The 52,934-nt window shown below is 45.4% G+C and overlaps 5 protein-coding genes and 1 long non-coding RNA gene across 7 annotated transcripts; 2 read left to right on the top strand and 4 right to left on the bottom strand.

Moving 5' to 3' along the window:
- Positions 1 to 18,417: 18,417 nt before the first annotated feature.
- On the bottom strand, positions 18,418 to 22,138 carry LOC120902559 (inosine-5'-monophosphate dehydrogenase). Its single transcript, XM_040311401.1, has 4 exons — positions 21,677 to 22,138; positions 21,437 to 21,587; positions 19,877 to 21,075; positions 18,418 to 19,806 (listed from the first exon to the last, which is right to left on the bottom strand). The coding sequence occupies exons 1-4, from the start codon at positions 21,757 to 21,759 to the stop codon at positions 19,701 to 19,703; spliced, it is 1,539 nt and encodes a 512-aa protein (XP_040167335.1). The 5' UTR covers positions 21,760 to 22,138; the 3' UTR covers positions 18,418 to 19,700.
- Positions 22,139 to 22,765: 627 nt separating this feature from the next.
- On the top strand, positions 22,766 to 23,675 carry LOC120901685 (DNA replication complex GINS protein PSF3). The gene is made up of 3 exons (XM_040309827.1): positions 22,766 to 22,967; positions 23,042 to 23,147; positions 23,212 to 23,675. The coding sequence occupies exons 1-3, from the start codon at positions 22,865 to 22,867 to the stop codon at positions 23,615 to 23,617; spliced, it is 615 nt and encodes a 204-aa protein (XP_040165761.1). The 5' UTR covers positions 22,766 to 22,864; the 3' UTR covers positions 23,618 to 23,675.
- A 10-nt stretch (positions 23,676 to 23,685) lies between these two features.
- On the bottom strand, positions 23,686 to 24,669 carry LOC120901686 (ATP synthase subunit d, mitochondrial). The gene is made up of 3 exons (XM_040309828.1): positions 24,454 to 24,669; positions 23,974 to 24,277; positions 23,686 to 23,899 (listed from the first exon to the last, which is right to left on the bottom strand). Exons 1-3 carry the CDS (start codon positions 24,573 to 24,575, stop codon positions 23,807 to 23,809), a joined length of 519 nt encoding a protein of 172 aa, XP_040165762.1. The 5' UTR covers positions 24,576 to 24,669; the 3' UTR covers positions 23,686 to 23,806.
- A 263-nt stretch (positions 24,670 to 24,932) lies between these two features.
- Positions 24,933 to 26,249, top strand: LOC120901683 (nuclear speckle splicing regulatory protein 1). Its single transcript, XM_040309826.1, has 2 exons — positions 24,933 to 25,033; positions 25,094 to 26,249. Exons 1-2 carry the CDS (start codon positions 25,023 to 25,025, stop codon positions 26,199 to 26,201), a joined length of 1,119 nt encoding a protein of 372 aa, XP_040165760.1. The 5' UTR covers positions 24,933 to 25,022; the 3' UTR covers positions 26,202 to 26,249.
- Positions 26,238 to 27,961, bottom strand: LOC120901682 (NADH dehydrogenase [ubiquinone] 1 alpha subcomplex subunit 10, mitochondrial). Of its 2 annotated transcripts, none has more exons than XM_040309824.1 (3): positions 27,826 to 27,961; positions 27,362 to 27,630; positions 26,238 to 27,281 (listed from the first exon to the last, which is right to left on the bottom strand). In XM_040309824.1, the coding sequence occupies exons 2-3, from the start codon at positions 27,593 to 27,595 to the stop codon at positions 26,316 to 26,318; spliced, it is 1,200 nt and encodes a 399-aa protein (XP_040165758.1). In that variant the 5' UTR covers positions 27,596 to 27,630; positions 27,826 to 27,961; the 3' UTR covers positions 26,238 to 26,315. The 2 variants fall into 2 exon arrangements, with proteins under 2 accessions (XP_040165758.1, XP_040165759.1); XM_040309825.1 differs by lacking the exon at positions 27,826 to 27,961 and adding an exon at positions 27,713 to 27,732.
- Positions 27,962 to 29,385: 1,424 nt separating this feature from the next.
- Positions 29,386 to 30,005, bottom strand: LOC120905025. Its single transcript, XR_005739852.1, has 3 exons — positions 29,923 to 30,005; positions 29,672 to 29,820; positions 29,386 to 29,546 (listed from the first exon to the last, which is right to left on the bottom strand). It is a non-coding gene; the product is annotated as an uncharacterized LOC120905025 (long non-coding RNA).
- Between the last annotated feature and the right edge of the window lie 22,929 nt (positions 30,006 to 52,934).

Raw genomic sequence — 52,934 nt, 5'->3', positions numbered from 1 at the left:
GTTTTCGATAATTCACAAAATTATTTGTAATTATGGTCATTATACAGCATAATATCCGTTTTTCTGCCGTTCAAATTGTAATCCCTATTGGTACCGCGCCCTCTCTCTCTTTCTCTCTCTCTTGCACTCTCTTCGTCACGCTTCGACACTGACCCACCGCGTGTCTATCTGGCGCGTTCGATTGGAGGTGTATACGTGCACGAGGGTGTTGTGATCGGGCGCGTTTAGGAGTGATCATAAAAATTATAAGGTACAACCCAAACACACACACACACATTTCGCCTGGTGTGGTTTGCAAAGGCGATGAAGCAGAAGCACATGTCCGTGGGCCTGAGAGCCAAAGGTGGAAGCTTGCTTATTATTGGGAGACACTGGTAAGCGTAATTATGATGTGACGTTGACTTGGAAAACTCTTGGCTCTCCCGTGTGTTGGGTTGTGGTAATAGCGGGCAAACGAAGGGGTCTGTAGAAAAACAAGAGCAGACACGAGGAGTTTTTGTTTTGATGGAAATGTTCAATGAAATTTCGTTTTGATTCATGCTGGATCTTATTTATCTTTCATATTGTTGAACTGTGACGTCTGACTATGTCTTTTTACAATATTTTGCACTTGAAAATTTATTCGAACCTAAGCTATTATTATAATAAGTCAGTCAAATATGCTCCCAATTCCAAATCTCTATGGCACATTACTCAAAATATGGGATTTTATTAACTTCTTCAGCACTTATTGATCTGATTGAGCTGCTGAGGTATAATGTTTCTATTTTAATGCCAAAAGGTAATTGTGGTACCTAAGTACCTCGATACTCAAGGAGAAACAAGTGATATTTGAATAACTCATCATAAGAATTAAAAACTCAATAAATATTGAATATGTTTTTAACACTTTGTAACGAAAATCTGGTAATAAAACATTATCACTTCAGTTCCATGCTTTTTAAAAGAGTGTCAAGAAACCAATCTGGAGCACTAAGAATCTTGTATTTCCAACCCATAATTTGGCTGATATTTGGTCATATTTTAAAATTTTCTTAAAACATTAAAGTTATTAAAAACATGTATTGGTAAAGGAACCTTAATTGTAGTAAATAGATTAGTTGCAGCAGATCAATTTACCCACAACAACAACACAACACATGTACAAGTCCTCCCAACAGCAGCAACAGCGTCGCCGTTCCCATAACAACAAAACAACCACCCGAAAACCGAACCGCCCAAACCAGCTATCGGAAGTATCAGCAAAACTATCTCCGAAATTTAAGATTTTGCTTTCATGGAGCCGCTCCAGAACGTTTACCCCGCAACGTCTGCCCACAAATTGAAGTCTATAATTTCGGCCGTCACGGTCGTGTCGTTCGTTTGCCAGCCACGAAATTCTGCTCTGCGCGTTCTTCACGCTGCAGCACTGCCGATCGTCGCTTCATTCATTCACCGACCGTGTAGTTCAGCAGAGATGCTGCACAGTTGCACTAAGGGGAACGACGGACTGTGGCCGGATGTTGAAACGGTTGTATCTTTTAACGGCTGCTAAAAGAAAACACGCGCGATACAATTCTTCTTCGTTAAAAGCTGACGGCCGTAATCGACCAGCTAGCCGGAGCGTGATCAAAGTTGGCCGTGTGGATCGTCCAAAATAATGTTCGCATCGAGGTAGCCATCGAGGTTGGCGTTTCGCGGTATTACACGCGGTTCTTATCGGACAAGGGGTTTTTTAGGTAATAAGCGTCGTTTCGGGCAGGATGATTGCATACATTCAGGCTCCCAGAAGGAAAAAGGATGACGGAAGGAAAACGTTTATTGCACGCAGCAGAAGAAAAAAAAACCGCCCATAAACAGGTACTTTAGCGCTTGTTTTAAAAATGTACATTAAACCGGGCCTGCATAATCTCTGCTTACCATTAATTTATAATATTATGATTGCACATCTCCACGGTTCGTAACGCCAAAGGAAAAGGTTGTAGCGAGTTTGACACCGCTTCGTTGCGTACAATGTTACTGCGCGTTAACCTGCTCAGCCCTTCCCATCGTGCCTACCGATCAATCTTTTTCCATTTTCCTGCTCATTACACTCGATTTACCTTGGTGATCTTTTGAACTGCAGCTTCTGCTTCAATGTATCAAAGCCATGTCAATCCTTCCCGAGTCACCCATCGGGCACCCAGCCGGGACAGACTGTGGTGTTTTTTTTCTGTTGCTGTAATTTTGTGTGATTGTCTTTTCTCCTTCCTGTTGCTGGTGGTGGTGGTGGTGCTGCTTGCGACAAGAATGGAAAGAATTGCACAAAATCAATCTCGTACATTGTGCTCGGTTGCTGCTTAAGCAAAAGCCAGAACCGACTTCGGTAGGGACCGAGTTGTGAAAACAAAACAAAATGATTGTCCAATCACGAGTGCTTTTCACCACTGGCTGGCTGGCTGGCTGGCTGGATAGCTGGCAGGGCAGAAGCTGCAACGTGTCGTACGATGGAGTGGGGCCTTTCGGTATGATGGATGTACGGCCGGGGTCCAAGACTAATGAGAAAACTCGCGCAACCGATAGGAAAGATGGATAAACAAAGCAAAAAACAACCAAGAAACCCATACAGTTGGCAAGTTGGCATCCGATCGAGGACACCCTTGGGACCCGGTCTCGGGAGGAAAGCGTACCGATATTGGCTCGGCCAGGGGAGAAGAAAGCTCGGTTTGCTCTGTGTGTGCAATTGCCGATGATTATGGCCGGTAGCTTACGATTCCAATTGGAAAAAAAGTACCGAATGCCCTGACTTTTTCCCTCTGATCTCGCACATTCAATCTCGCTCCCTGTTAGATGGGGCCACGAGTGGTAATGGTGGATAAAAAAGGGGATATGCAAGCGAGCAAGAAGCAACGCCACTGCGAAAAAGAAAAGCACCGTGCAAAAGGAAATAAGTCATCGCAGGGAGGTCGTCTGTGTGTGTGTGGGTTTCGATACTACGGCATACCACGCCTTCCGTGCCACCGAATGCCTGGGGGAAGATAAATGCACTTCGGTCTCGCTTCCTCTGTCTTTGCAGGCAACCCTGCATTCGGTGCGGGGAGTCTCACACGGGGGAGAGTGGGAAAATCATATCAAAGTGTAGTCACTCTTCACCGGGTCCCCGTTTTCCCATTGCCCCCTCAGGGCCTGGATTATTATCTACGGAGGTTTCGAGATGCAGCAGCAGCAGCAGCAATGGCCGCACTGTTGGTACACGGATGGCGTTGCATTCTCGGGAGGATTTTTAATTCGCTCTGCCTCTTTTGTTTGAGGGCCCCTTTGTTTTTATCGTTTCATTGCAAAAAAAGGCTCCACTGTCGCCCTGTTGTGAGGAGCAAAGGGAAGCGATTGCAATTGTTTGCCCCAGTGGACCTCCAAAAAAACTGGGCCGTACCACGCAATGGAAGCTTTCCTGTCAAAACAGAGACGGAGGAGGCAAGCGAGGGTGAGGTTTTTATTTTATTTCAAAAAGCTTTAAGTCGTTTCGATTATGCTGGTCGATCGATAAACGTCGATAAATCTTGCCCCTTTGCTTGCTGCTTGCCCTGGTGCTGGTGGTAATGGTAGCGTTGAAAACGGATGCAGCACAAAGGGCGGTTGAATCGCGGCGGCTTTTGGTTTTTGGGATGTATAAAACTACGTTTGGATAACGTTTTGATTGCATGTTGTCATGAAGTACTGGGAGGGAAGGGGAGAAATGAAACAATATTTTTGTAAGACTGTCAACTAAAGGATCACCCAAGAAGTCGAGCGGCATAAGGTGGGGAATTTCCTCACATAGGGGTCAGTTTATCCCAGAGTCCAAAACATGACGCTTTTTAAAACGAGGATATTGTTTTTCGATACTAACAAATGGTATGAAGGATAATGTTCAATGATGTTATTAATTGTAGACACACTCTTTCTGTGTAATTAAGCTGGATAAACGTACTTCTTCTTGTGAAAACATCTAAAAAAAGTATAATGACTATTTTTTGAAGATTTGAAGCTTATTTTGAGGACTTAATCCCTCCCTTTGACTGGAACATTCCTTTTTTAATTGCTTTTTTTGTACCTTTTCATCTAGAGCAGAGATGTCAAACTGATGGCTCGCAGGCCAAATGTGGCCCGTGAGGTCTTTTGGTTCGGCCCACGGCCGCTTGAGCCAACATTGATTTGTAGAAGCATTTCTGCTTACAGTTGGTTTTTTTTCTATCTTCTCTATATGCATGCATGCATAAAAAAGATAAGAATGTCAAAAACTGTTTTATTCATAGAAGAAAAATCAAAGATGGTTATTTTGATGAAACTGCGCTTTCAATTCCGCACAATTTTAGTAAAATGGTAAAAAAATGGCAATGAAAATTATGTTATACCATTTCCGATGGATAACTTTGTTAGCAACACATATTTGATGACCAATTCTTAAAATAAACCACTCATGGTTTAGTTTCAATCTCATACAAAATCGTGAATGTCTTACTCATATGTATGTAGTTTAGGAACATTGCTTTTTTATTGTTAAGCCATCAATCAAGACACTTGGCGACCAATGAAGCAATTTCTATAAGAAAAAGACTTGTAAAAATCAACAAAATTACTCAGTTAACAGGAATTAAAAATGGAAACCCTCACACTTTTTTGACATATAACTTTGGAAAGATCGAACCCATCTTTAGGTATACTAAAGATATAACATTATATTTCTGCAAAACGTTTAGAAATCAGATGAAATCAAACACCAAAACAAACACATGTTACTTTCAATAGAATGTTACAAATGATCTCGATCTCTTCCATCAGGCATCTTCCTACTAAGATCAATATGATTAGATAAACTACAGGCGGGCTTATGACTCTGATATTGGACGTCATTATGAGTGAAGATTTCTATGGAGATCGGCAGGAAGGGAATAACGGGTACTAAGGACTTATATGACACTTTCCACCGTCCTCTGTAAAATGAAGATCTAAACTAGACTGAACGACCTGTTGTTATTTATGGACTTTATACAGCATAAAAAGCAATTATTCGTTATTTTAATTTCAGCTCAAAAAATATTGATAATCATTATGACACTAATATCAACTTTTCTTAACAAAATTTACTGCTCTCTATTGAAACTAACGCGTTATTCATGGCCAGTTTTTGCACATTATTCTTGCGTACTGAATCTTGTTAGCTGTCGTAAAACTATGCAAATGTTGGAAATATCAGGGGCCAATGATCAATTCAAAATAATCTGCTACAGCTTTTTTTCCTTTTTAACATCAAAGATTTTACTTTTCTAACGTAACTATAGTTCCAAAATGAAAAGAGCGGCTAACGATCTGATTTTGATTCATATAATATCATGTAAAAACTAGGCTGTGGCCCGTGCTACTATTTTCAGTGGCATTTTGGCCCTCGGGGCCAAATGAGTTTGACATCGCTGATCTAGAGTATAGCTTATTATGTCATACACTCTTCCAGTTTTAGTGTATATCCAGTTGATGCATATGCAGCTTTTACAAACACTTTATACTCATGTATTCTTCATTCCATGCTAATGCGCTTACTTAATGTTTATTCAATTTAAAATTTATTGAAACATATAAATTCTACATTTTAAACTTCTATTAGATGCTACTACAGGAATCGCCATGCCACCATGGGTCCTGGAGGAAGACTACCCGTGTATGTCAGTGAGAATACGGCAATAAGTCGGAAATAACTACCCAAGATCAATATGATAGAATCAATGGAGCTCGGTAGTTGATGGAACCTCGGGGTCGTTGAAAGGACCTCGTAATTCAGACTCCTTCCGTCCCGTTAAATGTTAAAGTTTTGAAGAAGTTAGACAGATGTAAGTCGGGGAGCTTTTACTTCACGCAGGGTTCCATCCTCCGATACTAAAAAACTGGCCACAGGTTCCAATAGTAAGGTGTTGAATAATTCATTAAAGTAACAGATAATCATGTGAAAACGAGAATAATATATAGCTTAATTTACATGTGTGCACAAGAAATCATCCATTTCGTAAGCACTATGTAAAGACAAGCTTACAGCAGAACTCTTTCCGCAAAGATAATGCAAATTTCATTTAAAAACCCACAAACTATTCACACGACTCAGGAGTTCTTCAAATTGTAAGACTGAAAGGTATATTTGTTAATCTATCAAGTATCAAAGCATGTAAACATCTCTGGAACTATGTGTTAGAATAACGAGACTCTATATGGTTAATAGTGCCTGAAAGTCAGAATATTCCTTCCTTCGTCTCTTTGGCTCTCAACAACCGTTGTAGGTCAAGACCTGCCTCTGTACCACTTTGTGGGCTAGGCTTTCAGAGACTTATTGATTTCCTCCCATAGCAAGATAGTCACAGTCCTACACATATGGCGGCACGGTCCATGTAGGGCTTGAACCCATGATGGGCATGTTTTGTTAAGTCGTACGAGTTGACGACTGCACCACGAGCTATAAAATAGCTACTAAAAGAAGAGGCATTCTTCAATTGTGCATTATTCCTTAATTTATTGCTACATATTACGTGTAATGTAGAATTCAATGCCTATTTTTCTAAAATACATACCACCACTCACAGCCGAATTGCTCTAAAACTAGATCAATGAAACGCTCATGTTGATGCAACCAACCGTACGCGCTTAATTATTGCCACTTAAAACAGTCGTATATTGTTTCCAATTAAACTCTACTCTACATTATGTGCTCCATTGTGCACTGCAAAAACATATGCAAAACAACAACCATAAGCGCGCTAGAACTGCATAACACATCAATCGCGCACAGCGCACACAGAGCTGCAAATCCAACAGCTCATCCTTATTGTTATGACAAAACCAACTGCGGGGAGATGGGCGCAGATCATACGATTACCCGTTTCCGATGCTAAATCTATTCCCCCTCTTTCCTTTCACTCCATCTAATTGGAATTCCTACCCTCCCATATTATGGTTTGTCCCGGGGTTTTGCTCTTTGTCCAGCGCTCACCGGGTTATTGATTCAACCCAAATCATCTCGCAGACAATCTCTCGTATCTAAATAATCCGTAGCGCCGGTGCTGTTGCCGGTCCAGGTCCTGTGGTTGCCCCCCTCTGGACTGCCCATCGCATCGGGTGAAATGTGAGCATGGTCCACACAGAATACGGCACGAAACTCCGCTCCTTTAAAGTCATTTCGTTCGGCACTTTAGCTGGCACCGTACTTTAAATTATCCTCCCAAACGACCATGGCAGCCCAGAGGGGGAATGTAGTACGAAGCGGCGAGCTGTAAATTACGGTACAGAACGCCTCTCCACCTCTTTTCCCCCTGTACAACACTACCTCCCCAAACGCTCCGAAGAAATCCCCGGGATCTTGGAGATCGAGGATAAGTACCACCGGACACCCAGGCAAGCTTGTGTAACACGGCGCGGGTACGCGTACGAGTGTGATGAGCCATTTTCTTCGAATTGAAGTTCGCAAGAACGATGGCATTGGGAAGCGAGAAGAAGTATAGCAAAAAACAAAACCCCAGGCAAAGACACACCAACAGCACACACACACACGCAACAAGATGGAACAGCAGCTCACCGAAGAACCGAACACACAAAAAAGGTAGAAAGAAAGGTTAGACATAATTTATGTAAAACAGCATAAAAATGGCCAACACCAGAGAGGGGGGGTGGGGGGGAGGGAAGTGGGTAATACCAGAGAAGTAGGCAACATAAACAGAGAGGAGAATGAAACACAAAGACGCATAAAACATTGCACCATCGAATGAGAATGAGACAGAGAGAGAGAGAGAGCGTGCCAGGGAGGGTTTTTGGCAAGCTTTTGATCTTCTCGTATCAATGGGGAAGCTTGTGACGGAGGGGAGGAGGGATAAGATTAACCCAGGGGAAGGGGAACCGAAAATTGAACCCGAGAAACCGAGCAGCTCGTAGCTCCAATTTCCGAGCGCACAATCCTCCGGCAATGTAGAGGCCGCGGTGGTAATAAGACGGCAAAGGATAAGACACTTGCGAACTTCCGAAGTCTGATCCGGACGGATTAAGATCCCTGCAAGTGAAAGCAGCACCAGAGAGAGAGAGAGAGAGAGAGAGAGAGAGAGAGAGAGAGAGAGAGAGAGAGACGGTGAAGGGATATAAATTGGAGAATAAAGTGTACCGAACACGCGCGCTGCTCCATCGCAATCCAAACGGGGCCAATATCGGGAGCGTCGTCTCCATTTGCTTCAGCAGTACGGGTAAGTCCCCGGGATCTGCGGGAAAGCGTCGCGGTCTGCCTGCCTGTGTGTGTGTGTATCGGGATGCTATAAAACATTGGGCCCTCCCCTTCGCTGCCATTGTTGTTGTTGCTGTACGTGCCCTTGTTGGTGGGGTCCACCGTTACCTAACCCTGCTGGGGCTCCGGGCTGGTGCGCTCCTATTCCCTTCGTCCTTCGTATGCCGAGACGTGCCGAGCAACGTAATGCCACTGGTTTATGTACCCGCCGAGTGTTGTCAGCAAGCAGAAGGAGGTAATAAGGGGAATAGCTGTGTGTTTGGGGAGAGGAAATTCGTTTGTCATCTTTCTTTCTTTTTTTTTTTTGGCGTGTTTTTCGTGACGGTATACACCTTTGCCTTTTTCCCTTTTGGCTTTCGTCGCGGCGAGCGGCATGCGCACACGGAGCAAGCCATGAGCTGCCGCTATTAGGCAGCCCGTGGTCGTCGTCTCCTGGCACGTACAACCTCACAGCAGCGCTTACTCGGCACTGTGTGGTGTGTGTGTGTGTGGAAAAATGGGAAAACCATCAGCACAAAACAGCGGTAAGGGAGGGGGGGGGAGTTTTAAAGCACTAGGAACCCCCCATTGCCCACCTACAACCTGTCTATGGCTGTGTGTGTGTTTGTGTGTGGGCAAATACACATTTTTTTCGCCGTTATTTAAGACCGACGATTTTCCCGCACGATTAGAGTGTGATGGAATGCTTTAAGGTAGTTAGGGATTTTCATGCACCCATCCCGGGGGGTGGCAATGTCGCTTCGCTCGCCTTGTTTTTGATAGAGTAACGTATTAATTTTAGTGTAGTTTGGCAGTGGCCCGATGACTGATGGCTGTGTCCCGGAGAAATGGAGAATGATTGTTACAAATTGTGGATGAAAATATTCGTGTGCAATCTATGGGTGATGAGGTGGGGGAGGTGTTGTTAGATGCCTTTAAGGTTTTTAAAGAGAGTTTTTCAATGTATTTTTGTTTTTGGTGTGGGCATTATGTTATGGTATGAAGAGAGCAGTTTAAAGGCATTTTTTGTTTGCAATTTAACTTTATTTTCTATGTTTTGTAATGGAAACAATTTAAACATCACGTTTATTTCTAGAAAAGTGAAGTTATCATTTAAAAAAGATGATATTTTATTACAAATTATGTAAAATTAAGTTAAAAATGGTATTTTAATCGAATCATAAAGAAAGTAAACTATAAAAGGAACATAGAAAAAGAGGAAAGAACACAATATATTTGAAAACACATGGAAAAAGTGGCAAATTGAACCAAAGTACCGCCAAAGAACGAATAAAATGTTTATTTAAGTTAGAGCAATAGAGCAGCACACTACACAAGGAAGATAATAAAAATGAACCTATAAGACACTTTATTTTTTGGGAAAAATCGCTTCTGCATCATACTGATGTATTGCAATTAAAAATTTGCATGATTTGCATAACTAACCGACAGTTGACAATCATTAAAGAAGACAATTTACAGTATAAAAAAATGTAAAATTCATGTATAAATAGCGTTTTTTAAATTTACTTTGAAAATTGTCAGCTCATGCTTAGGAAAATATTAATAGATCATTAAAAAACCAATAATTGAAATAGGTAAACAGAAGTAAAAGAAAAACATGGCAAAATACTCTAAAACAAATCTTTGTATAATGTTATAAATTACAATATGCATAAAAAAAAGATTTATATAATTCACTTATAAATGGTATCATAAAATCGACAGAGCAAAACACAACAAAAAAGATAGAAATTCATAAACAACATAAACAAAAAGACAAACTACAAAAGTTGAAAAACAAGAAACAAGTTGTTGAAATTGGGAAAAAATTCCAAAAAAAAGTACTCCAAAGAAGAAAGATGAAACGCTTCAAGCGAAGAAGAAAAGACAACCCCAATCCCAGAAACGCAGAACAGTAAACTGCAAAATTGCAAACAGACAACAACAACAAAAAAACATACACACACTTTAACCTTAACTTTGTTTTAAGAACCTTTGTGAGCGAAGCGAACTAAGACGTTGGCAAAGCCTGTGCGAGAGCCGTATCAAAGGGGGAAAACATGGGAAAAGTCCGCTTGCACAAACTGACGCACGTTTGCTATCGCTCTGGGAGGATAGGGCCTGCTCACAGCGTCAGCAGTCAGCACAGCAGCAGCAGCAGCAGCACAACCGGCCACCGTTTCAAGCGGGCATTTTCGTCCGGGCCGGCTTGTAGTTCGGTTGCACACCGCCAGGTGGCCACGGAGATGAAATTTTCGTTTGTTCCCTCCACAAGCCAGTGGTGGTGGTGGTGGGTGTACTCTCACTCCAAAAAGGGCCCCGGGAACCATCATCATCCCGCCCGTGCGCGCCCCGTTCCGCTCCGTTCCGTTCGTCGCCTCCGGTGTCGCCTATCTGCGCCACACCACCCCATTCCCAACCACTCAGCAGGTCCACCCACCCACCACACACACACACGTACATAGACACACCAATCATATTGCGAACGTCCCCTGCAGCACCGCGGGGCGATGGTGGCGGAGGTGGTGCGTCTCTCGTTGCGCGTTGAGAGCGCGCGCGAGACTCTTGCGCTCGGTGTTGTCTCTACCGAAATAGCATTTATGCTGGTGGCTGATGGTGGTGTAGCCTCTCTGTCACTCCCTCCCTGGTGCTCGTCTGCTTTCCGATCTTCCATCTCCACCCACCTCCTACGACTCCATTCATCCGAATGCTGATTCCGAATCCCCTCGGCAGCCGGCAGCCGCCCTGGCAGGTTCTTTCTGTTCCAACTCCAACATAATCCTCGCGCCTTGTTCGCCATGGCGCTGTTGGTAGAGGAGACGTGCGCACAATGGTACATATTTTCCACCGTTTTCCCCACGGGGCCAAAACCGATTCGATCCTTTGCGCGCCGCACCACACCACCACCGCCACCCAGCGCAGCGCAGCAAAGGACGAAACGCCTCACGACGACGACGGCGGCGACTCCCGCCTGCTGTGGCAATGTTTTTCGCCGAGAGGTGGTTTTCACAAAACCCCCTTTTGCATCCTTGTACACCGCACACACAGACACACACACACACTGACAGAGGGGGATTGAGGGGTGGATGAGTGGTAGAGAAAAATCTATGCATATAGATTGGTTATTACCACTACCGAGTCACATCTCCTTTCTCTCTTTCTCATTTCCACCCCCAAAACCTTCCTCCCTACCTCCATTCAACGGGTCGTTCACGCGTTTTGTTGGCCCTGCGGGGGCGGGAGGGAAAGGGTGGTAAATGGGGGGAATGGTGTGGGACTTTTCCTTCTCACGCACGCCCACGCACAATACGAAGGCTTCGATGCTTGTGCGTGTGGGTTGATGTGTGTGTGTGTGTGTGCTCCATTCCTTTTTTTATGTCGTTCGACCACCGCCACACGTTTTTCTATATTTTCCACGTTGAATACACGATGGAGCACTCGAATCTGTTGCCTTCTTTCCCCCGCTCCCCCCATTGGTCGTTTGGCAATGGTCGACAATACGTGCGTATGATGGGATAGGGGAGCAGGGGGGAGGGGGGATGCGAAAATAAAAGATGGTGGCCGGTTTTGGTGGCAACCATCGGGAAAAATCCAATGGTTGCTATTCGGTCCGATTCGCAGAACGAACAGATCGTACCGAGCGATGGGAATGAGAAGAGTGGGGAGGGGTTTATGGCAGCAAAGTGAAGTAGAGGGAAGAGAGAGAGAGAGGCAAGCGAAGTGTACAAAGAGGATAGGAAGAAGGAAAAACTCTCAGAAAAAGGAAAAGAACGATAAACGGGAGTGTTGAGTTTTCAACAAGGATAATTCCCCAGCATTTATATATACACACGTACGGACAGACACACACACACACACAGCAGTAGCAGGCCATGCCGTTGTGCGGTTGTGTGTGTATGTGTGTGTGTTGGTTTGTCAGTGCACCCCACATCGGGGCACTCGCAAATGGGAAGAAAAATTGGATCGACAACATAATCGAGGATGGTATATGCCGTGTATTGGGATTGTGGGTTTAGGGGCGGGATCGACGCGCGGTTGATGGGTTTTGCATAGCACAAAACCTTGGTCTGGGGGAAAACTTGGAGACAATTCACTTCCTGTGCCGCTTCCGCTTCACCGCTTGTGTGGTTAGAAACCATCGACCTTCCCCGCCATGTTGGTCGGTTGGTGGACAGCCGGGTGTTTTGCCTTGCCTAACCATCTAACCTAAGTCCCCCCCCCTCCCCGCAGGGTAGAGAGGGTGGGTGGTATGGGGGAGGGGGCGGATTACTAAGGGCTGGAGGACGATGGGGGAAAGCGCGGGGTGGATTTTGTTGTCGGTGGTTTCGTTTCGCTGGTTTGCGGTGTTTATCTTCTGGCCAACCGTGTGGCCCCCTTACAGTGCGTGGCAAGCACATTGAACTTTGGAAATTTGTTGGCATATTTGTAGAATGTTTTGTTTATTTAAAAAAAATTGCTTGTACATTGATAAAATTCAACCACATTTAAAATGTTCAAAGAGAGCTCTCATGTTCAACAAAGAAAAAATTAATAAACAATAAAACCTTAGGATTAGGACACCTAATCGTTTGTGCTCGTAGACTATTCTTTACCATTTTTTAGAAATATTTTCTATAATTGTATGATTTTAGAACAATAGTTCTTTGTCAAATGATGTATAGCACTTAAATTTTTAATATCATAAATTTTCTAGAGTTAAAGCAAAAGCTGAAGGCTTGCTTTCGAATGAATGAATTACTATTTGGATTTTAAATTAATACAGCAATATTTCCCACTAAAAACACGTTATTTATAAATTGAGGTAAGCAGTTATTATGACAAATTTAATAGTTTTAAAATGGATTGCATGAATACCAAATTGGAGTGCAGCTTGAATTTTCTAACATATTGGGTCCATTTGTGATTCGTTTTTGTTCCATTTTATATCCTCCCTACGTCACCCGGATCTGTGGTCTAATGACAGACGCGCCTGACTTCTGAAAGATCGGTACTAGATCGTTTCCCATTCGGAGCAGAGTATATTCCCCTAGCCCAGTGATGTCTAACTCGTTTTGAAACACGGGGCCGTATTACGGTTCAAAATTACTTCAAATTTACTCATACTTTACTTCAGTGGCGGTCGTCCCAACTCGGAAATTTAATAATTTATATTCAATTGTTCTGTGGTCATTTTGTTGAGGAAAAGAGACTACCAGCACAATACAGTCGACACCTCATACAATAATTCATACCTTTTTTGAGTATTTGGTTTTTCATGGTTTTAATATATCGACCTGATTTTTGCAGAACCATATCTAAAGAGTTCCCTCATAAATGAAGTGATAAAAGTGGTATTTCATTACATGATTTCCGAACCTTCCAGAAAGCCTCAATGTCGGAAAATTGGGAGAAAAAAATAATAATCCGACTGTAGAGTGCTCTTAGGAAACAACTACTAAAACACATGCTACATGCCATCTTTGCGGATACCTTCCCAAACAAGAAACTATGTGTAACTTACATCACTCTTCAATAATCGAACTATTAAAACTGAATGTTGAAACTTTCTTCCTCAATGGATAAACATTAGTACACCCGTTTTCTCTTATCTTATAATTTACAATCTATTTCTGACATATCTGCCCTGGCCAAAGACATTGATATTTAACATACTATACATACAAAAAAAAGAATATAGTAATCATCTAGTTATTCTATTATTCTATCACCCTATAATCGCTAACGGTCGTGTTGGGCGAGCCTAACTTTGGGCTTAACAACTGGCTTTGGCTATCTTTAATTGATTTGACTATAGAGAGGATGAGAATGGTACCCCGAGACCATCAGTGCATTGGGGAACATAACGATGTTGTTTTTTAGAGGCCGTATGACTCGAGGACTGGGGCGGTTCCGTAGTACAGTCATTAACTCGAACGACTCAACAACAAACCCGAAATGGGTTCAATCCTAGAATGGACCATCCCTCCGTAGCAAGGATTTACTAGCCGGCTACGTGGTTATGAATTAAGTCTCGAAAGCCTGTATAGGCCGGCATGTCCGCGTAGGACGTTACGCCAAATAGAAGAAGTCTGCCCTAGCCAAAGACATTGGTTTTTAATATACTATACATACAAAACAAAGAATATAATAATCATCTAGTTATTATTATACAATCGTTAACGGTCGTGGCGGGCGGACCTACCTTTGGGCTTAACAATTGGCTTTGTGGTTATTTTTAGTTGATTTGACCATAGTGAGGATGAGAATGGTGCTCCGAAACGATCAGTGCATTAGGGATTTCAAGGAACATAAAGAAGTTGTTTTTTAGAGGCCGTATGACTCGAGGACTGTATCACGAGATTGACCCAAATGATATAATATATTTAACTTATTGCATCAATGAGTTCATCATTGATTCAGACGAAAGTGATTAGAGACTATTGTAAAAAAATATATATTTGTTCCAATTTTCATAAGCTACTGAACATCTCAATCTCTCATTAATTCCACTGACTTTTACTATAAAAACATGTGGAATAAATTTATCAATTCAATTTTCATAACATTTCCCCACAGCGTCGCACAAATTTCGCCCACCACTGTGTAGCCGCCTGTCGCTCACGCTCTTATTATCCTGCCGACCTGCAAAACCATAGAATAACGAATGAGGTCATCTCTTGCTTATGGTGATGATACCGGGTCCTATGATTTCACCATCGATAGCGTCCCCGGTACCAACCGGTACGAACTTGTTGTACTGCAAGCAAGCAAGCAAAACCAACTAAGAGTTGGCAAAAAAAGTGGGAAAAAAGGGGGAGGAAGTACACTAAAGCACCACCCAAATGGAATGAAAATTTGCCTTCCCCGTGATGCTTTTGCATCTCGCACGAAGAGGCCACATTTTCCAGGTGAATGTGTATCCGTGTGTGTGTGTGTGAGTTGCGAGACTCAGATTCCAATTTTGCTTAACGGAGTGACAAGCCGATCCTGCCAAAGACCATTACCAAAGCGAACCGTTTACAGCGCTGTGTGTCCCACATTTCCGCCACAGCAAGGACATTACATTATTTTCGTGGCCCGTAGGTGGGGGGTTGGACTGATTTATTTCATTTACTGTTCCGTCAACGGTTTGGCACGCAACTTTTCCCTGTTTAGGCGAATTTAAGGTTCGTTTAGAAGCTCCATTTAGCATGAATCATAACGATATCGTAACTGATAAGGTAGAATGACACATAAAACAGAAAAAAAGCAAACCCCGGAGCCCACGCGTTCGAAACTCATAAAACAATGTTTTATTCCTCTCTAAATCCGGTGCGCGCTCCTAAACGCTGTCCACTATTACGATCGGGACGCGTATATAAATTATGGACATCATTCTCTCTCTCTCTCCTATCAATGCTCTTTTCCCACCACCACTACCGTCCACGGCGGTCGGTCGCTCGTCGCATGAAAAGCATGCAGAGCAGGGCCGTTTGATCTTGTCGGCACTATGAATATATGAACAAGCTATGAATATTTAATCGATCGTAAAGAGACTCGGCTCGGATGTGAACTCCAGGCGCAGAACTTTTCCTTTTATTTGCCATTTTTGCACGCTTTGGGTCATTTCCTGGGAAGATACCCGACCGCGTACGTACTTGTCGGGCATGCCTGGTCATCTGCCTGGCTGGACTATCCGTACGCCGCACTGTTTAAGGGTGTAAAAACTAGCCGCGCACTTGTAATTATCGTGTTTTTTTTCTTTGCAAAAAGTATGTTATCAATATGGGTTTGATGATTGATTAATTTAAGCGCGATGTTGGAGTAAATGTTTCGTGAAGTAAAGCGTGATAAAAAGGAAGACAAAAACGATGGACGATGAAATAATTAGGATCCGGACAGCTGATCCGGAATGGATCAGAATGCACACAAAACACGCTATTCAATGTTTATACGATCAGGACGATCAAGGCCGAGGATCAAGGAACAATTAAGAAGTGGATGATCTTAATAGTGTTGCTGCATGAAGATATTTTTTCATGTTATGATTTACATTTAGATTGATTACAACACGTTTTTTTCCGTTCGTTAATTTTACATTCTTGCTTCGTGTTTTATCATGCTCTCAAGGCTCTTCGCTGCGGTTCTCCAGGGTTTTTTGACCATTTCGCAGATAGTTTTGAATTAATTCTAGGTTTTTTTTACTGTGTCACAACATTTTTTGCCAATAAATAGTTAATTTAGTGGTAAGGCTATGCAATGTAGCTCCTAGATACTGGAACATCTTAGGACATATCAAGAGAAACTATTTCCGAGCCATTACAGGTGTTGGAAATGGTCCTTAAGTCATGAAGGTCCTGGAGCTGATCTCAAATCTATACCGTTTTTGGAACTGATTCTGAGCCCATATACTATAGATCCTGGAATTGATACTGGACACATACAGGACCTGAAACTGATTCTAAACCCATATATGTCATGGAATTCAGAACCATATGAACAATGGAGCTCCCGACATCATACTGATCCTGAAACCAATCCTAAGTGAACCAGTACCAACTAATCCCGAACCCATACTGGAGCTGATTACAAATCAACACCGTCCTTGGAACTTGTCCCGAATATATATTGGTCCTAGAACTGATGCAAACTTGTTCGTCGCCATGGAACTAACCCTAGTTCTGGAACTCAAAAAGAACCCCAATTCTGGTGCTGGAATTGAACCCCAATCGTTATCGGTCTTCGAACGTATACTGGCCTCAAATGAACCTTTTCATGATACTGCTCTGGATTCTACATTGATCCTAACCCTAAACCAGTCCAGGAACTGGTCCACAGCTTCTCGACACTGGAACTTTTCCTGAACTCATACCGCAAAATTTAGCAAAAAAGTCAAGAACTCATGGATAAATTCTAATCCTTGTATCTGATCTAATACAAAACAGGAACTTGCACCGATAGACACTCACAGAACTGAACACATGTTCAACCGGGGATCAAAAGGAAAGGAATTTGGTGTATATTGAGTGACATTCGTTGGTAGTGTTGCACACACACACACACATATTAATTGAATCTTGGTAGAATAATTTATACCTCCTTTTTTCACACGACAGGCGGCAAAAACATCCCACACGGCATTTGTTCGCGAATGTTCCGTCGAACGTTCGTTCTCCCCGGGCAAGGATCAAATCATCATACCATCAACAGCGTGAAGTGTTTGCTATATTTTCGGAAAATGGGGACCAAAACCGCGAAGAAGCAAAAGGAAAAACACGTACAAGATTTCCCATTTCCAACTGCTCCGCCCGGGGTCTCTGTGAGGGAAAGCTCCCGTTCGAGTGCTCTCGCGAACGGTAGATTTTCGCTCGAATCTGTCAACATCACAAATCTCGCGAATTGGGTTGGCGGTGGTGGGTGGTACAACTCAATCAACTTTTATCGATTGTCCCCGTTCGTTCGTTCGCTATGCGATGCGAAACCGTGTTGGCACCCGTGTTGTTGTTCAGCAATCACCGCCGTTCCGAGTTGACTTTTATGCCCCGAGTTTTCTACCGTTGAACCGTGTGTCCGTCCATCCGTCGGTGTCTGTCTCCGGGACCTGTGCTCTCGTCGGGTGACATTTTGCACGCCCGACATCTCTATTGTGTGTGTGTGTGTTAACGAGCGGAGCGTAAACTAAAGCTTCGAAAAAATAAATCCTTGTACATGGGGCTTGGCTCTCCACCATCGTACAGAAAACGTCCCGAGGAGTGTAATAACGAGCAAATGGACTGGAGATTTGGAGTATTTGCTGCACAGACAGAAAATAAATGAGATTGGGTTTTGTGTGGTTCGGTTTGCTTCGGTGTTAAGCTCGTCTGCGTTGCATGATTAGAACGTATCGGAGCTGTGCTTGAATTGTGAGGAGAGACACGTTCAACATTATCTAACGCTTACTCACTAATGTTAGTTCACACTCATAGAATGATTCTACATTTTTCATGTTTAAGATTAAACTTGATACTTACGATTTTCATTTAAAAAAATAGCTCTATTTATTAATAACGCTGAAGTTCAACAAATCACTGATGTATCATATGATTGAAGTGCTCTAAAATGAAATAAAAATAAGTACAATCGTTAGTTTTGAATTAGATCTTAGTTTATGGAGTTGATTTGTCCATACCTGGCCCGATATTTCACTCGTATCATCTTTGGATTACTAAAAGCCATCAGCAGCATTAGAAGCATTACTTTATATCGGACCATATGTTTCATCGGTCCATACATTTATTCACTTTTCATTATATCAGTGTCGATCGTACCCACAACTAACACTATTAGACACATAATTGCCATAAAAAGCTCAATAAGGTAGCTCCCCCTACATAGAGTTTGTTATTGTTTGTTGTTGTTGTTTTTTAATAACTTTCTACAATAGTACCGTTCGGAGGTTTGTTTAACAATCTTCCCTGCCTAGAGGAATTGTTCCAGTATGGACAAACTTTTCTTCTACTCCTTCTTGCTCTTGCTGGCGGTTGGAGTAACCCAAGAGTCCTTTGCGAAGGACTTGGGGACTTGGGTGAGGCTTGACGCCGGGACTCGCCCATCCAATTGGACCTTTTTTGCTCTGCTTCTATCGAATGCAATTGGTACACCTTAAATTTAACATATTTCACTGTCAGTAATTATTTTCCTCCCATAATTGAAGCGGCTTGAAGCACGAACCAAAACGACTATTTGCTACACAACTGAAGCCATTCCCCACTCGAATGGCTGGCTGTGTTTGTAGTATTAATGCACATTTTGAATTTTCCCACACCTAGGCCAACGTTGTGGTTGTTGTTGAAATTAGTAACACATCTCATGTAATACTACCACCCCGAAAATTGCTCTTTGCCATGCTAATTTGGTTTCTCCAACGTGGAGAAAAGAGAACATGTTTTGTTTTGCAGTGGAAAACGGTTGCGGCGACGGGCACGGTACGCGAAATCTACTTCACTCTCTCTCTCTGTCACCGTTTAAATCAGTGACCAAAGAGAAGAACGAGATTGAAATGGTTGTTTAAATCTTAAATTATGGTGACAGACTATGTGATTGATTGTTACATTTTGTTGCCATATTTTTGTTTTACGCAAACTTAAACTTAATTAAATGTGTTTTGGAAGTGTGATTTTTGCTCTTTACCGTCGCTAACAAAGAAAAACGGCGCTCGCGTTGTACGCCAGCAACTACCTGTAAGCTGTGTCGCGTATGTCCAAATGTTCCCTAACTCCCATGGTTTGTATGTTTGCTAGAAACATGTCTTACTTAATAACTGTCACGAACTCTACACAGTATGCTTACAGCGGTAGATGTTAGACAAATGTGATCACTTTTAGCCCCAAAATTTCAGTGTCTCGCTGTTGCAGGGCGTTTCTTTTTTCTTTTTTTAAGTGTCTGTGCCACCACAAAATGCCGCTCTGCGCTGCGCCTTCCATCGAACCGTACCGGAGACCCCTCACGGAAGGTGCTCCTGGGCGTTGGGTTGATCTCAGAACAGGCGCTTCTCGTACGAGAACAGACCGTGCACGTTACCCTCGAGCTGGGCCGAGTGGGTGCGCTTCATGAAGCGCAGCTCACCGTTGTAGATCATTTTTCTGCAGGAAAACAAACGATGAGTAATTCGATTATTGAAAAAAAAAATGTATTAAAACTATCAAAACTCACCTTAAGTTAGCGATGGAACGTGCGCCAATGTCCTGGCAGCTGTGCTGCAGCCCGCACAGCAGGTACGGCACGAAGCGCAGGATCGAGCCCTTGTCCACAATCGAACCGCTCACGCCCTGCGCCACCCGCATCTTCTCAATCTCCGTGTGGTAGTAGCGCGAGCTGGCCGACCCCTTGCCGTCCTTGCGCTCCATCGCCTCCAAGCTGCCCATGCCACGGTACTTCTTCAGCCGCACGCCATCGCTGAAGTAGTACTCCCCGGGCGCCTCCGAAGTGCCGGCCAGCAGCGATCCCATCATCACCGCGGACGCGCCCAGCGACAGCGCCTTCACGATGTGCCCGATCGACTGAATGCCACCGTCCGCAATGACCGGCACGCCGTACTGGCGGGCCAGATTGCACACCTGATACACGGCCGTGGCCTGCGGGCACCCGCACGCCATCACCTCCTGCGTGATGCAGATCGAGCCCGAGCCCATGCCGACGCGCAGCGCATCGCACCCGGCCGTGATGAGATTGTACGCCTGCTGGCGCGTCACCACGTTGCCCGCAATCACCTGCAGCGACGGGTACTTCTCCTTGATGTACTTGATCATGTTGATCTGGTAGAGCGAGTTGCCCTGGGACGAATCGAGCACGATCACGTCCACCCCGTTTTGGTACAGCAGCTCCAGCCGCTCCTTGTCCTCGTCGCGCGTACCGATCGCAGCGCCGACCAGCAGCTGCTTGTTGCTGTCCTTCAGTGCGTTCGGGTAGGTGCGGCCCTTCTTCAGATCGGTGCGCGCAATCAGTGCGACCAGCTCGCCCGTCTTGTTCACGATCGGCAGCTTGCCCTTTTTGCTCTTCTCCATAATGTTGTTCGCTTCCTGCAGCGTCACCCCGTTCGGGGCGGTAATGAGATCCTCCAGCTTCGTCATGATGTCCTTCAGCTTGATGTCCACGTCGTGCTCGCGGAAGTCGATGTCGCGCGACGTCACGATGCCGACCAGCCGGGTGCCGATTTTGCCATTCTCCGTGATCGGGTAGCCGGTGAAGCCGTTCTTGCGCTTCGCCTCCAGCACGTCCGCGACGGTGTTTTCCGGTCCCATCACCAGCGGGTCGCGGATGAAGCCATGCTTGTACTTCTTCACCTTGTGCACCTCGTTCGCCTGGTACTCGGGGGTGCAGTTGTGATGGATAATGCCGATGCCACCGCACAGCTATTGTGTGGAATGGGGATGGAATAGCCAAGAAATAGAACAGCAAAACTATAAGTAAACTAATGTCTTGTCTGGTGCATTTTTGTGGGGTTTCTTTCTCTCACTCTCTCTCTTTCTCTCTAAAGACATCACCAGGAAACCTTTTAAACGTTGCTGTCGAACGCAACAAGTGAAGGGGTTGAGACGGGGTGGAATTATTATTTCTCTTGCGTCACATCCTCCTCAACCCCCTTTCGGCAGTCCATCCGCAGAAAAGGTTTGTTTTTCAAAACACACATGCCGCGAGCTGCAAAACACGCACACATGCCGCGAGAGAGGGAAAGAGCGAGCGAGAATGTGAAAGAGAACGCGTTCTACTCACCGCCATCGAGATAGCCATTTCGGCTTCGGTCACCGTATCCATGGGCGAGGAGACGAGCGGTGCCTTCAGCATGATTTTCTTCGTCAGCGGCGAAGACAGGTCCACCTCCTCCGCCGTGAAATCGATGTAACCGGGCAGGATGATAAAGTCACTAAAAGGTTGAAGCAATGTAGCAGGGATGCGACGGGGTACATCAAAACATATGTTTCGGCCAGGTGCTGGACCGCACCGCCTACTTACTTGTACGTCAGGCCGTCACTTTTCCGGAACAGCTCCTCGCAGGAAAGCCCATCCTGCAGATTGTTGGACGTGCCGTTCTCCATCGTCCTTAGTCCAGGCGGAATTAACCACGCGTTGCCTGTTGGCCACACACCAAACACACACGCACGCACGCACGCCTCTTTAGGATTGCGCAAAAACACGTGGTGATGGGGAAACTCGATACACCGTGTGGCCGAGTGATGTTACCACGCAAATCTCGTGGTTCGTGAGGAGCAAAAAGGCGACAGCTGTTTGTTTTGAGCTCAGCTGGAATGATAACGCTAACGGTTGCAATGGGGTTGTCGTGTGTTTTGCGGTGCAAAAAAAATGGTAGTTTTTCCTCGTTACAATACAGGCAACAGATTATTGGCACCGCGAGAGCAACTTCCACTCCACCACATTTGCCACAAGAAATTGAACGTTTCGTGCCCGGTCGGAGGGTGTCGGACCATGTCGCACTGTTTGACAGTCAAGGTGGCCTCACTTTACCACTCCGCGCAGACACACCGCACTGAGAAGTCAACCCGCTAGGGTCAGAGTAGCCAGTAATACTGATTTTTGAATCTATTCTACCGAAAATCACAGATTTCTGCATAACACTGACTGACAAGTTATGAAACTATTTCACAAATCATTTTTTGCATTAAATTCCATTGAAATCACTAGTGAATAGAACAAGAAACTCAAAAATGTCAACTAAGGCAGCGCTCTAGCAGCAATCGAACACGACATCGAAGAAGAAAAATATATGGGATTAGACATGTTCGATTTGATTGCCAACAAATCGAACATGTCTAGTCCCTTACATTTTTCGTTTTTGAAGTCGTGTTCGATTGCTGCTAGAGCACCTGGTAAGGCCCATGTCATTGCTTTTTCGCATGCGATTTTATCGGAAGGCCTGTCAAATTTTTGTATGGGATTCGACAGATAACGTCGCACAATGAAATCGTTGCAATTCGTCACATTGAAACTGAGCTAAAAATTAAAAAACCTACCGACAACTACCACAAAAAACTGAAATTGCTACCGAAAACCGCCAAAATAATCTGGTCACACTGTCCAGGAGCGTTCGCAAACGGAAAACAGCTGACAGGTTGCGATTGCCACAGACCAAAGGGCGCTAAAAACGTTGCAAATCAAAATAGAAAAATTTAGCTCCGAATCGCAATGAATATTCCAAGCTTTCGGCCCAACTACTACAGCCTGGACGATATTGCGATAACGCAGGAACGCATACCATGCCGCACGACGCAGGATCTCCACATGATGGGTAAGGGCGATTTGATATGGGTGGCAGTGGCCATTTTTCAACCACCGACTGAGCGCTTTTGTGTTGTGTTGCAGGTTTTCTGGACGCTTCGGAAAAATCTCCCAACCTATCGAACAACCACACGCTCGAGCTTCCGCTTTGGGTGATGCTCACGCAAGACGATAGAAATCCACACTTTGAGTGCGTAACGCCTTGCTTTGCGGAGTACGTTTAAGGCCAACTATGATTATCTTCTCCCTTTTAGAGCTCTTGTCCCGGACATCTACAGTGCGGCCTATAAGGAAATCTACCAAGCGGATGCGAATTACGTGGAGCTCGGTGCGCTTTGCAAGTTTTACTTCGAGCTGGGCATGTACCTGACGCGCTACCAGAACAACAACAGCGTGGCGGAGATGCTTTACACCACGGCACAGGAGCGGCTCAAGGGGCTGAAGGATCTGTGCCAGAATGTGGGTAACGATAGCTTGAACGTGGCCAGCAAGTTCGACTTCAGCGAGCGGTTGCTGTTCAACGAGGGCACCAAAACGAACAAGCTGTTCGACGATTGGCTGCAGGAGCGGCAGGTCCACATCAAATCGACCGAGATTGCGATCAACATACGCAAGCGGAAGCGAAGTCCGGACGGGGAAACGCAGGAGGAGCAACAGTAAAACGGGAAATTGCTTTTTCTTTGGTCAAAATACACGGGGTTGTTTCTTCAAAAACGAATCTGCTGATGTACGGTGTGTTGTTAGCGAACAGCAATCTGCTTTATTTCTATTCCGGATCTACGCCGGCCGGTACCAATCGTTGACGTCACTGTGCGCTCCACAATGAGCCGACCCCGTCGTCGTCGTCGCTTAATGGTGTGGCTCAGCGTTCGGTGCACCAGGTTCCTGCTCCTCCGGGGTGTGTGGCCAGAACGACGGACGGTTGATGGGATCCAAGGCTTGCTAAAGGTGGAGAAATAGAAAGGGAAAGCATTTAGCAACATCCAGCAGAAAACGTAGACATTTGTCGACCTCACCTCAGGGAATGAGTCTTTGAAGTCCTCCATCGTCATCTGGTCGAACGGCAGCAGCGCCTTCAGGGTGGCGATCTGGGTCTGGTAGTCGGAAATGCGCACCTCCGACTCCTTCACGAACTTGGCGATATCCTGCTGGACCTCCTTCTCCTGCGCCTCCACCAGCTTGGTCACGTTATCGACCGGGTACGGGATCTGCAGGCCTTCGTACGCCTTCTGGAACTTGTCCACCATGCCGGCCACGGGGACATTCTTCTTGTAGAACGACCAGTCGATTTTCGGCGGTGTCTCCGGGTTGGCAACAACGCTGTGGTAAGAGGATGGTTACGGACGGACGGGGGAGCCACAAAAAAAAGTTACAAAAGCGATTACGAAACACAGCACACTTTGTGATGGTGGAATCTCTTCCAATGGAGAGATTCGGCCTGCTTGCCGGACGGGGCACCCTACCACCCCCGCGGGCCGGGCGAACCTTTTACCCACCTGCGCAGATATTTGTCGCTCTTCGTCTTGAACGCGGCCAGGTTAGCCTTCTGGTTCGGGGGCACGCGCTCGGCCAGAGCGGCCCAGTTCACACTCGATTGAGCAATTCGACGGGAGGCCATCGTTCGCGTTTTCCAAAATAATCACCGACACAACTCCGGACAAAAATATGTGCGATTCTGCTTTCGGCGAGAATGAGAAAATCGTGCTTACATAATTTGACAGGTCCGGACATTGTGCTCGAATCGAGCAGCTCGTTGACAGCGGAGGCTAAAAGTGGGAGCGCGTTCATGAGCAAATCGTTTTATAAAATTAAATAAAAAAGATTACAAGATTACAGAAAATAGAAAAACAGATTCAGAACACGCTTAAGCTAAAAGAATGCGAATAATGCCTCCAGTTTTCTGCTAAATTTTCCGTTGTTTTCAAAATGTTTCGAATAAATAAATTATTTTAAATTATCTCAATCATTCCCGCTGCCACATTAATTGTCCTTGTGGTCGACCAGACTCATCCAGTTTGTTTGCCGCCGTTTGTTTACATTCGTTCCGCGCGAGCATCATTCCACGATGTCCAAAAAGTAAGTTTCTCTTGATTTACTTCACAAATTCGATGTAATCTTGCAATTCCTCCCCTTCAGATACGGTTTAATTGATCGTGCCGCCGATGCCGGTCCGGTGAAAAAGCATGCCGCCTTCGCCAGTGACTCCGACTCGGACGAGGCCGGCACGAGCAAGGTGAAGATCGAGCTGGGCGCCAACCAGAAACGCCAGGCACAGGCCGCGCAGCAGAAAGCGATCGAGGAAGACCCGACGATCTATCAGTACGACGAGCTGTACGACGATATGGTGGAGCAGCGGGAAAAGACGGCCACCCAGGGAAAGGAGCTGGCGGTGGACCGGAAACCGAAGTACATCGGCAAGCTGATGGAGACGGCCGAGCGGCGGAAGAAGGAACAGGAGCGCCGGATCGAGCGGCAGGTCCAGAAGGAGCGCGACGCGGAGGGGGAAAAGTTTAAGGACAAGGAATCGTTCGTCACGTCCGCGTACCGTGCCAAGCTGGAGGAGATGAAGAAGCTGGAGGAGCAGGAAAAGCGCGAAGAGTACCTGGAGACGATCGGGGACGTTACGAAGCAGTCCGATTTGGGCGGGTTTTATCGTCACATTTACCAGCAGAAGACCAAGCACGAGGAGAAAGGTGATGATGAGAAGGAGGAGAAGGAGGGCAAGGTGGACACAAAAGCGGGAGAGGTGAAGGAAGCGGTGGAAGAGCGTGAAAAAGAGTCCCCGGAGAAGGTGGAAAAGCAGGAGCGTCCCAAGGCGTCCTCACAGCGGGAAAGGAAATATCGTAAGCGGGTGTCGGATGATGAAAACGAGGCCGCGGCGGAAAGTAACGAGCCCAAGGAGAGGACACATTTGCAGTCGAATTTGGATGCGGATTCAGATTTTAGCATCGATTCGGACAGTAGCAGCGAGGATTCGGAAGGCGAGCAGGAAAAGGATCAACCAAAGGGTGAGCCTGTTGAGGGAGAAAAGGAAACGAACGGACATGCAGCAAGCGCACCCACCGTGCCGGTTGAAGGAGCCCAGGAATCAGTGAAAGAGGAGAACACGGCGGAGGAAGAACCGGCGGCAAAAAAGCCAAAACCGCCGCCGATCGACATTTGGAAGAAGCGAACCGTTGGCGATGTGTTTGAGGCGGCCCGGCAACGATACTTCGAACGACGCCAGATGCAAGAATCCTGCTAACTTTCAAATAAACAAGCAAATACACGACTGAGGGTGTTAAGTTAACAATTTAGTTTATTACACTGCGACTCCTCTCACAGGAAATTATGGTGCCCGGGTATTGTTGCAAGTATCTTACAGCGTGTTGCGGAAGTCGGCCTTCATCTTGGTGAGGATGCCGGTGTCGCCGCACTCCTCGTTGTAGCCCTTGCGGAACTGCATGCCAGGGGCCGAGTACCAGACGTCGTACCACGCCTTGAAGTCGTCCGGCGACACGGTCAGCTCGGGTACGTCGAACCGCGGCACGTTCAGCGAGTTCATCAGGTCCGGCTTGTTCATGTACCGGCAGCGGGCCTCGGTCCAGTCCTCCTCGTTCTCCATCACCCAGTCGCGCATCTTCGGGTCGTCCTTGTCGAACCGGTCGAAATCGATGCGCTCGATGTCCTCCACCACCACCTCCGTCTCACCGTAGTCCGACCAGTCGTAGATCAGCAGCTCGGCGTGTGTGCTGATGTCCTTCAGATACTGCTGCTTGTAAATCGTCTCGATGTCCTTCAGATACTGGTCGGTCAGGGCCTTCGAGCTGACCTCGGCCGGGTTGGCCCGCTTCTTGATGCGCTGCTTCACCACGTCCACCGGCACGTCCAGATAGATGACCAGGTGCGGCTTCATCAGGTCGCAGAACGTGTTCTTCACTAGATCGTAGTACACCGAACGGGCACCCTTGGAAACGTACCCGTTGCGGAACATCGCCTCGAGAAAGACGAAGTCCGAGTAGACGCTGCGGTCCAGCACCACGCCCTCGCCCGTACTGAACAGATGGGCCAGCGCGTCCGCGTACTGCGAGAAGCGCTCCACCAGCATGCGCACCTGGAAGGAGGCCGCGTTGCGGTGGGTCGGATTTTGATGAAATTTCGTCACGTCGAAGCTCTGCATGGTGGCGGGCAGCTTGGCATCGAGCTGGCGCATATCGTACCCGTACGGGTTGATGTAGTAGTTGTCCATCGTCACCTCCGGGAAGTATTTCATCTCCAGCTCCGCGGCGAGCTCCTTGGCGAAGGCGGATTTTCCTGCCGCGATCGGGCCATCAACCACTACGACCTAAAACGGAAGCACAGACGGAGGACAGTTCATTGCGATTGGTGTTGCCATTTGTTGCTGCGTATTTCCAACCCGCACACCTTCGTGTTCTCGTCGAACCGGCTGGTCGTGTTCTTGCGCAGCACGTCCATGCACGCATTCCAGGCAGTGTATTGCTTCTCCAAGTACGGGAACGGTTTCGGCTTGCTCAGCTTCGAGCCGCGCAGCGTCTTGCCGGAGATGTTGCGCGCCGCGATGAAGAGCGGCGTTGCCGGGGACCCTGCCCCCGGCGTACCCTTCACCAGGCGAACTCCAATGCGGAAAACACCCGACATGGTTCGATGGGGCACCAGTAGCAGCAGCACTAAAGCTGAAAGGGGGAGGAGTGGAGAGAAAACGGGATGATCACACAATCAAAACAACGTTCACTCCCGGTGCGGCAGTAAAATTACGTAAGAACGGAATCGGTTTACGGATGGCCAAAACGTCCGGCCGTTCCCGGGTCACATGGATTGGGTGAGAGTGGAGGGGAAGCGTGAAGAAAAAGCACGGACAGTGAAAATACCTTGCGTGAAAGACCAAAAGGGAACCGGGAAATGCTGCACAAGCTGATAAAAACACTTGGCAGCCTGAGTTGGGTCGAATATTTTCTTCGTTAGTGCTGTTTTAGATGCGTTTGACACGGTGCCAGCTGTCAAATTTGACGGGACGGGTGAAAGTGATCTAAAATGATGGACAGCGGGAAGGCCACCAACAGCCACGTGGTCAGATCGAATTTGAATATTTTAAATTCAAATTAAATTAGTAAACAATCGTTTAATTTATATTTATGTTATTTTTGGTAAAAAATCACACAATGAATTCGGTTAGAATGCTAAAATGGTTTCAAATGGAAATGATCTTCTTTCATGAAAATGGTAAAATTTCCCATCGGTTAAATACTGTCTGCTAAACGGAGTCTTTTAGGACTCCTTCTGACCTGAGAGCTTGAACCGTTTAGATCCCGTTTAGGAGTCGTTTAGTGCCTTTGTGGAATGGGTTCAGAATCAGTTGGGTTGGAGAACAGCTCCAGAATCTGCCTTAGATTCTATATAAGTTTCACGCCCTATCAGTTCATGGACTAATCATATGGGTCAAGATCAAGATCATTTCAAGGACTGGAATGATTTCAATATCTGTTCCAGGACTAGTATAGAAGCAGGAACAGATCCAGGACTGGTATAGGTTCGAGATCATTCCAGGACCGATATGGATTCAGGATGAGTTCCAAGACCGTTGTAGATTCAGCACCAATTCTGTTATCTGGGTGTGGGTTCAATTCAGTTCCTGGACCAGTATGCATTCTTTGAAAAAGAGCTCTGGTAAATGTTCTGCATCAGTTTCTATACATATGCCCCTTGGATTTAAAAAGGATCTCCAAAAAGCGAAGCATTTAAGCGGAATATCCCAATCACCGTGTTGATTTAAATAGTACATTATAAAAATCCTCATGATAGAGTTTTGTTCTTTTTTTCTGCTTTCGGTATTACGATCTTCGAAATTATGTTAAGAAGTTAAATCACTTCCAGATGTGAAACACATCTTATAAGAAGGAGAAAGTCGTTTATATTGCTTTATACTAGTCATTTCTTAATGCCTGATAAGCAAAGTATCAATATCTTTAACAAGTATAGTTATGACAGTCAAACAGAACACATAAAATAATAAAAGAACGAATATTACAAGCAGAACCCAAATAACTTTGAACTATACAAACCCTAGTCCGAGCCAAACTGCCATTTTCAATTCTTCGGAAAATCCACAGATGAAAACTACGATCCTTGAAATGTACTCCCAAAACAGCACCGAAACTTTAACAATCAAGCGGTAAAATGGGTGGAGAACTGAATCCCACCAGACTAAAAGTTCACTAAGCCAACCGATATTAACGTTTGCGAAACGTTGTGTTAATCTTTCTCGCATCTATCATCACACCGTGCGCAGAGAATCCGAAGCTGATAGTGTTTTGATGACAAACAGACCAGTGACGATAGAAAAGAAACTAACTGAATTCAATTAAGAGCAAATGACTTCATTTCATCCACACACACACACACATACCTTCGGATGCTTCGGCCCTGGTTCTGCATTGGCACAGGGGAAAAACTTTCACCGAAAAAGTTCCCGCTCGTCGAACCAACACCAAACCAAAGGTGGTCCGAGTTGCCGAAGCTCGCTGTCTCTGCAGTTCAGAAAAGTTGTCCGCAAACTGGAACAGCTGTCAAGCAAACGTCTCATGATCATCATCTCGATCAAACGTAGATTAAAGGATGGTTTGAGGTTTGAGGTTCCAAAAAAAAAAAGAAGAAACAAGGGCGCAACTTGAAAGCAAGCGAAAGAAAGTGAAGAGCGAAGACAAGAAAACTACTTACGAGTGAAACATCAATACTAATGCCAGCATCAATTGCATCGCCTCCTGTGGGAGCTAAGTATATCGGTCGCGTTCGTCGCCCGCAAGTCACGCTGCTGCTGCTGCACTTACGGCATGGCGTGCATCTCTGGCAGCGAGCGGCTCCTAATGCTACCGATGATCGGCAGAGCGATAGTGAGTGAGAAACTTTATCCGGCACAGAAAAGTGGCACGGAAAATGGGAAATGCCGCACACACACGCGCAAAACTTACCTGGGAACAGATATAGGGGAAGAAAACTTGAAGCGAAAAGTACGGTGCACTAAAAGTTCAGGCCACCATCCGTTCAAGGCGAGGGCACGGTAGGCAAAGAAACAAGTGCGCAACTAAGTTGTGACCAACCGTTTAGGTAAAGGTTAGCCGTAAATATCGTACCGGTGGAATGGGGAGAGAAAGACAGAAAAAGAAATGCAACAAGAGTACGAAAATAACAAACACCGCAGACACTTTTCCCGGTACCAGGGGGAAAATGGAAACGCCCAAGGCAACAGACAGGTGAGTGAGCGAAGCGTATTGGTCTGCGCGTGTGTCTGTGTATGTACCTGTGTTGAGTCGAAGAATTATGTGGCAAGTTTGAAAGACGATAGTTTCTTCACTTTTCCGCTAGAGTAAGTGCGATGTGTGTTTCTCAAGGGGGATGCAGGAAAATGTTTATCTTCACAACCTTGGTCGGGTTAAATTTGTTTATGGTCGTGGTTTCTTTTTTCCCGTTTATCATTTTTCACAACTTTCATATGCAAATCAGCACATCATTTGCTTGGGTGGAAAGCTGTAGCAAGTTAACAGCAAAGGAACGATAATTGGAAGGTTAGTAATTGGTTAGTGCGCTGTCAGGGTTCGCTTTGAGTATCTTCAAAGCAATTTTTCGCAACAACTTGGTCTTCGCAAACATCCAAGACATCTTTTGTGGTACAAATCGAAACGAAACGAACCTGAAAAAAGGAGTAAAAATTCAATAAAAGTCCATCTTTTTTCGATAATTTGGCGAGAACGCCGAGCGCGATGTGTGCAGCCGGAAGCTTCTACGTGCTCACATCCCATTCCCGTTGAATCGCTCGAAACAATTCGCTTTTCGTTTCGTATCACTTAAGCGCAAAGCGTACAGGCCGCCAACTGGTGTTGGCGCCAATGCCGGTCGCGATTTGATGAAGTGATGATGGTAATTTTTCTCCATCTCGTATGTATCGCCATGCGACAATGAAGACAAACGATCTGCTGGTTGAGAGCGGACGCGTGCGCTTGGTGTCGTGCGCAAAACGGGAGGGGCTGCCACATGGATCGCGCGTCTTGGTGCGATACAAACATCTTCATCCTATAGAGTCGTATGCCGGCGTACGTCCTTTATTCTTTCATTTCCGCCACGAAAGCAATCGCAGCTGCTCACACATTTCGTGATCGTGATAGCACGCTGTGTGTGGCTTCTGTGCACTTCCCTCCCAACCGAATGGCGAAAATTTAATAATCGTAATTAAACTCCACTTTTCGTGCACCGACCGTGGACAGGGTCGGGTTAGCGCTGGAAGACACAGCCATGCAGAGAAAATTGGAAGCCCGAAAAATGGCACCCGGGTCCCATGTACACCAGAGACAGAGAAAACCTGCCCCCTCAAAACCAGCACAGGTTGGTTCAGGATGTACGTGATTTTTTGGCGAAGAAATTGCTTCTGGGACGCCCCGGGTGTCCTAAGTTTTCTTCACTTGTCCAGGGCGTGCTTGCGTGCAGCGAGATGAAGCCATAGTTTGGGAAGGAAGGGGGGAGGTGGGCAAAAATTATCACAATGGGATCGTTCTGGGTATGGAAAAGGATAGAAAAAAGGGTGAGCCCTAATTTCTAGCGAGGATAGGTAGTTTTGCACTTGCAGGGCAAAAATGGGCGTAGCGCGCCGAGAAAGAAGGCCTATAATTGGTTGGACAAATTGGCTGGAAAGTTTATCGTAGGTAGTTTTGCGTGCAACATTTCACACAGGACCGCCAACTCCCAGTCGAATTGCATCACAATATCTATTTTTCATTTAATCTTCTTACTCACTGTCTCTTAGTGCATACCTTTTGCCATTTAATTTCACTACTGCGTCACCGAGAATTGCATACCTTTAGGCGCATTCGTTCAAAACGATCGAAAAATCCGGTTCGAAGGACCATTCGTCACATATTGTAACACATCATTGCAAAGCTTTAGGCGTATTCGTTCAAAACGAACTAAAAATTCGGCTCGAAGGACCATCACTCGCAGAATGTTACACAGCATTGCATATCATTAGGCGCACTCGTTCAAAACGATCTAAAAATCCGGTTCAAAGGACCAATAACGGTGAGGCGGCCACAAAAATCACTCCCAAAAAGCACAACGTATCTAATTAAGATCAACAAAAAAACAAACGAATGCAATTTTAACAATCTCAGGTGTGAATTAACACGCCATAAAACATCGCTATTTAATTTCTTATTTAATTTATTACATTACAACGGCCTCGCACCGGAGCAGCGAACATTAAAACTAACTAACAGTCGGGCGCGTGTGGCGAGTGTATTCGAATGGTGGCGGGTGCGGTTGCCCGAATGGTTTAATCTAGACGTGGAAAGCTTCATCACAGTAATTAATGGCTGTTTTTGGTTTCGGTTTCACCTTTCAGGGGAGCGAGAGAGCAAGCACGCGCGGTATTTTTGTACGGCCAGCTGCACAACCGCAACCGGTGTAAAATGAATGATTGTTATTGCCTTCCTTTTGGGTGAGGTGAAGTTCGAAAACCTTCCTTTCCCACACACACACACATACACACACACAAACACAACCGTACCGATTTCGAGCAATCCGATTCCTGGAGCTGTAGACGACACGTCATTAATTTATTGAAAACGAAGCATCTCCCTCTTGTATTATGAATGTGGTGAGGAGCTGTTTGCGTCCGAGACGGGGGGTCTCCAGTTATAGTTAATTATGAACCAACGGATTGTGTCCGTTTTTAGAACCACCATTGCAAAACCTCAAATTTTGTCCAGCAACGGTACAGCCATCCAGACAGTGTCACAGTGGAGTTGTGTGCCGGGATGTTGGCCCACAACGAAATGCGAAACAATCGCAATCCATATGAATTTGCCACGTACTACGTAGCCACGCCAGAGGGGCAGGGGAGGATGCGGGTCATTCCTGTGTGCCGAATGCTGTCGATCAGGGCGCACCCGGCCACCGCACGAAGTCGCAGCAACACCGGTTCCGTGTTGGCGCCGGCAAAACTGCTGCAAAACCTATCCCCACGTGAGTGATAAGTTTAAATTAAACTTTGTGTCGCTGTGCTGGCTTGTGGGGTGTGTCTTACTTTGGGTTTTATTTTCCCGTTTTGTATATTGTTCGAATGGGCGAGATGCTTCGCTGTTGTTACATTTGTGTCCGTAGCTCCGTTTTGCAGCGACCCACTCACTGGGCTTGCTTGCCATTTCGAGGAGCAGGAGGAAGTGCTGCCGATATGTTGTTGGAGGGACGGGAGGGTTCTGGGATGGGTTTGGGTTGGGGCAGTCTGGGTAAATGGAATTCAACAACAAAAACAAGAGGACAGCATCATACCAGGACACACAAAACAGCAATATGTGGGACGAGCTGGGGCTTGGATCGTACCGAATGTACCGAATTTTTCTCCCTTTTTCCAACAAAAAAACCCCTTCACTTGCTACACGTGTCTCGGTACGTGCCAGCAGGGTAGAAAAGGGGGGGGGGGGGATGCGCTATCTCCGTTAGAAATTGTGGGAATGCACATCGCTACGAGTCGTACGAGTGGGTCGCTATTGTGTGTGTGTGTCATTTCAGTTCCATGTTCGCTTTTGAATGTAATTATTGAAATGCTGCCAGTCGAGTAATGTTACACTGCAGAGAGGGGTTGGGAATCAGTGAAATGGGAAATGGAGGAGTCGTAATCGTCGTCGTGATGGTGACTAAAAGTTTAAGCAAAGTTTAAGTTCCGGTTGATGTTTCCAGTGGTTTGAATACCGCAGCAGCAGTAGCAGCAGCCGCCGCCATGTCCCTATTGCGCGTGTTGCACCCGAACACTGGCACGTGCACGCGTGCCTGTCAACGCAACCATTCTCCATCCACACCGACTGGCTGGTTTGTTTTGCGCTTGATTTAATAAATCTTGCAAACACATCTGCTCTACTGCAAAACTCCACTGGTTTCGAAGTGGGATAAGTTTTATTCCACTTTAGACTTTTAGAGCAGCCTCTGCCACAATCCATTGCACGGCCAAAGACACTCAAACACACTGTTGTAGCTTGTTTCTCGAGTACACTTTCATCATCAACTCTCGCTGCAATACTGCAACCGAAGCTAGGGAAGCAACTTACAAACCAGTCAAGCACTGTGGGGTAACGATTCTTTATGCTACAATTGATAAAGCAAACCCAAGTGACACTGGGGGGTGGCCAGCCACTCTTAATTTTGTTGTGTTTTTCCCCTTCCCACCCGCCATGACACGCTTTTTCCCAACCCAACAGTCCAAACCACAAAACCACTTGGCAGGGGGGGGGGGGGGGGCACAATAAGAAAAGGAGAGGCACAGTACTACATCACAACGATTGCGCGGTCACGTGGCCAATGCAAAAGGCGTGTGCGCGTGAAAGAGAAACGCCAAAAAAAAGGGGATGCAGATCAACGCGTAAACACAACGGCCACCCGCGTCGGACACCCGCTTTATCTGGTGCCTGGTGTTGTGTGGATTTTCGGTTAAGAAACAAGCAAAAATTTAGAGCAAATTACCGCTTCCTTCCTTTTTTCCTACGGCTCCAACCCAACTGAAAAAACAGGGGAGCAGGGAAGCGAAGAAAAAAAGCGCTTTCCCTTGCGCTGGCAAAATGTGTTGCCCGAGAGCGTAGGAGGGGTTGGGTTGTTTGCACGGGTTTTCCATCCCTGCTTCTTGTTCTTCTTCTTCTTCTTCTTCTTCTTCTTCTTCTTCGTATTTTTGTGCAAATTTAATGACACCATCTGTGGCTTCTGTGTGCCATGGCTTGGGTTGGAGCTGGGGACCAGGGAAAAAGCGCTGACTGGACTGGAGTGAACGAATTTTACTTAATTTTCCCCCAACGTTTTCCCTTCCCAAACACACACAAACACACACACGTACGTGCTGATGATGTGGGGACTCTGTAGTGAAGTGTGCTAGGTCGGGAATGTGGCCGTGTGTTTGTGTGCTCCTATGTGTGTGGTGTGCAGAATATTTATGGGCTAGAATTTTTATTTCCCCTTAACTGTTCCTTCGTTTCTTTGCTTTCTTTGGGGTGATTTCTTCCCCTGTTTTGCACCAGCATGCATTAGCTGCTGGCCACATGGGTTTTGTGGGCCAGTTTTCGCTTCGTGCACTAATATGCACGCGCGCGCTCTCGCGAGTCCCTCCAACCCTTTGCCCTTCTAGTTCATGGTCCACCATAGCCCCGGAGTGTTTCGTTCGTGCCAAACGTAGATTATTAATATGCTAAATGGAGCGTACCGAATAATTGCACCATTTTCTTTCTCGCTTTCCACTGGGGCGGCCACTTCTGGGTCGTTCTGTAGTTCCTGCAAGCGTTTCTGTATTATTTTTTTCTATCCTTCCTTTCCCTTCCCGTTTCAAAGTCAACCGACGAGTAGCGACTGGAGAGAGAGAGAGCGAGAGATTGTGTGTGTTGCATAGATTCGCCAGAAGACAGCCGAGAGCGTTGGATTCGAGAGCGCCATGGCCAGCTCAGCTTCGTCCGATAGAATCAAGTGTGTCCTCGTGATTTGCCATTATCCCGGCCCAAACCCTCCCCTCTTTCCTTTACATCTCCCAGGACAGTAGCACAAACGAACAGCAAAAGCAACGGAACAGCACACACAAACTAAATGATATGCTCCCATTTGCGGAAGCGATTTCAGTTTAGCATATGTTCTGTTGCTTTTCGGTTTTCGGCACCATGTTGCGGTTCCATGGGAGGGGGGGAAGGGAAATTTAGCTGGCTGACAGTGCACTGCCCACTACTACCCACCGTGAAAGAAATGTGCTTATTATTGGGCAGCACCAGGGTGCGAAATAAAGTAATCGGACAGCCATTTTGTACCCGCGATCCGTTAAGGAGGATAAAGATGAAGCGTTTTTTTTTTGCTCCACGTTTCGTATCGGGGTTTCATCACCATTTACGGAATTCGTTTATTTTCGTTCAGTTGCTATAACGAAGAATTGTTCCTGTTTTTTTTGTTTTGCTTAGTTGTTTCAAGTGGGGTTTAGTGAGAGGAAAACATTTTGCACCACTTCACTTCACGAGACCGACTTTGTTGGCGCATAAATTCCAACCCGATGCACTAATGCGCCCTGCTCCTTGTGTGTGCTTGTTCGCACAACCACCAGCAGCAGTGGATGATGTGTTTCGGTTGTCGGCACGTTCGAAGAGGCAAAAACACTCAACACACACAGAAAAGCCAAAGGGTAGGATAATCTTTTTGATGGACTGACTTCTTCATGGGGCAGTTCCTGTTGGGGTGGCTGGTTTAAGTGAGCTGGAAAAGATTCTCAAAACTCTCATTTGCTTTCACAGGTTCCAGGTGATGTTTTATGAGGCTGAGGGATCGGTCCGTAACCCCTTTTTTGTTGTCCGGCTTGATGACGATTACGGCAAAACATTACGGGCTGGGATCGTGGGTTACGTTTTGTGGGCGTGCGGGTTTTATTGCGAGTGTTTAACCCTTTCTCCCCTCCCACATTTACCATGCAGCTTAATTAAACGGTAAAGCAAGAGGCAGTGGCAGTGTGCAGCTGCGTGGAAGACACTCTCTGGAAATAAAAGTGGAATTGGTAAAAGTGTTAGGTCTCGTTAACATTAATGTGCCGTAAGGCGTTGATGTTTGATTTTTAATACGTATTGCTATTTAATTAATACTATAATTGGTAATGTTTTGTTCACTAAAAGGGTTTAATTTGAAACAAAAAGTATTTTATCAATGCAGAAATGACCATAAAGGCAACACAAATCAAAACAATTTGTGACTATTAGAGCAGCAACAAAATAAAGATTACGTAGCCTGATGTTGATGATGACAATGAAAATGACACTTGATTTGCAGACAAGTAGTTTTTGAGTAAAGCGTACAATAAATGTATAAATGTTATTTGTAAAAATGTTTCAATAAGCCCTTGTTAACCAATGTGAATGCAAACTATCACCAACAAACCTAATAGAAAAGTTTTTCATCTACTTACGAGTGACCGTTCTCGAGTGAGATTCTATCAGTGACCCGTCTTGTGTCAGTCGCTGTGCTTACCGCAATGCCATCGGTTCACCTCCCTAGCTGCTCGTTAAAACTCACATAAAAAGCAAATACCTGATTACATTTGCAAAGCCTCCTCAATAATTTATCGCAAAAAGACACTCATTTAATCGCTTCGTGCAAGCAAGAATGTGTTTTCTACACCACAATAAAAAAATAAACTGTAATGCAAACTTCTCCCTCATCTTCATTTGTCTCATGATTTAGCAATTTGAAAAAGGGCGCCCAATTTAATCTTAATGCTGCTCGATTATGGTAACGATAATCCAAACAGCAGAGCCGTTTGCTTGTGATTGTGAAATTAATACTATTATCTTAGCTCCACCAAGCAACGTCCACAAACTCGTACCCTCGTGTGAAACTTCTTCTTGGTGCATTTTCCCGGGGCAGGACCCATCTTTTCAAAAAGAGAAAAAAAAACATGATCATTCCACCACTTACACCCGAGAAGCCAGAGCTAAATTGCAACATTCGATACTGTCCATTGGTTCGAAAGTACTCGGCTTCTACCATCTCAAAAGTCTGCCCTTGTCTTGGCTTAAGCTTAGCACCGTAAATGAAAACCGTTTAATCAGGTGGCAAATGGGAAGTTGCGGGAGGAAAGAGGCCGAGACGAGACAAAACCAACCGAAAGCAATTTCCAGCGAATACCTTAATGGCATCAAAATGGTATTCAATAAACAAAAGTGAACCTCGGAAAAGTCCAAAAGTCAAACAAACAAACAAACGCAATTAACCTGTAGTAGCTTGTTGGTAGTGGGGAGCTATGGTGGGGAAAGGCGGTTGGTTTTCGGTCGGTATACACCTTTATCCCCGGGCACAGGTATTGTACTTTGCGCAGCCCAGGCACACAAAAGGTGGCAAAAGCCAATTTCTAAGCTGTAACGCAGAGAAAACAAACTCGAACTCGAAGGCCTGTCACTGCCGCTTTTGCCGGTTGGATGTGTTGGATCAGTGTTTTCTCCTCGTCGGTTTTCCTCTCCCCTCGCCCCTCCTTCCCGTTGATACTTTCCCATCGAAACTGCAAACTTTTTCCCATCACATTCCCTGACTGCTGCTGCTGGCCTGCTTCGATGTACAGCCTCTTCGCTCCATTATGTCAGAACAAACCAGGTCGCAAAATGTTGTTCCTTCCCCAAACATACTCGAAGGTGGCAAAGGTGGGAAAAAGTTTTGCTTGTAATGATTTCGATTAGTAAAAACCGCTTGATCCCTAGTGTGTGTGCCTGTGTGCGTTTTTTTGTCGGTCGCTTTTGTTTCCGCTCCTAATCCAAAACCCCAAGCAGAGCTGACAGAGCAACGTGTGGCGGCCGTCCACGGCGTGTTTGGTGGCAATGAGTTATGGGATTAAGAAGCAGACGGAACAACATTTCGCGAGATGTTTTGGAAGGAGCTTGCACGGTGTTATCCCTTTTCACAGACTGAGCTTCCTTTTTTGTTCTACACGCTTTCTGTGTGTCATTTAAATTCTTTTCCCACCCATTACACGGCTTTTTCTTCCATTCGAGCGATGTTTTTCACCATCCGTTTTAGATGAGCCGATTTTTAATAAACGATGCATAATTAATCATTCCCCACACCGCTCGCAATTTGCAAGGGTGGGCAGTTTGGAGCGTTAAAAATTGTCATCCCAACCAGCCAACCGATTCCGGCCTGTCGCCGGCAATGCGTGCCCCTTAGTAGCGAGCCTGTTGGAACGGAGGCGCGCGCCACTAGCCACTCGCTGCGGGTGGGCTATTAATTTTAACGTATTATCTTATTAAATTTTGGAATTAAAATGAACCACTTCTCGCGGCTGCGGGCGGCTTTGTGGGAAGCGGCAGTGGCGTCACGACATCAGCAGTAGTAGCAGCAGCAGCAATAGCAAGACACACCAGCTGTGTGGCTCGTTCGTAGTAAAAGTTACGTTGAGCTAACCCAGAAGGCAAAGCGCTACGGCCGACGGAGGGGGATGAGTTGTCGGGCAACATACTTGGGCCAAAGTTATGAATTACTCTTTTGACTTTTGTCCTCCGTGGAGGTGCTCGGTGCTGTGCAGTGCCTGGCCGAGCATCCGCTTTTGTCTGGAGCTGTTTTGGGTGCGGCGGATAAGCACGGAGTGGCTAAAAGGTGGGCGGCAATCGAAGTGTAACTTGCCGGCGATATGAGTAGTTGCTCGTTGGCTGCGAGCCTAGGCTAGTAGCTTGTAAGTGTCTAGGATGGGAAAGGGTAAAAGTTAACCCTTAGTGTGTCGGTAATTTGATTGGGATTGTATGAACTAGGGTGAAGCAGTATTTGAGAAGTTCTTTGTTGCTGGATAAGCATGTTTTAGGTTGATTTTTACCAGCATTTCTCTGAACTTCTTTTTCAACTTGACAGAACGTTGCATGTTTTGACAGTTTTTAGAGCTGTCATCGAAGGAACAGCTGCCTTGGAATAAAGCGAGAAACCCTTTCTATCCGTTTAAAAACATCAAATATTTTCTGCGAATTCTTACTTACAATTACATACATAGATTTTTTACATACAAACTTAAATTGCATTTACTCGGTTAAATCACCTCAACGTGCTTAACCTGTAACTCGGTGTCCACCGAAGGGCTTGAAGAAGAAGATGAACTTCGTATCGTTATCCTCACCCTTGCGGTACCGGTTGGCAACTAGCCGGCCTTTGGGTTGGGGGCTCTCAAATCATCTTACATTGCTGCCAATGGTCGCCCGGGCACATGGGCAAAAGCAAAAGGAGCAGCATCGAATTTGTATCACAGCTGTTACTTATTTCTGTGCCGGTCCGGGATTGTCAGAGCAATTTTACACTGATAGCACGCACGCCGAGGGCGGGATAGGGTTGGGTTTTGAACTCAAACCCCATTCGCCCGCTTTTCGGACGTGTGGTGCATGAGCCATTGCCAAATGCTCGTGTTGGATTCCGAATTCAGAGCTCAGGGTAGGAAGGTAGGATTTTAATTAAACCATCGTTTTGTAGCCATTTGATGGCATAATTATTCCACCGTGGTAGGGCTTTGTTTTCTTGCTCTCCATTCAGTTGGAGAATTGCCCGGCTCGTGATTGAACCTTTTGATGGAACTTACTTACTTTCTGGTAGACGGCAATGCCAAGTAAATGATCTAACCTGAATAATAGAGCTATGTTGATTGCGTTTGCGTTGACCGTATTCATTTCGCTCGGCTGTGCGTTCATGGGAGATTGCTCGCCGGGCCCCCAACCGGCCCAGCCTGGACACAATGGAATGGAAGTAAAATCAATAAAACATCAGCAATGCAAACTCATGCACCCTCATGGGGCCAGCGGGCACAGCGCACTGTTGTGCACGTGCGACTGATCGAACTCCTGCCGGACGCCCCAGTTTGCAGGAAGTTTGCACAGGAATCATGTTCGCCTTGCGAATGGAAAGTTTTTCGGGAGGGACAAGCAGGAAAGGGAAGTCGAACAAACACGGAAGCTGAATTTGGAACATATTTTTGCAGGATAATGTGTACGTGAGTGTGTGTGGTTCGAAGTTTTTTTTATGTGCTCCTTTCCGCTTCCTTAACGGAAACGACAATTGAGTCTGTCGAAGGGGTCGTGTGGGGCGTGTGGGATGCGGGGCCTGTGTTGCCCTTCATACACCCCTCCATACCAAAATTGTGCCTGTCGAAGGAACTTAATAGCTCTCCCGTTTCACCTCCCGCATGGGTCCGAATATAAAGAAGCGATCGGCACTGATGGCCTGCTGCACTGATGCTAATGGTCAAAATGTCGTTAATCTCGCTGGAAGACTGAAATACAGCTGAGATCAATTATGGACTCGGGAGGGAAAAGCGCAACTCATGCTGACGATTTTCCCACCAGCAAACAAAGTGAATTAGAAAGGAAGAGAGAGAGAGAGAGAGAGAGAGAGAGAGAGAGAGAAGAGAAACAGAAAAAAGGAAAGAACATGGAATTTAATTGTAGATATGCGTGCGTTTTTTTTTTTCATTTAAGGACTCTTGGAGATCGTCCATGAACTACGTCAAGGTCATTATTTAATTTGTATTATTTCAATTTTTTTTATACCAAATGTTATTAAAAAAATGCATTTTTTAATAATTGACGTCTCATGTTAGGTGTTTATTTCCAGCTGCCCTCTAAGTAACTCACCATAACGCTGGAAGTTGCTTTTCATTCCTTCTGTGAGCTTTACGTAATTGATGGATAGGCCCTTGCTGCTGTAATTCTACGCAAGCATTGTATGAAAACTCTAAGAGATGTTTATATTTTATTCATAAATTCATGTACATTCAACAGTTTATTTCAAAATGTTCCGTGCTCTTTAAGCACTCGTTTATATTCTTTTTATAAACGCCGCATAACTCCATAAACACTGTGCAAATAAATCACACATCGCTGGAAACGCTGCTCGCTGGTGTAACTTTTCTCCTATTTAACATTAACCCTGCACACGTTGTCCGCCCCCGCCCCTCCCCCACAAAAAAAACCCCATCTGCGAACGTGGAGAACGTAATAGTAATCCCTTCCGCATATAGTATGAAAAATGCATCAGTACGAAACTATTGCTGCGGAGAGCAGAAACACAAACAGGGGTAGAACCGTCCACACAGGTTTCGGCACACCGACGCTTGCCGATGATGGTGGTTGGCCGAAAAAGTGCGATACGATCATTATGATTTTCTCGTTGCCCAACACTCCTCCACCACCGCCCTCCCCTGCCACACTGCCCTCTCTGTTTTGACATTCTTACCGGCAATGGCAAAAGTTAGTCCACCGTGCGCGCTATGCTCTTGGGCGCTCTTCCCTCTCCCCACACCAACAAAAAACCTCCCCTCACTACCCCCCAAAGTTGTGCTTTTTCCGGAGTGACTTTGTATGTTACGTGTATGATAGCACGAAGCAATATTAATGTTACAAGTTCATGAAGGTTTCACACGCCCGCATCATTCCGTTCGATCGCTTGGTGGTTGACTGCACACAGACACATACATACACGCTTGCTGTGGACACTTGCGGCAAAATGGACAATAATTTTCTCACTCCTCCCCCCCCTCCCTTCCACTGTGTGTGTGTATATGTTTCCCACCCAAAGTATGCTTTTGCTATGCTTTTCGCCATCGACAAATACCGTCCGCTTGCCGTCACCGATGGCACCCCTGATGGGAAGCGTGTCCAGAGTCCGAAAGCTACCAGAGCAGTTTGGGGCGGATGACAGAGCAGGTTGGGGGTGATGGTGGTGGTTGGGAAAAGTTTTATCTTGGCAAAACAGTGCACGTTATGGTGTCGTTGAAACTTTTCGCCGCTTGCAAGTAGCAGCAAGACGTTTCGCTCGCATGCCCGCCGCTCCTTTTGCTATCAAACTCCTCGTTTTTTTTCCGTGACGCTTTTGTGCGGCCATTGCGTGAGCTGATCGGAGATGCCACGGGGTGCTACGACCAATGCTAGTGCTAATTTAACTTATGGCACACAAACACTCATTGCCAGTTGTGCAGCGCCAGTTTCTGTACACTCGCGATAATAAACAAGTGGCACCCCTCCGGGGTGTGGGGTGTGTGTGCGAATGTCATAGTGCGCTCACCTGTACGGTAATTCACACTTTCTTGTAATTTGTTTGCCACACACACACACACACCCTTCCATCTACCCACTCACTCTGTGTTCTCATGATTCTCTCCCCTTCCTTCGAACCGTTTGCCATCCGTTGCCAGCGCTTGCAAGTGGGACTATTTCGTCGGTAAATTAAATTATGAAGATGAGAAATGATACTCGACCGGTTGGTTGGCTGAAGATTGAATAACACGCGGCGGAAATTAAATTAATCAAGTGTGGGTGAATGTACCTTTGATGGAGTTGATGGAGAAAAAGGTGGGTGATAAATTTTGCTAGTTAAAATGGTTAAAGGCAGAGTATTCGACTACGGCTGATAAATAGTTGAAATATTTTCATTGTGATCATTGACATAGTTTTTTGTATACTTTTAGATTTTTATTGCTTGTAAGGTTGATGATTACCGCGTTGCATAAAAAAAGATATAAAGCAAAATAAAACACACTCTAAAATACTGTGAAATAGAAAAAAAAAAAATGCATACCTTTAGGCGTGTTTTTCAAGCAAGCGCAATATTTATCGACAAATGTTGTCTGAAGCCCGTTAAAACACCAATTTAATTTTAGAATATGTTTTTGCATTCTCGCTGTGATAAATTTTTGTGTCTTCGTGTTTTGAAACGATGTAAATTCCATTCAATTATTGCTTCCCTACTTAAAAAAAAATAGAAAAAAATGATACGTTCACATCATATTTGCATATATTTAGGCGTTCTTAGTACTGCCGATTTCCACTGACATTAAGCTTCTAGTATTCCTGGGTATGATGTTCCTAACTCAACAGCCATTTGTCGTTTGATGTTATTTAAACCCGCCTGGCGTAATCTATCCAACCGATAAATTAACTACTTCATAGAATTGGTGGCGTTGTCCTGGGGAAGAACACAAACAAAAAAACATCCATGACACCACCGATAACTCTACTCCCATTGGGAGCGGAACACGGATCGTACATTATTTGTGGAACGCACAAACGCTATCGAACGAAATTTTTATGATTGGTTTGAATTGTGGAAGGGTGGTAGCAAAATTAAGAAGCAACAAAAAAGCGATTTATCCAGCAGGACCAACAAACACGGTCGCTTTGCGATGGGTGAAATGCCTGGAAACAAAATCCCTCTCCCCTCCGTTTGGTAGACAGCACTCCAATCACGAGTTCGGCTCATCTCACGTGAGCCACGTTGGGGTTTTCCCTCGTTACGCCTGCTGCAATCTGTCACCCGTTTACCTCTTCTCGAGCGCGTGGTAAAATATTGTCAAAAATGATTGCACAATTTCGAACTTCAAAATGTTTTCATTCGGATGAGCAGAATGCAGATAAATTCTCCCAGAAGTATTCCTACACACCCTCGGTTCCCCGCACCTCCCGGAACATCCCACACTATCCGCAAAAATCGATCGATTGCAGCCGCTGCCGGTTGCACTTTTGAACCCCTTTTCGGGATTGGGATTGCGTTTTGTGTTCGGGTTCGTTCGCGGTACCGCCGCATGCATTGTTTCAGGATAGCCCGGGCGCGGGAAATCGCATGTACGCGCCGTGTCGTGGTATCGTCCATATGGCGCCCAGGGTTTTTATCTTTTCCCGGTTGCAAAAATATTTTTATCGAAATAACTCGTAACTTTGCTGTGAACGTGCGTGTGTGTGCTTGTTGTTGTTGTTGTTGTTGTTGTTGGGCTGTGATTCTTTCATCCACACAAAAACCCAAACGGGATGGTAGTTGCTGGTCCTTTTGCGCATCAGCAGACGCCAGCTTATCCGGTGGGTGCATCGGACGGGAGGGCGAATCACGTCTCATTCCATTCCCGGGTCCTCCCGGTCACAGTCACGGCGTACAGCGATGGGGCTATGGACCTGGCGTGTCGATGGATTTACCAGCACACACACAAACACAATCGCCACAATTTGAGCCACGGTGCCATCACGGTTAGGTCTGGCGCTGTCGTTGACGATTCGCCGTGTTGACGTTTCGCGGATTGGCTTCCGCGGGTACGATTCGTTTGTGGGCATTTGTACGGCTTGCACCGGCATCGCGATCGCGTGTGCACGCATTTCTCGTTCTTTTTTCGTGTGCTGTTGTTATTTTTCCAATACAGGAGAGGGAGGGAGAAAGAGAGAGATAGGGAAAGAAATGGAATTTCAAGCCAGCTTTGCTGCAATAGACACTGACACTGGCAGGAAGGCAGGAAGTTGGCCTGGGCGGCCAGTTGCCACGGAACAAACCGCCGTGTACCTTCTGAGCCGCAGACAACGGATAGCAAACAAACATGCCACCCGCCAACTAGTGGGGGGAGGTTAGGCCGGATTTGGAGGGACAATGGAAGCAGCAACCCCCCACTTCGGCACGCCACGTTTTGTTGCGCCCCATGAAAGGGTTGAAAAGGCAAAAAGCAATACAAAAAAGAAAAGCAAGTCGGGTGGTAGAATTAGAGGTACAACATGATGGGTTATTGATTGTTATTACTTCAATCCAGCCATCGGGGGAGGTGATCCGGACAAACAAAGAGTTTGAGTTTTTTGTTTGCAGATTGTACGGCGATTTGTTGTACATTTTGTGTAGGAGAGGGGCTGTTTTTGTTTGTTGCTTTTTTGAAGTACTGTTTGCCCTGTTTGTGAAGAACTTTCCGGCCGCTTTCCTGCTCCGGTAAGGCAAAGGCTTAGAGGCTTTGATGTGAAGGGCCAGCATAAAAAAAGAAGTGGCTAATCGTACAGGGAAATCCGATTACAGTTGTATGGCGTAGTGCAATTAGTGTAGCGTAGCGAAACGTTGAAGGGAGCGGAAAATTAAGCTGAAATAGTTGCCGTACGATTTGGCCAGTCAATAAGGATGGCATGGTTACAGCTTTTATAGCCAGCTCCGTTGGTATAATGTGAACGTTATTGATTGTTGTTTAAGGGCAGTTTCTGTCAATGTCAATGATTTACATAATTTATGATAAAAGGGAATCGGGTTCGCATTAATTACTCCAATGGTTCATGTTTCAATAGGTTTGGGGAAATATTTTTTTTTTTTTATATCTGAATGTCTCGAATGTTTAGATTTTGTTTATATGTTCTTTTTTCCTCATTTTTTAAGGTTTTGCTATTGTCTTTTAATTAGATGATTAAATCATTAATTATTAAGTTGATTTTATATATTTATTTATCACGTACGGACTTTAAAGGTCTGAGCGTTTAATGTTTCACCTATTGTTTCAAATGATTTGTTTTGTTTTAATTGTTTATCCTGCTTTTCATGTTTTTTTTTTAATCTGTAGTTGTATATTTTTTTTCCTTTTATCCTTTTCATTATTTTACTCGTTATGTATTATTTGTCATGTTATTTCAATTAGTATACCTTATATAATGCACTTAAAAGTATTGTGAATGTATGTCTTCTTTGGTTATTAATTTAAATTTTGTTAAAACATTTACATAAAAAAGTGTAAAGAGCAAATTTGTTTTTTTTTTCAATAGTAAATACTGTATTTTTTAAATTATATTTATTCTTGTTCCTATTTTTGTTTAATTTTGAGGATGATTCTATGCTTCTAAAAAGTATGTCCCATCTCTACCTCCAAACATAAACCCATTGACATGAAAATGTTGACCCACCTGGAGGGTCTGTCAGCAATTATGGTTCGCTTTACAAATAAAACATGCTGACACACTATGTTGCGCCACGCATGTTTCCGTCACCGCTCGAGCGGAACTAATACAGTGCATTGCATAGTCACAAAACAGCCGACGAGGAAAACTCGCAAACGCTCCCCGTCCCCTCAAAACCCCCCCTGTTCACTCCTGTCAGTTTGGCTTATTTGAGATCGAGCACGATTTATTTTTTATTTACGAGCGCGAGCATTTTTATTGAATAAGTTTTTCAAAGTTGAAGTGTGTTTCCCCCCTTTTTTGGGGGTACGTTTTACGTTCCATGTGTGTGTGTGCGGATGTGTGGTTGAGCGTCAGAATGTATTCAATTTATAATATACTTCATCCGACCGACACTTACTTACCTACTGGGAGCACACAAAAAAAGGGATAGAACTCAAACCATTATGGAAGCAAGAGGGAGAGTTGCGTTTTTTGATTTCTTTTCGAATTGAGCGAAGGGAGAAAAAAAAATAATGTGAAAATCAAAAAAGAAAACGCATAAACAAGCAAAAACAATCACAAAAAGTGGGAATGATTTACCAAGCCCGGAAAAAATAATAGAAATCGAAGGGAAAGCGCACACCGTAAAAATGTGGCAAATAAAATATAAAAAAACATACACAAACTAGGGAAGGAAAAGATCATGTGGCGAAACGAAAAGTTAGAGGTGAAAAATAAAACCATACACTCACCCACAGGACTCAGTGGAAAAAAACTAAACTCCATCCACCCCAAAAGGCCTACCTTAGCGTGGGCTCGGGACGGTCGGAGAGGGAATACAACGTCAAGTGCCATGTCCGGATTTATTTGATTTCCATTCGTGTAAACCAATGCTGACGTTAATGGTGAGCGAAGCAAGGAAATTTTCACGCCTTTGCGTCTTCTCACGCGCGCGCCAGCCAGCCAGGGTTTAGCGCGGTTTTTCCGGGAGCTACTGGTTGTGAAATTGAGGTTGCATGTTATTGGGGGGTGTTTGTGTGTGTGTGTGTGTGTGTTGTTCCTGACGGTGTGGCAGGGACGTCGTGTGTCGGTGAACCTGCTGAATGCTGCTGACTTTGCACGAAAAAAAGGCAGGCATTTTCCCACCTGCCATCCCAAAAACCAGCTCCAAAAACACGGGAAAGGAAAGTTGTACCGCCGGTGCCGTATATTTTCTATCGCTTGATTGTTCGAGAGTGTCAAAAACTAAACCGAGGGACGGCAACCCAGGGACGGCCGGTCTAGGGGCTCGATCATGTTTGTCGGCTGTCGTGTTTGGGGTGAGGAAATGGTGCAAAGAAGAAAAAAAAACAGGAAAAGCATCCAACCAACCGACACACAAAGGAATAACACGATACCTGTCGTGTACTTGTTCAAACTAAATTTGTTCGCAACACGGGTACCGTCCACCCAATTCCGCCAGCTCCATCAATAGCACACGTTAGCAGGTCGATTTTTGGTTCCTTTTTTGTTGTTGTTTTGGCACAGCAAACCGGGAACTAGAAATCACGCCCCAGCGCGTGGATTGAGGATTTTTCCATTGGAGGGCGGGGAGGTCGAACTGATATGAATGAATATTCAATACGCCGTAGCGTAAAGCCCGATAGCTCCATTTCCATTCCACAATATTGGAATCCAATTTTAAAGAAACAAAAAACGCCCGGAACGGCACTATGCAACATTTGGGAGATGGAGACATTGTGAGCTTTATCTAATCCGCAATTTTTGTCATTTTGGGCGGTGATGGCGAGGGCGGATTACTTCACAGCACACAAGCCCGTGACCGTCGCCGAGGGTTTATTTTTCTATTTTGAAGAGCAGCAGCGGCAGCAGCAGCTTGATCACGAAACCGCACACGAGCACAGGACGCAACCGGTTTGGCGGTGGAAAAGTTTAATGGCATGCACGTGAGATTTCGCCACAAAAGCTCGAGCCCGTTTGGAGCTTACCGGGAGGAGCCAGAAGCCCTCTGTGCTCACACACAGCGTGAGTGTCGGGGGAGGTCACTGGGCCCCGGGTGTTAAAGGTGGATGAATCTTTAAACTTTCATTACAACCTCTGCGCTTACAGCGGGCCTGTGGGGCAGGTTTACTCTACAGGCACGCCCATCCCATTCCCAAAAGGATCGAGAGGGCGAGAGAGAACGAGAGAGTGTGAGGTCAAGAGGTCAGCCTGAACCGTGCACAAACGCAGATTCAATTTCGGGCTGTGGATAGTTGCATAAAAAGGGGGGTTTGCTGCACAACGTTGCCATTTTTGGAGGTTAAAGGCACCGTGTCGTGGTCGTAAAATACACCCCCCCCTCCCAGCTATACCCGCTCACAAACCATTCCTTTGGTTTGTGCGTTTGCGTGTGCGTAATTTGGTTAAGAGTGAAGCGTGAACAGCTTTCAGCAGAAAGGCGAAACGCACGATGACTGTATTAGTTTTAGCTCTTTTTTCATTCATTGCAATCGATTCTGATGGAAAGAATAAAAATCAAAACTGCCATTTTGATGTTTCGGGTCAATGGGCTCGACCAGAACAAAGCGGACCATCAAAACAATTTGTTCTAAACGCCGCACACATTAAAACACAACATCAAAAGCAGTTCACTGAACCTTAAATTGGAGGAAATGGAGGCCTGCTGCAAATGTGTTTTGCTGCTGCTGCTACTACTACTGCTACTGCCACTGCAGGCTCGGTGTGGTCAAGTTTACGGTGGTCTATAATATCCGCAACGACCTTTTCCCTGGCCCCCACCCAGACCAAAGTTGTAGTGATTAAAGTAACGAGCGGACAAAAACTATCCCAATATCCATTTTCAGCTCATCTCATTAAGGGTTGCCTCCATCCTTCTTCTCCCCTACTTGCAGTAGGGAAGGGAAGGGGACAATTTACTGCATGCAAAGTCCGAGTCGATGGCGATGTGGGCCGTAGGCAGCAAAGTTTTCCACAGCCCAAATATCTTACCCGTGTAAAATGGCCTGGGGCGCAGCCGAGAAGAGAGAACGTGAGAATGTGTGTGTATGTGTGTGTGTGAGAGAAAGCGAATTGGACGTCAGTGGAAAAGGGGTTTGTGGTGGCTGGCGGTTGAATCAATATCAATTAGGAGAAGCCCTTCCAATCTTATTCTCCACTGCCCCGTTGCTTTCGCCGTTTCGTCTTTTTCCTTTCGCTTTACAACGGCGCGAACGGCGCTGCAACCAAAGGAACGGAGGGGGGAGGGAGGCCAATGGGGTTAAATGCGAAGAATTAATTAGATTTAAATAAATTTAACAGCTCAAATTGGCTTACCGGATTGTGCTTGTGGGAAGGGGTAGGTCAGGGTAGAGCGAGTGGATCAATCCAATGTGCCGAGCTGGATGTCGATTCCGAGCAAAGACGGGCTGCGCCGAAATTTTATCGCAACAGCTGATGGTATTTAATGGCGATTAATTATCTGCTGCCCGGGGTTGGGTCGGCCTTTCTTCCGTCCCGTGCAGACCGTTCACAAGGCACTTGCACGAATGTCACGATGCTTAACGATGTGTTTAGTGCGAGCGAATTTATATCGGAGGGGTCGTCATGCATGACAAGCTGTTGGAGATAAACTGTGCAGAACAGATGGGGCTTGTTTTGGGGTTGGCATATAAGTGTGCAAGAAACGATTATAACATAATAATGGCAATTGGAGATGATTACCTTTTGACGGTCATAATAAGCGCCTATAGATATGCAATATTATGTTTTACTTTAGATTGTTTTTCTATATTTTTTTCATTTTTTGCAATAACAAATATATTTAAATCTGACTCTATACTACATAAAATCAAAACACACACATTTAAAAATTACAAATTTAACAGTTAAACACAGTAATATACCTAGAAATGTCTTGAGTAAATTGTAACGTGTAACGCCTTATGGTTCCTAGTGTTTGGAGCGCCTAAAGGTATACTATTTTTAATTGCTTCTTTGGATTTACTTCTCCTTGTCGAATATGATTGTAGTTTGTAGAGATTGTAGAGCGATATTGTTGATCATAATTATCAATAACTATAATAAAATAGTTGATAAAAACCAAATGAAACATAAATCGATAAGAACAAAAAAAAAAATATTGTACATACATTTAGGCGAAAAACATGCGCAAACAGGTAAACATTTATTCCGAATCCCCTTTGTGTGTAGCCTTTCCTTTGCAACATTTCTTTGTTCTACCTGTGCCGATGGGCTACACTTAGCAGCAGTGTCAATCGAGGTGCAGCCCGGGCACACACTCTCCTGCATGAACACCCCTTTCTGGACTCGTTTCTAGATACGGCATGACGGTGAAAGCTCGTCCTTCAATTCGAATGAAAAATGATTCTTGGAAACTGGTCTCTTACTGGAAAAGGTTCGCAATGGTAACTGAATAAAAACATTCCCTCACACACAGCCACACATACTAAAAGTAAAGGGTCGACAAAAGTTTTACCCCTAAAACACGATCACCAAACTCGTCAGAACCCTCTTTGCCTCCCAAAGGCAAAGTGATTTTGCAACAATCCACAGCGAGGCTGGCAAACGAACAGCACAAACGGAACGAATAAAACGAACTTGTAACTTGGAAAAGAAAGCGCGTCGAAGTCTTCTGATATGGGATCTTCAATGTGTGTGTATAGGTGTATGTGTGTGTGTATATGGTATTCCCTTTTTCCCTGCGAACTTTTGTGGGTGGATTCGCCTTTTTATGGTTTTCTTTCATCCTTCGACAAACGGACTGTTGCGTCGCCGTTTTTTTTTTTGGTTGCCGAAGAGCATCTCGTAATGGAAGTGCACTACGGGCACTGTTCCATTTTTTCTGCTTCGGTCTACGATGTGTAATGTGTGGCATTCCATTTCCACTTCCTCTCCTGGCCCTTCGCCCGCTCTGTAACGTATGGCGATGAGATGAGGGTTCGGGTTTTGGGCTGGATACAAAGTCAGCCCGGCAAGCTTATACCGGTTGAGCTTTTTAAAGGCGAGCCGTTTTGTGGGGCGTTTGTCATGCTTTCAGGCCAGAATCGGGACTTGATCTCCTCACGAAATAGTACTTATTTTGGGTCTGGTGAGGAGGTGCTGATGGTGGTGAAAGAATGCGATAAAAGAAAGTCTTCAGTGGAATAAGACTGTAATGCACAGCGATGAACATCGGAGTGGTTGTGGTTTTTGTTGAATTTGTCTTTATCTTTTTGAAATACACGAACATTTTTCAACAAAAAATCATTACATGTACTAGTGAATGCTTGTAAAATGCAACCCCACATCAGGTTAAAGCTGGAGTGTATGAATGTTGCCGAAACTATCAGCTACACTAGACATGTGATGGAAGGATAAAAATTATAAATAAACATACCAACATAAACAAAACTCACTATCGATAATTGAAATTCAGAATCTTGAGAAACACATCAGAAGTAGAGTGATGGTTTCCTATATCAATTCTGTTGTAGAAGATACTGTTTGTTTAGGGCAGCCTTCAGGAACTATGATTGGCAATGAAAGCTCACAGAATTACACCAGTTCATGTCGTCATTACCAGCGAAGTAGGCATGTTTTCTAGAAACACACAATCGTTACATGTTGAGTTCAAATGTATTTTTAATCGTTAAAAGCATGGCCAAGGCATGACCTTAAGCTACTACGCCTCAATAACCTTGTTGTCACAGGACCTGAGCAGACTGAAAAATACCCATTTTTGACCAAAAGAAGCAATGCTTTACTAAAGTAACTGTACCAATCTACCGTTCAGCCTTGATTTGAGCCATCGTGACACGTTTACCTTCAATTCCCTGTACATTGACCCATTCTATGGCTTCTGCTACAGCATGGGCAAATGTATCACTCTGTTTTCCTCTCATCAAGCCACCCCAATCTGCGGCCAGTGCTGCCGGTGTCGAATGCTTTTATTAACTAAGCCCGTACGACTCGCGACCATCATCGCCACGATGCCAGCCGGCACCAGCGAATGTTATCCGATGTCTTTCGTGTGTCCACACGATTGCTTCCACATCAGATCGGATGGGGTACCTTGCCTTGGGTCAGTGCCGCGAATGGCATGCGGATAGCTCGTCTGTTTTCTTCCTATCTTCAAGAGCATCTACGGACGGCCGCTACACCGATACACAGAGCTTGCTCGCAACAAGAAAACAGACACTTACACTAGGCTCCCCCTATCAGCGCTGGGTCGAAATGTGTGTCAACTGCGTCAGCTGTATCATCGTCGCACGATAATTGTACACTCCACGGCTCCAGGCCAGAGTGTGGGCAAGGTTTTATGGTCGCGTCAGGTGTAAGAAAACGATTACCTACACCTTCCAACTGCGTCCCGTTCCCCGTTTGGCAAAGCAGAGATGCTATCTGAACAGTGCCGGACAGAGAGTGGCATTATGAGCAGATATCAGGCTGCCCCATCCACCCCATGCTACCACAGCCACTTATCGCGAGCAGCCCATCGGTTTTTGCTTACGGGGGTTTACGCTGCGCCATATACATCATCTAATACCGCTCATAAATACTTATACTTAATAGTCATATTTTCCTCCGAGGTTCCTTTCGGATTACCTGTGCGCTTCCTTTTGGCTTCTCTCGTGTGTGTGTGTGTGTGTGAGCCCTGCCAGTACTTCGTACCTACTTTTTTTTGCCTCCTTCGTCGGGGACAGATGGTCCAAGATAAAGTCTTATGATTCATATCGTCCGTTGATTGCCGGAACGAACGAACCATCGGAGAAGATGGGTTGGCTGGTCGGTTGGTGTCTTCCAAACGTCGTGCGCAGGAAGAGGCAAACTTCTCT

The sequence above is a fragment of the Anopheles arabiensis genome, chromosome 3 (assembly GCF_016920715.1).
Source record: "Anopheles arabiensis isolate DONGOLA chromosome 3, AaraD3, whole genome shotgun sequence".
In the NCBI taxonomy this organism is placed as follows: Eukaryota; Metazoa; Arthropoda; class Insecta; order Diptera; family Culicidae; genus Anopheles; species Anopheles arabiensis.
This window is presented reverse-complemented; position numbering and strand designations above follow the sequence as displayed.

What these genes read in the sequence shown, in the direction of transcription:
- LOC120901682 (XM_040309824.1), bottom strand. Translation starts at nt 27,595, where the DNA reads ATGTCGGGTGTTTTCCGCATTGGAGTTCGCCTGGTGAAGGGTACGCCG. An exon ending in GGTTCGACGAGAACACGAAG is followed by an intron (nt 27,282 to 27,361) that starts GTGTGCGGGTTG and finishes CTTCCGTTTTAG; the next exon opens with GTCGTAGTGGTTGATGGCCC.
- LOC120901686 (XM_040309828.1), bottom strand. Translation starts at nt 24,575, where the DNA reads ATGGCCTCCCGTCGAATTGCTCAATCGAGTGTGAACTGGGCCGCTCTG. An exon ending in AGCGACAAATATCTGCGCAG is followed by an intron (nt 24,278 to 24,453) that starts GTGGGTAAAAGG and finishes CTCTTACCACAG; the next exon opens with CGTTGTTGCCAACCCGGAGA. An exon ending in TCAAAGACTCATTCCCTGAG is followed by an intron (nt 23,900 to 23,973) that starts GTGAGGTCGACA and finishes CTCCACCTTTAG; the next exon opens with CAAGCCTTGGATCCCATCAA.
- LOC120901685 (XM_040309827.1), top strand. Translation starts at nt 22,865, where the DNA reads ATGAATATTCCAAGCTTTCGGCCCAACTACTACAGCCTGGACGATATT. An exon ending in GCAGGATCTCCACATGATGG is followed by an intron (nt 22,968 to 23,041) that starts GTAAGGGCGATT and finishes GTTGTGTTGCAG; the next exon opens with GTTTTCTGGACGCTTCGGAA. An exon ending in GATAGAAATCCACACTTTGA is followed by an intron (nt 23,148 to 23,211) that starts GTGCGTAACGCC and finishes TCTCCCTTTTAG; the next exon opens with AGCTCTTGTCCCGGACATCT.
- LOC120902559 (XM_040311401.1), bottom strand. Translation starts at nt 21,759, where the DNA reads ATGGAGAACGGCACGTCCAACAATCTGCAGGATGGGCTTTCCTGCGAG. An exon ending in AAATGGCTATCTCGATGGCG is followed by an intron (nt 21,076 to 21,436) that starts GTGAGTAGAACG and finishes TCCACACAATAG; the next exon opens with CTGTGCGGTGGCATCGGCAT. An exon ending in CGTTCCATCGCTAACTTAAG is followed by an intron (nt 19,807 to 19,876) that starts GTGAGTTTTGAT and finishes GTTTTCCTGCAG; the next exon opens with AAAAATGATCTACAACGGTG.